This window comes from Emydura macquarii, unplaced genomic scaffold, assembly GCF_026122565.2.
Source record: "Emydura macquarii macquarii isolate MOO-44397 ecotype Brisbane River unplaced genomic scaffold, CSIRO-AGI_Emac_v2 contig_446, whole genome shotgun sequence".
NCBI classification, from domain to species: Eukaryota; Metazoa; Chordata; order Testudines; family Chelidae; genus Emydura; species Emydura macquarii.
Genome location: NW_027130583.1, coordinates 71,847 through 139,671, shown reverse-complemented (window position 1 = coordinate 139,671; position 67,825 = coordinate 71,847). Strand labels below are relative to the sequence as shown.

Genomic DNA, 67,825 nt, shown 5'->3' with positions numbered 1-67,825 from the left:
GGAGGTGGAGGGGCAGCGCACCCGCTCAGTCTGGCTGGGAGCTAGACGCTCAGCAGATGGATAAGTCACATCCCAGCTCTGGATGCAAATTTCTTTGGTTTAACTGGAGCAAGAGATAAAAGTCTGAGCTGGTTTAATGGTTTAATCCCGATTCCTCCAGATCAGGGACATTTGGCATCCTTCCCCTGCAATCCGGGATACAGCTGATTGTCTCTCCTTATGGTTTGTAGCTGGTTGTCAGTGGCAGCATTCTGAGGTCCTGACGGCTGCAGATGGGAGCTGCTCCCCCACTCAGGAGTTCACACTGGAAACAGCCCTGCTCAGAGCCAGGTAAAAGCAAATCCCAGGACATTTAAATAACCACAGTCTCCTCCACTAATCTGTCGAAAGGCGTTCTTACCTGGGTCAGAACCGCTGCCCTCTCGTCGCTGGTCTGGGCCAGTACTTCAAAGCTCCTGCGCCTTTACACAGGAGAATCACCCAACTGGTTAACAAGACCAAAGAGATACTGACAAATGTGGCTGCTGGTTACTTCCAGACATTGCTCTGGGCTCACAGCTGTGTGGCCTGTCTGATCTGTGAGCCAGGCCTGGGCATTTCTGAGCCGTCTCCTGGCTGTCCAACGTCTGAGAGCAGAACTGCTCTTGCACAGCACCTCCAAGAACAGCTGGGAGGTGCACGTGGAGTGAAGCGGAGGAGTACAGCAGAAGCCCAAAATGGAGTCCAGGGTCACATGGGCAAGTCACATGTCCTTGCATGCTTTGATAAGTCATAGAAGCAGCTCTTGCCCCTGTTCTGGTTCAAACACCAGGAAGGCTCACCAGGTGGGGAGAGGCTTCTTCTTTGGTCTATTGTGCGAGCTAATGTCCGTTCATGGGCCATTAACTTGTATGGTCTGAGACCCGTCCGTGCCCAGGGTAGCCACCTAAGAATGCCAAGGTCAGGGCAGGCTGCCAAAGGAGAGCAGATTCTCCCAGTGCTGGTGGGTGACACTGAAGCTCGGCTTCCCAACCAGCCACAAACTGCTTCTGATTTTCCCACACTGGTTATCAAGAAGCCAGTCCACAAATGCCCACAGCCCCCTTTACTGCATTCCAGTTCCTGGCTCCCAATTAGCCACTGGGTCCAGTAAAGAGACCAGTTACTAGAACTCTCTGCTCTTTACTAAAAAGGTTCCCTCTGACCCCAAGGGTCCAGCACCAGATCAATATAAGTTTGGATCTTACCTAAAATCCCACGCTGGCAGCCAATCCTTCTAATAACTAAAACTAAAGGTTTATTGTAAACAGAAAGAAATAAACCATGAGAGAAATGTTAATGGGTCAAAGCAATGTAAAGACGAAAGTCCATATACATCAGGTTTCTGGAAGAATGTACAACCTTCCTAACAGTACCTGACATGGCCTATGTGTGTCTCACATGAATTAATATGATTTTGACATACTGATGTCAAACAATATAACCAATGCTGCAGCCCCTATCTGGGGTGTTGTCCAGGCAGCACAATTTGCCCCCTCCATACATCTACCCATTTCACACATTACACATGCATGACATGGTCCATTCACAATGGGCTGTCTAGCTTCACTGACATGGTCCATTCAGGTTTCAGCTTCACTGCAGGTTTCGCCTGGTGGGTGTTCCTCAGGTATGCAGCGGATATGCAGGATGCCAGTACATAGTCAATATTTATAAGTTCAGATACAAAATTATATCTGCTTATAAAGAGGATAATCACACTTAGCACATCATAAAACTTTTCCATGACACCTTACATGCCATACTTTGCAGAAGTTTTGTTGCATTGTATAACAGTGGTAGCAACAATGTTATGCCTGGGTCTATTTCAATCATACAACATCACACCTGCCAAATTAGGTCAGCACAAGGCAACTGATGTCATAAGAACACCCATGCTGGGTCAGACCAGTGGTCCAGCTAGCCCACTGTCCTGTCTCCGACAGTGGTCAGTGTCCAAGCTTCGGGGGCATGTACAGAACAGGTCAATTTTGGAGCGATCCACCCATCTTCCCCTCCCAGCATCTTTCAGTTGGAGGTTCAGGGTCACCTGGAGCATGGCGTTACACCCATGCCACTCTTGGCTAATAGCCATTGATGGACCTCGACCTCTGTCTATGATCCTTCTTTTTTGCCAACCTAACTTTATAGTGTAGACCAGGCTATGGACTCTGACATATGTTTTACTTCTCCATGCGGACCTGAATTCTCTCCAGTGCTGTATCCACATGACTACCAAATGCTGCCTTGTTCTGAAACGGTTGCCCTCCCTCGCTGCCGATACTCCACGGGCTGCATCATGTCACTGCCTAATGAAGAACAGCTTTGCTCAGACGCCTGAGAGAGGCTGAGTCACTGTTGAGAGCCATGGTGAGAACCTGGGTGCTGGAGCCCAATGCCTGGTTGTGGAGCCATCGAGGCCATGTGGCCTGCCCTTGGGGAAAGCTAAGCTCAGCGACTGACAAAATCTAAGGGTGCCCTACAAAGAGACTATATCAAACCTGTGGGGCATAGCACAGACCCCATGTGTCCAAAGCGGAACTTGTCACAGTGCTTTGCAAGTTGAGGAGACGTTTTACGTAGCTGGCCACACTCGTGAGGCTCAACTCCGTGGCATTTCTCCATTCGTCTCTTGGGATGCAATGCAGTGTCACTTGTGAATGCCACAGCCACGTCATTCCAAAATGCCAGGAACCTTCATCGATAGATTCATAGTTTCCAAGGCCAGAAGGGACCATTTGATCAAAATGATTAGGCAAGATTAGCTGGAGCAGAAGGGACCAGTCTGCAAAAGAGAAGAGTGATCATCTTGTCTGTTCTCGGCAGATGACAGAACAAGGAGCAACGGTCTCAAGTTGCAGGGGGAGGTCTAGGTTGGACATTAGCTAGGAGGGTGGTGAAGCATTGGAATGGGTTACCTAGCTCCATCCTTACAGGATTTTAAGGTCCAGAGATCATCTTGTCTGGCCTCCTGCCTAGCACAGGCCAGAGACCTGCCCAATATAATTCCTAGAGCAGAGCTGTTAGAAAAACATCCAATCTGGGTTTCAGAATTGTCACTGGTGGAGAAACCACCAGACCCTTGGTAAATTGTTGCAATGGTTATTTACTCTCACCATTAAAAACGCATGCTTTATTTCCAGCCTGAATATCTTTAGCTTCAAATTCCAGCCATTGGATCATGTCAGATTTTTCTCTGCTAGATGGAAGAGACCACTATTAAATATCTGTTCCCCATGTAGGTACTTGTAGACTATAATTGTCACCCCTTAACCTTCTCTTTGTAAAGCTAAATAGATCGAGCTCCTTGAGTCTCTCACTAGAAAGTGTGTTTTCCAATCCTTTAATCATTCTCATGGCTCTTCTCTGAGCCCTCTTCAACTTATCACCATCTTTCTTGAACTGTGGGCACCAGAACTGGACACAGGATTCCAGCAGGAGTCCCACCAGTGCCAAATATAGAGGTAAAATAACTCCTAAGACAACCTCTGTACAGCTCAAAAGCTTGTCAGTTTCACCAACAGAAGCTGGTCCAATAAAAGATATTACCTCACTCACCCCTCTCACACCTTGGGACCAACATGGCTACAACAGCACTGCAAACAACTCTCTACTCCTGCTGAAGGGTCCCAGGATCGCATTAGCTCTTCTGTCCACAGCCTCACACTGGTGTAGTGCCCCGTGTGTAGGGGAAGCTGCCAATGGGAGCAGTGCAAGCAGGGTGCTCAGGAACTGCCACAGAGTGTACATACAGAGTGTGTCTTTTTTGAAGGGAGAGATCAAAACCAGTCAAGTGTAAACGTACAATCTGGCAGGCCAAGACAGACTTCCAAGAGCAACTAGCTAAAGGACAAAAACTAACAGACTTGTTTTTTCTAAGTACATCATACGCCGGAAGCCTGCCAAACTGTCAGTGGGGACCCTGGATGATCAAAATGCTAAAGAAACACTCAAGAAAGACAAAGCCATTGTGGAGCAGCTAAACAAATTCTCTGCATGGATCTCCACTGCAGAGGCTGTGGGGGGAGAGCCCGACACCCAAACCATTCTTTGTAAGTGACAAACGTGAAGAATTCTCTCAGACTGAGATGTCAGTAGAGGAGGTTTTGGAACAAAGTGATAAATTAAACAGCAACAAGTCACCAGGCCCAGATGGTATCCACCCAAGAGTTCTGCAGGACCTCAAATGTAAAATTACAGAACGACTATCTGGTATGTAACCTATTACTTGAATCAGCCTCTGTACCAGATGACTGGAGGGTAGCTAATGTCATGCATATTTTTAAAAAGGCTCCAGAGGTGATCCTGGCAATTACAGGCTGGTAAATCTACCTTCAGTACCAGGCAAATTGGCTGAAACTATAGTAAAGATCAGACTGATCAGACGCACAGCTGTGACGCAGGCAGGGCAGGTGCCAGCTCATGCCAAGGACCCCCATCTCTCAGCTGGACACTGACATACGGCACTGGGATCTGTCTGGCTCACTTGTGGGTTAATAGCGATAAAACAGGTCTTAGAATTAGAAGGAAGCATTTAGTGTTTGGATTCGTGAATGCTTGTGAGTTGCTGCCTACATTAATCTCCCCTGTAATATCCATGTTCCATATTGTGACGTAATATTTGAGCAGTTGTACTGGGAGCCTCTGGGAATCGCCCTACAGCAGAGCGACATTAATTAGCCTGAAGAGCTGCTCTTCGACAGAAATTGTTATGCCCCTCCCAAGAGAGCAGACCCATCCACACCAGAGGGGCTAGGGTTGGACCTTACATCTGGAAACTCCTACATCTGGATTGAGAAATGGTTAATAAACGGACTAAAGACTGACTGTTGTTCTGCTCTCCTCCCACAGGAGATGAGTCATGCAGGTGGACTCCTCCCAGCAGCTGAAAGCACATGGCAGGAGGGGGGAAAAGCCTAGTTCCTTTGGTTTGGGATTATCTCTGTGCTGCTTGGACTCTGGGGGTCAAAGTGTTTCTGAGCATAAGCAAGAGATTCCCAGCGCTTAGCCTGGGTTAGCCCTAAAGGACATAGCGCACTTGCTAGTTACAGCAGCCTTTGTCACCTTTTGAAACCTGAATGTAACTCATTTGTGTGTCTTTGTTCACTTGCTTTTACCTTTATAGAATCATAGAGTTGGAAGGGACCTCAGGAGGTCATCTAGTCCAACCCCCTGCTCAAAGCAGGACTAACCTCAGCTATATCATCCCAACCAGGGCTTTGTCAAGCCTCAGCTTAAAAACCTCTATAGATGGAGATTCCACCACCTCCCTAGGTAACCCATTCCAGTGCTTCACCACCCTCCTAGTGAAAAACTTTTTCCTAATATCTAACCTAGATCTCCCCCACTGCAACTTGAGATCGTTGTTCCTTGTTCTGTCATCTGCCACCACTGAGAACAGCCTAGCTCCATCCTCCCTGGAACCCCCTTTCAGGTAGTTAAAGGCTGCTATCAAATCCCCTCTCATTCTTCTCTTTTGCAGACTAAACAAGCCCAGTTCCCTCAGCCTCTCAAGTCCTGTGCTCCAGCCCCCTCATCATTTTTGTTGCCCTCCGCTGGACTCTCTCCACCTTCTCCACATCCTTTTTGTAGTGGGGGGCCCAAAACTGGACACAATACTCCAAATGCGGCCTCACCAGTGCCAAGTAGAGGGGATTAATCACTTCCCGTGACCTGCTGGCAATGCTCCTACTAATGCAGCCCAATATGCTATTAGCCTTCTTGGCAACCAGGGCACACTGCTGACTCATATCCAGCTTCTTGTCCACTGTTACCCCCAGGTCCTTTTCTGCAGAACTGCGATTGTTCTAGACCCACATTTAAATATTTTACAAGGATTTGGAGGTGATGGCTGCTGATAAAGTTTGCAGATGACAAAGACTGGTAGCATGGTAAATCACAATAAAGAAAACCAAGCTGATAGCACTCTAGAGGGATTGCGTGGTAAGCTGGGCCGAGTCACACAAAATGAGCAGTAGGACAGCCAAACACAAAGGCATCCATCTAGAAACAGACTTGGGGACATCTCCTGAAAATCAGAGACTTGGACTGGGATTTAGGAGTCAGAGCGGGCAAGCACCTGAACATGAAGGCCCCATACAATCCCGGGCTGTGTAAACATAGGTGTTGGGAGGTGATTTTACCTCTGTACACAGCATTGGGGAAACCTGGCCAGGACCCCAGGGGTGGAAAGTGCTGGTGTCCACGTGTAAAAATACATGGGAAAATTGGAGAGGTGCAGAAGAGAGCCACAAAACTGTTTGAGGGTTTGAAAAAAATGCCTTAGTTTTACCCAAAAAAGGCTCCAGAGACAACTTGATTAGGGTTCACACGCTCCTCCCAGGGCGAGAACACCGGGCATGGCCGGACATTTTAGCCTGGCAAAGAAACACATAAGAACCAAGGACTCCAAATGAAAGACAGCCATAACCTTGCACTTCATTGTTAACTGGAATGTCACAGTGATTCTCCTTCTCCCAGCCGGCCTGGTGCCTCTCTGGAGGCTGCGCTAGCCACACCTCAGTGACTGTGCTCAATCCAGGTAACTGGCCGGCTCTGGCCTGGGTCATACAGGAGGTCAGATGAGAGGATCCAGTAGCATTAAAATCTATGAACTGTTCTTCCCAAAACCCAGCCCCTGCTGCCTGCCACAGCCTCAAAGATTCTCCCCCCTTTGGAGACCTCTTCTCCTGCCACCCGCTGCCAGGATTCCCCCAGCTAGCATGGAGAACCCCGTCTCCTCTCACTCTGCTCCACGGGGGATCCCCCGCAGGTCTCTTTCCTCTTTAGCCTTGTCTCAGAGCATCAGGTGGGAACATGCTGCCAGCTGACACCAGACCACCCCAAAGGGGGAGAGCACAGGCTCCCTCTTACAGCGTGCCCCACCCCAGCCTGCCCTCATGGGATGCCTCAGCACCTGGCCAAGAGCACCTGGGATAGATGACAAGGCAAGTCCCTTAACGAGCCAGCCCAGCCTGTGTCGGGGAGGAGCGGCCTTTGGGCGGGGCCTAGGCCCTGGCTCACTTTGCCAGGCTCTCCCTGAGGCTGCAGCTTTACGCAGGACCTGGCAGCTGCCCAGGCTGGTCGGGGCACCTGGGCCAGACTCGAGGCCCTGCTCTAGGGCAGCTCCAAGGGGAGGAACCTTTCCAGAGCATGAAAAGTTCCAGAGGGGTCGCCGTGTTCGTCTGTGTACAACAAAACAACCGGAGTTCTGCAGCACCTTAAAGACCAACACCTTTAATTTCTGCCTGCATCAGCTTTCCTGGGCTGCAGAAATTAAATGTGTTAGTCGTTAACGTGCTCCAGGACTCTCCTTGTTTTTTGTAGAGCACGACGGGAATTGGGTTGTCTCTGGTGTCTCCTTTATTTGACTGTCGCCCCCTCCTCACACGACAGCCTGTCACATGCACACACACTGACACCCCTCGCACCGACAGTCTGTCACATGCAGACACCCCTCGCACCGACAGCCCCTCACAAGCAGACACAGACACCTTTCACACTGACAGCCTGTCACACACAGACATACTGACACCCCTTGCACCAACAGCCTGTCACACGCTGACACAGACACCCTTCACACTGACAGCCCACCACACGCTGACACATGGGTACCCCTCGCACCGACAGCCCTTCGCACACAGACACCCCTTGCACGTCTTGCAGACACTTGCACACGCACACGCACACGCAGGGTCACCTACCCAGCCCCGCCCAGCTGTAACTTTGATTCTGAAGTTTTGCCACTAACCGTGACTCAGTTTCCCCTGCCCCCAGCCCTGCTTCTCCTCGCACTGCCCCACCCAGCACTGCGGCCCCGCAGCATCTGCCTGCGCAATGCCCCCCCCAGCCCTGGGCGCGGGGCCTGTAAGTGTCCTCTGCCCCCCCCCCGCCCCCTCTCTGCCCCCCCCTGGGCGCGGGGCCCCCTGCCCCCCCCCCCCGGCCCTGCCCCCTCTCTGCCCCCCCCACCCCCGGCACTAGCCGCCCAGGCATGGGGGTTCTCTGCGCCCCCCACGGCACTGCCCCCCTCTGCCCCTGCCCTGGGCATTGTCCTCTGCCCCCCCCCGGCCCTGCCCCCTCGCGGCCCCCAGCCCTAGGCACAGGGCCCCGTGAGCATCCTCTGCCCCCCCCCCCCCCCGCACCCCCCCCCCCACAAGTGTCCTCTGCCCCGTGCCCCTCCCCCACCCGGCGAGGCCCCGCCCCCCGTGACGCAACGGGTGACGTCAGCGGAGCTGTCCGCTCAGCACCGGGGCCGGGGGCTCAGCCGGGCCGGGCCGGGCCGGGACCATGCGCCGGGGCCGGGCCGGGCCCTCAGGTAGGAGCCGAGCCGAGCCGAGCCGGGACCGGCCCCGCGGGCTGCCTGCGCGGGGGGCTGCGGGGGCCTGGGGGAGGGAGGGGCCTTGAGATGGGGGGGCGCGGGGGCCGCGGGGGGGGGAGGGCTGGGGGGGCACTGGGGGGGTCGCGGGGGGGCCATCCCTGGGGCGGGGGGTCCCGGGGCGGGGGGTCCCGGCGGGGGACAAGGCTGCAGCTCCGTGTCCAGCCGCTCCGGCCGGGCTGTGCGCTGGCTGTGGGGCGGACAGGTCGCTGCCGGCAGGGCCGGAACCCGCAGGGCACCCCCGGCTGGGCCCGCTGCCCGGGGTGGGGTGACAGCGAGGGGGGCACAGCTGCCCAGCTTGGGGGGGGTTGGGGGTGGCAGGAAACAGCTTCCTCTGAGTAGGGCTGTGGGTTGGGGGGCTGGGAGGAGGGATGTGGGTGCGCACAGGGACCCACCCGCGGTAGGAGTAGATGAGGGGCCGGCTGTGGGGAAGGCAGGGAGGGGGGGGACAGCTGTGCTGGTTATGGGGCTGGCAGAGATGTTGGGGAGTGCTGCCCGGCTATGGGGGTGGCAGAGATGACGGGGACAACCGCCTAGTTATGGGGCTGGCAGGGATGGATGGGAACAGCTGCCCGGCTACGGGGGTGGCAGAGATGTTGGGGAGCACTGCCCAGCTATGGGGCTGGCAGAGATGGATGGAGACAGCTGCCCCAGGCTGGGGGAAGGAGGGGTGGCAGGGCAGACGGAGCGGCCAGGGGTGATTGCTCTGCATCTCACCAGCCCAGGGCCTTGGCTTCCAAGGAGCATTTGGGGTTCAGAGAGCACATAAGCGGCTGTGGGGCTGCTGGCTCCTTCAGTCTTGGGGCTCCCGCCCAGGCCTGGAAAAGGCCGCGGGCTCTGGGAAAATTTCCCCGCCCTGTGCTAGGAAGCTGTAAGACCCGAAGGGGCAGCAGGGGCCCAGCCAGCAAGCTCAGGTGTGTCCTCTCCCAGGCAGGAGCTGGCTGGTGGTGTGGGAACACGGCCCGTGGGGTTCCCGGGCTCCCGTTCTGCGCCTCTTTGTGCACCCCTGGGCTGGACAGCCACTTTATTCGTGCCCAGCCCCCTCTGCCCACACACTGAATCCAGCCCGGCTGCCCAGTCTCTAGGGCCAGCCTGGCAGGAAGGAGCTTGCTCCCTGACTGGAAGCGTGGGGCCTTCCTCCCATAACAGGGTTTCCCTCCAGAGAGGCGGCTTATCCCAGACAAAGAGAGGAGGAGCTGCTGCTGCCTGGCTCCAGCAGGCTTTGCAGCGCCGTAGCCTAGCAACACCAGGCCTTGCCTCCTGCCTCCTCCCAGCATCCTGAGCCGGCACCGGCTGCCGGGCACAGATGGAGGGAGCCGGGACAGGATGGTGTGGAGGGAGCGGCACCGGGACTGGGTGGGGCACAGAGGCATGGCCCAGCATGGGTGAGGGCAGGAAAGCCGCGCCGGGGCCCGGCCAGCGTGTCTCTGCGCTGTGTGGAGTGAGCACAGCAGAGTGGGCGTGGAGGGGGCAGGACTGTCTGGGGTGGGAGAAGGTGGGGTGGAGTTTAGTGGGTTGGGACGGGTATGGCACAGTTTTGCCTGCGTCGGGTGGGAAGGGCAGGGCAGCGTGGAGGGGGCAGGACAGGTGGGGTGGAGGACTGTCTGGGGTGGTTGGGACAGGTATGGCACAGCTTTGCCTGCGTCGGGTGGGAAGGGCAGGGCAGCATGGAGGGGGCAGGACGGGTGGGGTGAAGCGGGGGGCAGGACTGTCTGGGGTGGTTGGGACAGGTATGGCACAGCTTTGCCTGCGTCGGGTGGGAAGGGCAGGGCAGCATGGAGGGGGCAGGACAGGGTGGGGTGAGGGGGGCAGGACTGTCTGAGGTGGTTCAGTGCCTGCGTCGGGTGGGAAGGGCAGGGCAGCGTGGAGGGGGCAGGACAGGTGGGGTGAAGCGGAGGGCAGGACTGTCTGGGGTGGTTGGGACAGGTATGGCACAGCTTTGCCTGCGCGGGTGGGAAGGGCAGGGCAGCATGGAGGGGGCAGGACAGGTGGGGTGAAGCGGAGGGCAGGACTGTCTGGGGTGGTTCAGTGGTTGGGACAGGTATGGCACAGCTTTGCCTGCGCCGGGTGGGAAGGGCAGGGCAGCTTGGAGGGGGCAGGACAGGTGGGGTGAAGCGGGGGGCAGGACTGTCTGGGGTGGTTCAGTGCCTGCGCCGGGTGGGAAGGGCAGGGCAGCGTGGAGGGGGCAGGACAGGGTGGGGTGAAGCGGGGGGCAGGACTGTCTGAGGTGGTTCAGTGCCTGCAGTGGGTGGGAAGGACAGGGCAGCGTGCGGGGGGGCTGCACTGCTTGCTGTGAGCAGGGTTGCGATGTCGTGCGCTGGGGCACTGGGGTGTCATGGTGATGCAAAGGCCCAGCCAGAGTCCCAGTGGTGTGGGCAAGATGGAGCGGAGGAGACCAGCGGGGGCTGGAGCCCTGTGGTGTGGGACAGGGCAGGCTGGGCTGGGCTGGGGCAGCAGAGGCTGGCACATCTGCCCCCTCTAAACCTGAGCCCAAGCCCTGTCATTAGAGCCTTTGTTGTAGTGATGCTGCACACAAAGGCAGAGCGAGGGACACGTGGGAAGCCTGGGCTCTGTCACCGCCTGACTCTCCCGTGCGGAAACATGCAGCCTCCACACCGCCCCTTGCTGGGGCAGAGTTTGAAGTCAGCCCCTGGCACTGCCTGGCAGGAGCGGGCATAGTTTCTGTCTGTCCTGTTCTCCTGCCGCCAGCAGTCCCAGCGCTCAGCTAGCCCAGGGGCTGCTGGAGAACAGCACACGCAGGAAAGGCGGCTGGCTGAAGATTAACTTGGCAGGACGGACAGGAAAGTGGTGGGAGGGGAATATGTTCAGCTCCAGCTTCCACAACAGCAACCCCGGAGTGAGGGTCCTGCCCTGTGACTAGCCAGGAGGTTGGCCCTGTGCTATCAGCTACAGGAAGGATTTTCAGTCATTCCCAGCCTGGGTCAGATTCAGAGCAGGGGCGGATGCCCCAGCAGCCCACCAGCCAGTCCTGTGCTGGACCTGAGCGGCTAGCCACCACAGCAAGGCCCTTGCTCCCAGTCTTTTCACAGAGGCCCAGGGGCCGCCCTGGATCCGGTAGCTGGTTGCCAAGGCTCCAGCGGAGCCAGTCAGCGGGCACGGAGCGGTGAGAACCGCTGTTCTCCAATGTGACATGGCAGGCGGCCAGCAGCAGAGGCGGGGGAGTCACCGCAGCTGTGCCAAGCCCTCCTGGCCCCCCCAGAGCAGTTCCTGCAGTGCAGGGGAAGCACTGAAAGCTGGCTGGGAAGATGGTGCCCCCTTCCCCCTCCCCAGAGCAGCAGATTCAATGCTGTGAGTGCATGACCCGCAGGGAGCACGTTTTCAGGTCGGAATCACCCACGAGGGTCCCTCAGAGCCTGAGGGGACAGAGGTTGGAGGCCTCCACTCTACAGCAGCAGCCTGTGGGCCTCCTCCTGCCCCAGAGAGCAGCCTTTGTCCCCTGGGCTGCAGCTGGGCCATGCAGAGCCTCTTCCCCAGACACTCTGGGTGATTAGACGCCCAAAGCTTTTATTAGCAGCTTTGCTGCAGGCTGCCAGCGTCATGTCCGGGGCAGAGAGAAGAGACGCATGGAGGGTTCCCTTCCACAGGCCCATCCTGCCATCAGTTACCTGCACCATTCTCCACGGCCCCTCTGCTGAGAGAAGCTGGGACCTCAGGAGAGCTCTTCCAAGCGAGCTGGGAGAGAAGGGGGCCTGGCCCACAGACGGCCTTTATTGCATGTCGTCAGGGAACGTTTTCTGTTCCTCCGGGACGGGCACCCCTTTCCCCACAGGGCCGTCCGTCCGTCCGTCCGTCCCGACTCCGGTGTCTAAGCTGTGATATCCCTGGTCCATTCTCCTGTGTGCCGTGCCAGAGGTGGCAGATGGGAAAGCTGGGGCGCATGCTGCATTAGCCTGGAGGATAATCCCGCTAGAGCACTCTTGGGTCAGTCAAATGCAGTCACGGGCCAGCTGTGGAGTTACGCTCGGAAACGGCTCCCTGCAGGCCGCTGTCAGGAGGCTGCAGACATTGTCTGTGAAGCCCCAAGACACAAATTGGGACCTGGCCCTGCCCCTGCCCCGGGGAGCTGAATGAGAGTCGTAGACCCCAGGACTTGCTTGGTGACAGCTCGCTCAGATCCTGGTCCAGGGCAGGACCTTCCCTTTCTTGGGGTGGCTAGCCCAGCCCAGCTGTAAGTGTTCCCAAGGATGGGTACGTTCCCCTTCCCAGGAACAGGGCTCCCACCCTTCCCGCAGGAGAGAGCTCCCCAGTTAGACACCGGCTTCCTCGTAGAAAGCTACTGTGACACAGGATCAGAGAAAGGCATTGCCCCTGCGGCCAGATGCAGGGTTAGGAGGCGGAGGCATGGCTGTGTGTTCACACGGCTTGGCACTTCCTGCCCCTGGGAGCTCTTGCTCTGACGTGAACCCCGTTTGTTACCAGGGTAGTGGGGCTAGGCCTGTGTGTGTAAGCCAGGTCTGAGTGTCTCAGTGACACTCTCCCTGCTCAGCAGCTGAGGGACTGTTCAGGGCGCTATACACCCAGCTAGCTCTTGGCGGTTTCCATCCTCCAGAAAAGGCCAACACTAAACTACGTCCCTCGACACAGACTATTTACAGGGCTGGAAACATAGCAAGAGACAGTGACTACAGCAGAATCTGAGCAAGGCTCACAGTGCTGGGGCCTTCGAAGGACCCGAGATAGCAAGGATCCTGTCAGGGAGGCCCTTACATAATCAGCCGTGCCAGGATTTCCTGGGCACCGGCTCAGCCAGCCAGAAAATCTCCTCTCCCCCTGTATGTGTGTGTGTGTGAGGGTTGCTCCGAGTCAGCACCTGTCTCCCAGCAGGTGCCGGAGCTAAGCCCTTTCACTGAGGGCTCGGGATTAGACAATGGGCATTTTCCGTTTCCTGCACTTTGCTATAGCAGGGCCCCTTCCTCCTGGAGGCAGCTTTGCAGTCAGACCTGGTGTCTGTGGCTGGCCCCTTCCCATGTGAAACATTTCCTGAGGATTTGGAGCCCCAAACTTGCGCAGGTGCAGAGGGGCTGCCCCCTGGCCCTGCCTGGCAGCACCCGGCTAGCCCTGCCCGCCTGCTCCGCCCCGCTGGAGATGCAGAGGGGCAGCTTCCCTGCCTCCCTAGCCTTTGGTCCGATCCCCAGTGGATAACGTTAGGAGATCTGGGTCAGGACTGAGGGCATCAGCAGAGCTGTGTATGGAGGGGGAGACTCAGGCTAGAATAGCAGGTGGGCTGCCTGGTGGGGCCGAGGATCATCGCCAGGGGGGCGGCAAAGACACCAACAGGCAGGGCTGAGGGGCTGTGGGGCAGGCAGGAGCACTGCCAGGCAGAGCAGGGGGCAGGGCTAGGAGGGGGTTGGGGGGCAGGGCTGTGGGGCTGGGGGCAGGCAGGAGCACTGCCAGGCAGGACTGGGGGTGGGGCTAGGAGGGGGTTGGGGGGCAGGGCTGTGGGGCCGGGGGCAGGCGGGCACTGCCAGGCAGGACTGGGGGCTGATAGGAGGATGTGATAGGAGAGAGAAGGGGGCAGTTGGGTAATTTCCCTGCAGCCAATCAGCAAGTGCCTTGCCTGCCTTAGCAACAGCGCCTGCACCAATGGCGTGGCAGCGAGCCGCAGGGGTCTGCCCCCCCCCCACACCCCCTCCCGCACGTGGGGCTGGGCAGGGATCCTGGTTCCAGGGCCTGGCCAGCCCCAAGGCGTGTGGGGCCTCCTGCTGCCAGGGCTCCCCTGCCCCCGCTGCCCTGGCCTGGTGCTCCTGGGGGCCCGCACTGGGGGGTCCGATTCCCTGCCCCCGGCACGGCTTGGCACTGCGCTGCCAGCTGGGGGGTGCTGGCGGGCAGGCTGAGCTGGGCACCCGCACAAGGAGCCGTACAAGCAGCGGCTGGAGACGGGTGCACCGCACGCACAGCCCAAGTGAAAGCATTTCAGACACAGCCCGCTAGGTAACCTGCACTTTAACCGGCACCCCCTCCCCTGTCGGAGGAGAACTTTTAAAGGAAAGCCCTTGCCAGCCTCCCAGCTGGCGCCCTGCTGGGCCGCAGTCAGCGTTCACTGGTTAAAGACACACGGCCGGGGCAGGCAGGAAGATGCAGCTCCTGTCTCTGTGGCCCGTGGTCAGTTTGTGAAAACAGATGCTCTGCAGCCTCGCGGGCCCCTCTGTAGCCTGGCCGGTTTCGCCAGCACCTGGCCCAGGCCCAGGCTTGGCTGAAGAAGACCACGTCTGGTTGAAGCAGAGCGCGGCTACGGAGCTTTGTCCGGCCTGGCCGGGCTGCAAGAGACAGAAATGATGGAGGCAGAAGGACACAAGGGGGTGGAGATTGACCCTGTAGGACAGGAGTAATAGCCGGATCCTCGGGCTCCCACCTCACAACAAGACAAAGCCCTGGAGGTGCGGCTGTCTGTTGCTGCTACACACAGGCTGGCTGCCGGTAGGGAATGGGGACTGTATTCTGGAAAGCAGCGACTGGAGAAGACTGCAGGGCGTCGTGGAGGAGCATCTGAACATGAACTCCCAGCGCCAGAGTGTGGCCGAAAGGGTCTGGTTTCCACCCAGGGCCGAAGATTTCTGCCTGCTGCTGCTGAGAACGTTCCCTGAAATCCCCCGGCTGCAGGGTTCAAGTCACCCCGCTCCATTTGGGCAGACAGACAAGCCGAGAACCACGCACCGGCCCTCACTGTGTTTGCCCTACAAAGGGCAGCAGGAGTGGGGAGGTGATTTCCCTCTGAGGTGACCATCAGAAGGTGGACGCTGAAACAGTGGAGAGGGCTCAGAAAAGAGCCCAAGTGGTCTGCGGGCTGGAGAAAATGCCCTGCAAGAACAGCTGTCGAGAGGTGCCAGCCCGGGTACTAAGCACTCTGCAGTCTCGTGAGTCAGGCTGAGCAAGAGCCAACGGCTGGAAGCTGCAGCTGGCCAAATCCCGATAGGAATAAGGCCCAGTGTGTAACAGCGCAGGCGACTAGCCCTGGGAACAAGCTGCTCCAGGAAGCGGTGGATTCTCCTTCGCGAGAGAGCCTGGTGCCTTGCTGGAGGAGGCTTTGGCCGAACACAAGTGACAGCTCAGTGCAGGGTACCTGGGTAAAACCCTCTGGCCTGGGCTACGCGGGAGGTCAGACCAGGTGCTCTGATGTTCCCATCTGGCCTTGAGCTCTGGATCGGTGCTGTCGGCGTGGGCCGTCGCCGCGCCTTGGGCTGCTCTCTCGGAGCTCAGTGCAGCCAGGCGCTCTGGTCTCTGGAGTGAGCCGGGTTGGGTTGTTTGCGGGCCAGGCCTCTCTGTGTAGGGCAGTGCTGTTGGTTCAGCCTGGGGACCTCTGTTTCAGAGCCGCTGGGTTGGACTCTGACTGGGGTTAGAGACAAGGGCTGGTTGGGTTCTTGCGGGCGTTAGTGCCTGAAACAGGTCTTACCTTTCCAGCATTGCTGCCTCAGTTTCCCTTCTGGTTTGCATCCCGCTCTTCTAGTGGGGCAATTCTGGCCTCAGTTTCCCTCCTCTCAGAGTCGTTTGGCTCTTGAGCCCTTCACTGCTGGGGGAGCCAAAAGGACCACAACAAGACAGCCCTTTATCGGCTTGCCCTAGCCCCAGTCACCCTCCATTGCCCTTCCCTGCCCCCAGACGCTGGGGGACCCGCTCCGTGGCCCTCCTTGGCTCCCCTACAGATGCAGGGTGAATCGCTCCATCAGGCTTACTAGCCTTTTACACACGCTGTGGTACGGCTAAGGCATCTCTAGCCTTTAACGCACGCTGTGGTACGGCTAAGGCATCTCTACTGTCTCCCTCCCAGGGCCCCGCTGTTCCTACCTGCTTTGATGCCGGCGGCGGCCTTGCACCTTTGCTGGAAGTCCCGGCCTGGACCCAGCTGGAAGTTCACGCTTGGCTCCCATCCCAAAGCTGCCAAGCCCCCCATGGCCTCCTCCGTGTCCTTCTAGAGCCCACTTGTCCCTGGGCCTTCCCCCTCACGCCTCTCCATGGCTGCCCTCCTGCTCCAGCCAGATCTCTGTCCGGGGCCTGGGGGTGGCTCTGGGCTGGGCAGCAGCCTGCAGTCCTTGCTGTGGGGCTGGGCTCTGCCTGGGGTAGTGGGCGCGGGGTGCTCGGGGCAGGCTGGCTCTCACCCCACCACTGCCTTTCCCCATTGCTGCCCTCTCTCGCCAGCTGGAGGAGGCTCCTGGATGCAGCGTGGCCTGCGGGGAGCAGGAAGGGCGCAGGGCTTCTGACGCGGCTGTCGGGATCACCAGAGCCATGACTTCAACGGTGCAGACGCTGCGCTTCCAGCTGCTGCCGCACGACACGGGCCCGGAGTGGGCCCACAGCTGCGAGCAGGAGATCGAGCGCCGATACCAGGTGGTTCCCTCCGTCGTGTGCACCATGTGCTGCCTCTTCGGGATCATCTACTGCTTCTTTGGTGAGTGCGGCAGGGCCGGGCCCAGCAGCCTCTGGCTGTGAGCAGCAGCAGGGAGCGCGGGGCGGGAGGAGGAAGGGATAAGAGACGGGTGGGCGGTGAGCGAGGGGAGGCGCAGCAGGAGAGCAGCAGCAATAACCAGCATGCTTTGCAGCACGTTGCTGCTGTCGCCTGGACATGTGGGGACACTGAGGCGCAGGGCAGGGGGCCTGGCCTCCCTCCAGCTCACAGCACGTCAGTGGCAGAAGGGAGAAGTCCTGGCTCCCAGCCACGCTGTTCAAGCCCTCTTCCCTGGGCCCGCCTGGAGTCAGAGATAGAGCCCAGGACCCCTGGCTCCCAGCCCAGGTTCTTCCCACAGCGAGGGAGAGCCAGACAGTCGTGAAGGGCCGGGTACTGGGTTGCTGGTGGCGCCAGGCCAACACATGGAAGGGGCCCATTTCAGCTCTAGCTCCAGCGGTCTCTGCCGCCTGCCTCACTGGGGCCAAGCTGGCTGGGATGGCCGGTGGGCGGGGAGCTGCACAGGGACTTTGCTGGGCCCTGCCAGGCAAGTCGATCCTGAGGAAGCCCGGCCCAGGCAGGCCCCACTCCTGATCCAGCCTGGCTGATCACGCTTCTCCCAAAGGGCAGGAAGAATCCCCGCCCCAAGAGCGGCTCAGCCTGGCAGGCACCGTCACCTTCCAGCAGGGTGGGGTGGGTAGGGTGCAGAGGAGTGGGACTCTGGGGGGGGAGGGGGCACTGGACAGTGGAGGAATGGGGGAGGGCCTGTGGGGGGCACTGGGCGGGGAATGGTGGTGTGCAGGGTGCTGTACAGTTGTGGAGGGCAATCTCTGGGCAGGGGGGTTCTGGGCACGGGTTCAGGAGGATGGTGGTGCATTGTGTGATATGGGCCCACCCCTGAGGGGAAGGGACGTGCCGCTGCCAGGTTGTAACCAGGGCCCTCGTGCTGGGATGAGCAGGCCCCATTGCCCCCAGCCAGCCCCTCGCTCTGGGGACTGACCCCCTGGCCACCCACACCATGCCCCATTGTCCCATGGGCACCCACAAATCCACTCAGCGCCGGGCCCACCAAAACGTGAATCTGGCCCTAGGAGGGGCTGAGGCTGGGTGGCCGAGGGACGCGGGCCCAAGCAGCAGCTCCCACCTGCGGGCTCAAGCCAGGCAAAGTTTTGCTACCATGAAAATGACTCTTGTGCATCTGTGCCTGCGCTGAGGGCGCTGTGACCCATCCATGCCTAGGCCAGGGCAGCCACCTGGAAATGCCACGGTCAGAGCAGGCTGGAAAAGGAGAGCAGATTCTCCCCGCCTGGGGGAAACACTGCAGTAAGTTCACCAGACAGTGCTTCTGATCCCCCACCCTGGGGTAACAAACTAGGAGCTACCCAGCCCCCTTACTGCATTTCCGTCTCAGGCTCCCAATCAGCCGCTAGTTCCAGTAAGACGTATTAGAACTCTGCTCCCTTTTCCCAAAAAGGTTCCCCTGCTCTCCAGAGTCAGCCACGTTGCCAGATTAATACACGTTTGGATCTTAGCCAAAATACCACGCTGCCAGCCAGGCCCTTAGTAACTAAAGCTAACAGTTCGTTATAAAAGGAAAGAACCAAACGATAAGAGAACTGTGAGATGGGCAAAGCACCCAGCTACATACAAATGACCGTACAGTCCGTATCTATCACATTCTCAGTAAAGTGTGGCGTTTGCAGGCACGTCCAGCACCTCTGGCGTACACCCAGTACCTGGATGGTCTCAGTCCTTTGTTTCACAGCTACAGTTGCAGATGAGTTGATCCAGGGGTAGGAACTGAAGCAGGAATAAAAAAAATTGCTTCAGGGCCTTATATTTCCCTTCTGCCCCGTGCTGCGCTGTGCTGTGCTGTGCTGTGGGCGGGACACTCTTTGGTCTAGCTAAGCTTGTGGACATTCACAGGAAGAAGATGGAGTCCAGAATCACATGAGCACATCACCTGCCCTTGCAGGCTTTGTTGAGTCACAGGAACAGCCATTACTTGTTACCTGGCTAAAGCCTCCACAGGAGGGCTCCCCCGGTGGGAAAGCAGTCCTCTTATGGCCCATTGTGAAAGCTAATGGGCCATCAACTGGCACTGTTCTTTCACAGACTAGCTAGACTGCATACAAACAATTACTCCAGGCGCAAACACGTTTGAAATCCGGATGGCCAGTCGTATCTGGAACTTCAGATACACAGCGGTTACACGCACATAAAGAATATTACCATAGTTACAGATTACAACCTTGCCAAGGGTCCCTGGCATGGCCTCGCTTGTGCAAATTAGTGTAATGTTGCCGTAGTGATAGCACTAATGTTATAAATGGTCACCCCTAAGCCAGACCGCGTCGCAGCCGCCTGCAGCGAAGCTGGTACCCTGCACTCCCAGGAGCCAGGAGCCCTGCCCGGAGCCCCCCCCTGCTCTCAGCTGGCCCCATGTGCTCCCCAGCCAGGAGCCCCCTGCTCTCAGAGGGCATAGAGGAGGGCGCTGCAGCGTGTCAGCGCCGGAGAGGGCTCGCGCCAGCCCCGCCTGCCGGCCAGGCGGCCAGAGCCCCTCGGCAGTGACCAGCCCCGCTCTCCTCCCCAGGCTACCGCTGCTTCAAAGCCGTCATGTTCCTGACGGGCCTGATGTTCGGCTCCATTGTCATCTTCATGCTGTGCTACAAGGAGCGGGTGCTGGACACGCAGCTGAGCGTGGAGGCCTCCGTGGGCATCGGGCTGGGCATCGGGGCGCTCTGCGGGCTGGTCACCATGCTGGTGCGCAGCGTCGGCCTCTTCATGGTGGGGCTGCTGCTGGGGCTGCTGCTGGCGCTGGCCACGCTGGTGGCCATGGAGCCGTTCTACCACCCACCCACCGTCTGGGTCCCGCTCGGCCTGCTGCTGGGCCTGGGCCTGCTCAGCGCCGTGCTCACCCTGCAGTGGCAGAAGCTCTTCACCACCCTCTCCACGGCCGTCTTCGGCAGCGCCATCATGACGGTCACCGTCGACTACTTCCTCGAGCTGCTGCGCCTGGTGCAGTACGTCTACGAGCGCGTCAAGGTGGCGCCCGCGCGGCCTGTGTGCTGGTACAGCTGGGTCGTCCTGGGCGTCTGGCCCGTCCTCGCCGCGCTGGGCGTCCTGGTGCAGTGGAAAGTCACGGCCGAAGGCTACTCCCACACCGAGGGTGAGGGCCGGGCGGAGGGGCGCAGGCGCAGGCTGAGGGGGCAGGTGCAGCGGGGGGTGTGTGGCCACGGGGTGTATTGGATCAGATCGCATGTTCCATGTGTTTGGGAGGGTGGGGGGGGGGGGGTTTGCAGGCGTTGTAGACGGGCATGGAGGGTTTTCAAGACTGGGGTACCCTCGGAGGGGGGGTTTCGGGGTGCTGTGGGGGGTACAGAAGAGAGCCCTCACGTCCCCGCTCTCCCTGCAGTGGTTATCAGCCGGCAGCAGCGCCGGGTGCAGCTGATGAGGATCAAGCAGCGGGAGGAGCGGAAGGAGAAGAAGAAGAAGCGGCGGCCGCACCATGCCCCTGCCCACCAGCACAAGGCCCACCTGCCCGAGCCCACCTACCGCCGCAAGCCCAACCCAGTGCGCCGCTTCGACGGGGACGTGCTCTCGCCTGTGAGTCCCGTGCCCCAGGCAGAGATCCCCCGGGCCTTGGTGCTGTGCGTGGGCCCTGGGAATGCGTGGGCATGCCAGCTGACACCCCCAGGTGGGCTCTGCCTGCTACACGCACAGCGTCGCCTCCTTCAGCCAGAAACCTTTATTGCAGCGCGCAGCACAATGATAAGCGAGGGGGGCTGGACAGAGCCAGCCCGCGGCCGCCTGGCCCTGCGACTCCCCTACATGCAGCTGACCGGGGGGCGGGGGGGGGCCTTTGCCTTCTCACAGGGCATCTCCCCTGGTTTCATACACTGGCCAGGGCTAACATATGACGGGAACAACCAGACCCGCACCAGCCGGAGCAGGCAGGAGCAGAACCAGAACTGGAGCCGTCCCCAGTCTGTGGGGGTGGGGGAAAGAGCTTTCCCATCCCCCTCTCCTTAGCTACAGCTGCTGGGGGGATGCCAGGTCCTGCATCCCAGCTGGGGGAGCCTGTGACCAGGACCTGGGGCACTTACTGCATGTTGTCGGGGCAGACAGGCCGTGGTCAAGGGCTATTGGGTGGCAGCGTTTGAGCAGGCCCAGGGCCATGGCACTGCCGGGTTCATGGTGGGAGGGGGCTGGGCTGGGCTGGGGCAGGCCAGGAAAGGGGGGAGCTGGCAAGGGGCGCGTGGCCAAATGGGAGGCGCCGGTCCCTAATACTGGCACGGGAGGCTGGGAGCTTACCATGGGGCAGGGCTGGGCCATGTCATGCACTGGGCAGAGCCCAGAGACCAGACGCCCACTGGCCACGCAGAGGCTGAGCCCCAGCAGAGTGTGGGGCCAGACCCCCCCCCCCACAGCACCACAGCAGGCCACTGGCCCCAGCATCCCCCCCTTCTCCAACCCCCGTGGCACCCAGACCCATCTCCCTCCCCTGCCATAGCCCTGGCCTCCAGCCGGCTGCCTCCCTTCAGCCGGGCTGGCTGGTACTTGGGGGGGGGGGGAGAAGCTGTCCCAGCCTGGGGCTGTACATGCAAGAAATGTGGCTGTAAAACTCAGCCCCGCCCCACCCCCTGCAGCCTCATCCCGGCACCCCCAGTCGCCCACAGCCCCGTCCCAGCACACACACCCAGCGATAACCCCCCCGTGCTCCTGGGTTCTGCTGCCTGGGCTCCCCCGAGGGCCCCGCCTGCCCTGGGGCGCGTGTGCCAACTGGCCTGTGCTCCACTCCCTGCAGCGAGAGGGCCCCGAGCAGTGGGGCTGGGGAGACCCCCCCCCGTCCAGCACGTGAACGTCCCCCGGGCGGGCGGCCAGGGTTGTGGCAGCGGCCCCACCTGCTGGACAAGGGCTGTACTGCAGCGTCCTGGCAAGTCCTTCCACCCCCAGGGCCCCAGCGCTGGGGACGGGGCGCGGGGGCCGGGAGAGGGGCCCAGGGTGGGGGAGGCGGGCTGGGGCCATGCCGCTCATGTCCTGCCTCTCTCACCCAGAGCTACATCCAGAGTTTCCGGGAGCGTCAGACGGGGGCGTCGCTGAGCAGCCTCGTCACCAGCACGCACGCCGTGGTCGACCTGGACTATGACTGCGGCTCGACCGTGCCCCTGACCATGGGGGCTGGCCCAGCTGTTCGGGTATAACCCCGACCCACAGACCTCTAGGGACACCAGCACCAGGGCCCTGGCGGCCCACATGGACCAGCTCTCCTGCCAGACCAGGGCCCAGGCGGGCCCCACGGACCAGCTCTGCTGCCAGACCAGGGCCCAGGCGGGCCCCACGGACCAGCGCTCCCGACGCACCAGAGCCCTGGCGGGCCCCATGGACCAGCTCTGCTGCCAGACCAGGGCCCAGGCGGGCCCACACGGACCAGCTCTGCTGCCAGACCAGGGCCCAGGCGGGCCCCACGGACCAGATCTCCCCACGCTCTGCTGCCAGACCAGGGCCCAGGCAGGCCCCACGGACCAGCTCTCCCGACGCACCAGGGCCCGGGCAGCTGCCAGGGGCGTGTTGGAGGGACCGTGGCGATGGCGTGGTTGGGGCAGGTGGAGCCCATCCATCCCTGGGACCCGCAAAGACAGGCAGTGCTGGGAGAGGGTGCTCATGCTCGCTGGCACGTACGTGGCTGCCTGGAGCGGAGGGTGATGTGCACCACTGCCAGGGCCCGAGGGGGGCACTGCCCAGGGCAGGGGCTGCTGTGCCACGGCCCATGTGCCAACGTGGGACCCCCAGCGCACCTGGTACTGCCTTGCTTTCTCCCAGAGACCCCCTGCGAGCAGCTCCCCGAGTGCCTGCCCATAGCTCCCCCCACCCGTCCCCCCTCGGTGAGAGCAACTTCCTGAGTGCCTGTGCCCCCACTACCCCCCCCCCCAATATTTCCCCCACGAGCAGTTTGCTGAGTGCCTGTCCTCCCCCCCCCCGGCTCCCTGGGAGCTGTCCCCCCAGGCCCTGGGGCAGCCGTTCCCAGGGAGAACTGCCCACGGTCGGTGCTGTCCCAGGCCCTGCCATCGCCGTGGGGTGCTGCAGGCCGCCCGAGGGGCCGCGTGAGCGAGATGCTGCTGCGCGCCCCATGCACGGAAGGGACGTTCTCTTCCCTGGCCCTGGGACTGGGCCACCACGCGCTCCCCAGGGCCAGCTGCTGCCAGTGCTGCCCGGGCTGGGGCAATGCTAGGTGTGAGTGTGAAACGTCCCTGGGGGGGGGGCAGGTCTGCCCCATGGCAGCCGGCAGTGGGGCCACACCGGGCACCCTCACCACCCCTGCCACCTGCATCTCACATAAAACAAGCGCGGCAGCTGGCTGGTGTGAGGTGGGGACTGGGCCGTGGGGCCTTTCCCCTGCGGGCGCCCCGCCTCTGCGTGCGGGCTGGCTCGGCGGGCTCAGGAATGGAAGACGAGGCCTTCCCCCTCCAGGGGTTCTGGTCCAGTCCCAAGGCGGGGGGACTGGCTTGCTCAGGGCTATGGGGCCTTTCACCTCCGGGCCTGACTATGGACCACTGCTGGTGCGGTGTTGCTGTGCCCGGGAGGCGTACCGGGTGGGGGGGATGGTGCCGGACCCGCTGGGCAGAGCTGGGCTGGGGGGTGCAGAGCTGGGCCTAGTTGCCTGGGGCTGCATTTAACTGCAGCCGGGGGGATGGGATGGGGGGGTTGGCACAACCCAGGCGTCTGGGGCGGCAGCTGGCCCCTGCCCAGCCCTGCGCGTTGCTGTGATTTGTGTTAATTTATTACTGAGGGAGCTGGGCCCTTACACCTGGGCGAGCCTGCCCCCACGGGATCCGGGCCCCCAGGAGGCTGCTGGGGGTGGACAGAGCCCGGGGGGGGGGGGGAGGCTGGGCTGGGCTGCCAGGGCTGTCTGCCTGCCATGGTCTGTGCTTCGCTCCGCTCCCCGCTGCCCCACACGTCACTAGGTGCCCTCTGACCCCCAGGGAGCACGGCTGGGGCTGGGGAACAGGACCTGCTGCTGCCCCCCAGACCAGAGGGGCCTTAGTCACCTCCTGCCCCAGCCAGTCTAACAGCAAACAGGGACCGTCTGCCCCCCCTTTCCTCGGGGAGGGGTGGTCCCTGCGCTCTCAGCTGCAGCATGGCAGGCCCCCGCCCCGGCTGTAGCCATGGGACGCTGCATGTTTCCACCGCTGCCCCTCCCCCCCCCCCGCAGAACCCCTGGGCTCCTTCCTCCTTTTCAGTCCTTTTGTAAATGTGCCAAAGGCTGCCCGGGCCGCGGCCACGCAGTAAAGAGCCTTTTGGAGCCACGCCTCTGTGTGTGCCTGGGGGCTGGGCATGGCGCGGGGCACACGTGGGCGAGACCTGGGCAGGGGGGCACTGCGCCCTAGACCTGAGCCTGTGCACGGGCGGGGGGGTCCCTGCGATGCACTGCTGGGAGCATGGAGCCCCCCGGCTGCGTCAGAGCCCAGCCCGCACAGAGCAGGACGGGCCCAGGGCACGGTCCGGCTCCGCCGCGCTGGGGGGTGAACCCCACGGGCTGGCAGCAAGGGCCTCCCTCCCCGCTCGCGCTGCGGGGCATGGATGTGTGATGGGGGGGATGTTGTCAGGTGATTTGGGGGCACTATGGGCTGGCACTGCTGCGTGGGGAGGGCTGCCAAGTGCTGTGTGGGGCAGAGGCACAGGCAGGTGATTGGGGGCACTGCGCCTCTCCTTCAAGACCCAGTCCCCCAGCTGCCCCACAGCAGCAGAGGAAGCTGCTGGGGGAGCCCCCGCCGGTCCTGTCTGGGCCCATCACCCCAGGGCTCTGGCCCGGCCAGGGTGAGCTCCCCGTGCCCCAGCACAGGCGCCCCCAAACCAGTTTGTTTCTGCTTCTCCCCCTATGGGGCTCTTGGGGGGCAGTGGGGTCTTTCCCTGGGCCCAGCAGCTGGTGTCTCTTGGCCGGGGGCCTGGGGCTGCTCGCTGCGCCCTGCCTCGCTCTGGGTCTGGGGGGGGCCACTGGGAAATGGATTCCTGCCCCTTGTGTTGCTAAGTAACGGACGTGTAGGGTCAATTCAGACACCTGGGGGTCACCCCACAGCACCCCTGCCCCAGGGAGGCCACAGCACATCAGAGCAAGACAGGTGGGGATTGGAGAGTTTAATTAGCAGGAACCGTCTGTCCAGCCGGCAGTCAGTGCATGTCCTACGCCAGCCCCTCATGCCCTGGGGAGGAGAAGGGGAGGTCAGGGAGCGGCGGGGACTGATCCTGCCCCCCCGCCCTGCAGCTGGCAGTCCAGGGGGCAGGTTCCAGCCTGACCCCCATCCAGAGACCCTGCACCATGACCCGGCTCGCTTGCAGGGTCACGGACCCTGATCGGGGGGGAGAGGCGCCCAGCAGCAGAGCGATGGACTGGAGGGGCGGGGGGGCCACGGCAGAGCGAGGGGCCCCACACTAGGGTGCAGACGCTGGCTGGGCTCCTAGACACCCCCGCAGCGGCGCCCGGCGCTGGCTGGGACACACGTACCGCGCACGGTGAGCCAGGCCTTGGCGCGGGCGGTGCCGACGCAGACCCGCAGCAGGCCGCTCGTGCCGGGCGCGGGCAGGCGCAGGGTCAGCCGGTGCACCGGGCCCTGGATCTCCATCTGCACGTGGCCTCCTGCCTGCAGCACCTGCCCGTTCAGGCTGCACTGGGGCGGGCGCGTCGGGGGGGCCGACACCTCGCATTCAAACCGGGCCTCAGCGGGGGCCAGCACCTCCACGTCCTGCACCCCCTCCGCAGCTGCACCCCCTCGGCTGCAAGGCTAGAGCGGCACCGTCAGGGCGGGCCCAGCCTGCCCGGCCCTGGGCCTGGCACCAGCCACTCCTCCAGGGGACCCGGCCCCGTCCCCCGCGTGGGGTTCCTTCCCCCCAGGGCCAGGCCCGTCCTCCCCCCGCCGCCCCGGCTGCTCACCCTCCACCAGCAGGCGCGCGGTGCAGCGGGCGTCGAGGGCGTCGCAGGTGTAGGGGCCCTCGTCCTGCGGCCCCAGCCGGTGGATGACCAGCGTGCGGTAACAGTCCAGGTTGCAGATCTCGTACTTGTCGCTGGCGAAGATCTCGGTGTCGCCGCGGAACCAGCGCACGCGGCCGCGCGCCTGCGAGACGGTGCACTCCAGCGTGGCCTTGTGCCCCGCCAGCCCCGTCTTGTCTCGCAGCGGCTTGACGATCCGGATGGGGAGAGCTGCCAGCAGGCGCGGCCTGTGAGTCCACGGGGGGGCGGGCGGGGGGTCGCGCCCACCTGCCCTCCCCCGAAACCCAGAGCTAGCGCTCCCAGCCCCCCCGATCTGAGCCCGGCCCCGGCCCCCTGCCCCGCGCTGCACCTGCCCAGCGACGGGTGCTTCACACCCCCAGCGACGCACCCGCACACCAGCCCCGGCCAACCCAGCCAGCTGCTCACTGTCCCCCCGGCCCTGCCCGACCCGTCCCACCCCCGGACTTGCTGGACCAGCCGGGCAGAGAAGCCACGTTACCCTCCACCTGCAGGCTGGCTTCAGAGGCAGCTGCCTTGGCAACAAAGCGGATGCGGCCTGCGTCCTCCGGACGCACGTTGCAGATGAGCAGGAAGTGCCTGGGTCCTGCGGAGGAGAAATGGGGGGTCACAGCGCCCCTGGCAGGGGGGCCAGAATGGAAGGCCCTGCTATGGGAGGGCAGAGGGGGACCCTGGCATGGGGCAACGGGCACACAGTGCCCCTGGCATGGAGGTGAGAAGGGGGACTCTGCCATGGGGTGGAGGGGACCTGGGGGTGCACAGAGCCCCAGAACGAGGGAGGGTGTGGGGTGTGCTGCAGGGAGTCCCTGGCAGTGGGGTGGGAGGGCAGGGCGCTGGCGAGGGCAATGGAGGAACGCAGTGAGCTCGGCCCGGCCGGCAGAAGCCGTGTGAGCCCCTAGCTGTTACATGCCCCAGGCTCCTGGATTCCCTCCTGGCCTCCGCACCCCGCCCCCATCGCGCCGGTGGGGCTGTGCCTTCACTGGGGCTGGCTGCCCCGGCCGGGCGGTCTCGCTGGCTCCAGTAACCCTGGGACCTGCTCCTGGTGCAGGGACCCAGCTGCCGGGTTCGGATCGCGCCAGTGGCCTCTGTGCATGGCCAGGGCGTGGCTGGGAGTCAGGCAGGCGGACGGATGGATGGACGGACAGCAGGACAGCGACAGCGAGGCCCTGGGAGCGGCCTGGCCAGGCGGGGGCGGGGCAGGGGGCACTCACCCTCTTGCCGTATTTTCACACTGCTGGTGACTTTGATTTTCTCGCCATTCCTGAACCACTCGCCCGGCACGTCCTCGCACGACAGCTGGCAGGTGAAGACGGCGTTCTCGCTCTCACGCACACGCACGTCCGCCAGCGCCTGCACCACCTGCACCTGGCGCTCTGCAAGGGGGCGGGGCAGCGTGAGCCAGGGGGGGGGACGAGGGGGCGGGACCAAAGTGTGGGCCCCAGGGGGATGTGGGGGCGGGGCCAGTGTGAGCCCCAGGGGGGCGAGGAGCAGCGGGACAGACACAAAACCCGTGGAGCCTCCATCCCTGTAGGGGCCCTTGTGTGACTGAGGGGAGCCCCCATCCCCCCAGCTCCAACCCCAGCTCTCAACTCTGACCCCAGGAGAACTCCCAACCCCCCCAGCGCTGACCCCCCAGGACCCCCCAGGATCCCCCTGACCAGCCCGCGTACCGTAGACCCGCAGCGTGGCCGAGGCCCGGCAGTCGCCCGCGTCGCACGTGTACTGCCCCGCGTCCTGCAGGCGGCAGTGGCTCAGCTGCAGCAGGCGCCGGCGACCCACCGAGTAAACGCGGCACGTGGGCCCGGGGCGGAGCGCGGTCCCGTCCTGCCAGCCGGGGAAGGCGGTCAGGGGCTGCGGCCAGGCGTGGGCAGAGGGGCCTGGCAGGCAGCTGGGCGGGATGTGGGGGCAGGACGAGGGGCTGGGGCTGAGCGCCTGGGCCCATGCGGTGACCCTGCATGCCGGGAGCCCACGGCTGGGCCATCCCGGCCGCGACCCCAGCTCCGCCCCGCAGGGCTCCCCTCCCGCTGCACGGCCTGGCCCGAGGCTCAGCGCCAGCCTGCAGCCCCCGTGGGCCCGGTCCCGGTGAGGCCAGGCCTGGCAGCCGCCCGCAGCGCTCACCTTGTACCACGTCACCTCCGCCAGCGGGCGGGACAGCTCGCACTCGAAGCTGGCGGCCCCCGTCTCAGGGACACCCACGTCTCGGGGGGCCCTCACCATGGTAACCGGCGGCTCTGCGGGCAGAGGAGACACAGGCCGAGAGTCACCCAGAGCATGGAGCTCAGGGCTGGAAGGGGGGACCCCGAGGGGCAGACTGGACACGCTGCGGAGACGCTCGCAGCGCTGGCGGCCCCAGCGTGGCACTGCCATGGAGAAGCTCGCAGCGTGGAGGTCACGGCCGGGCCCTGTGATCCTCTCCACCCTGGGGAAGGGGCTGCAGGCCCCACACTCTGGCTCCAGCAGCAGGGGCTGCGATTTCGGGCCGATGCCCGGCCCAGCAGCCTGCGCGGGGTGAGCAAGGGGGGCTGGTGAGCCATGGTGTGGCGGGCCCCACACGGGGTGACACGGGCCGGCCCCAGGGAGAAGCCCCCCACCTCTGACAGTCAGGCGGGCGCTGGAACGCAGGGTGTCGGCGGTGAACGTCACGGTGCCCGAATCCTCCAGCGTGAGCCCCAGCAGCGTCAGGCTGTGCACCCGGCCCGTGGCGCTGACCCGGCAGGTTCTGCTGGGCTTCACCCGGATGCCGTCCCGCGTCCACATGCCAGGCACGTCCTCATGGGACAGCTCCAGCTGGAACGTGGCCGTCTCCTTCTCCACCGTCGCCACGTCCAGCAGCGGCTTCCGGACCGACACCTTTCGGGCTGCAGGGGAGAGCGAGCCGTGCAGGGCAGGGTCTGCACCCGGCCGGCCCAGGGGCAGGGACGGGTCTGCACCAGGGGATGGGGCCCAGCCCTCCCCAGGACAACCCCCAGCCAGCTCCAGCGCCCAGGGAGTTTCCCTGAGATTCAGCCTCAGCCCCTTGGCTCCCGTTTAACCCTTCGCGCCACCCCCCCCCACAAATCCCCCCCCCTCGGTCCAGCAGCTGAGGGACCGAGGCCCAGCAGAGCCGCCCCGTGGCAGGGCCGGGGATACCTACGGGCCACGCTCAGCTTGGCCTGCGTCCGGTCGTGCAGGCTCTCGCAGCGGTACGTGCCGCGGTCCGAGGGGCTGAGGCTGCGGATGGTCAGGCTGCGCCGGCGCCCGGCCTCCCGCAGCTGGTACTTGCTGCCCGGCTGGACGAGCAGCCCTTGCTTCAGCCACCGCACCTCAGCCGCCTCGCAGCTCAGCTCCACCTCCAGCGCCACGTCCTGCCGCTCCTCCGCCACCATGTCCTGCAGCGTCTGCACAAACAGCACCTGGGCCTCTGCAGGCACCGCACAGCAGGGCAGGGCAGGGCTTCCACCGGCTCTGGTGTGGAGAGCCCCGGGGAGAACCTGCCCCCCCCGGAACTAGCCCCAGAACCTGTGACCCCCCGCCCCAGAACCTGTGAGAGATCCCCCCGAGCCCCAGAACCTGTGAGAGATCCCCCCCCGGGAACTAGCCCCAGAACCTGTGAGAGATCCCCCCCCGGGAACTAGCCCCAGAACCTGTGAGAGATCCCCCCTAGGAACCTGTGAGCCCCAGCCACCCCAGATACACCCCCAGGAACTACCCCCAGCCACCCCAGAACCACCAGAGCCTCCCCCCAGCTACACCACCAAGAACCCCCAGATACCCCCCCGGGAACTACCTCCACACACCCCAGACAGCCATCAAGGGACTCCCTCACAGCCACCTCCAGGGAGACCCTTTGGCCCGCCCCAAGCCATCCTAGCCTTCCCCCAGGAGATACCCCCAACAGGAAGGACCCTCCGTGAGACTCCAACACCAAGGAGACACTCCGGAGAGCCACGGCCCTAAGCGGAGCCTTAGAGAGAAACTCTCTCTCCCCTCCCCCGGACACCCCCAGGGAGACCCCCACATTCCTCCATCCCTTCACCCTCAGACAGACCCACTCAGCTGGGCTGGGCTGTAGGTCAGCCCCAGACTCCTCCCCTTGCACGCTCACCTGGGCCAGCCCCTCACCTTGCACACACAGCCAGGCTGGCCCTGCCCCCTGCCCCTCCCCTTGCACACTCAGCCGGGCTGGCCCTGCCCCCTGCCCCTTCCCTTGCACACTCAGCCGGGCTGGCCCTGCCCCTGCCCCTCACCTTGCACACTCAGCCGGGCTGTGCTCACCAGGCCCTCGGCACAGGCGCTCACGGTGGCCGCGTCTCCCGGCTGGCACTGCCGGACGGTCAGGGCGTGGCACAGCCCATTGCGAGTCACCAGCAGCCGCTCGCTGGGCACCACGGCCCGGCCGTTCAGCTGCCAGCTCAGCGCCACGTCCTCCGGCGACACCAGGCACTTGAAGGTGGCGTCGTCCCCCTCCAGCACCGTCAGGTTGTGCAGCTCCGCGAGGATCTCCACCACCCTGGGCACTGGGCACAGAGCGGGTCAGACTGGGGGGGGGCTCCCACTGGGCCCCACGACCACCTCCCCCACACCCTGCTCACTGCCCCTCCCCCGGCACCCCGCTCACCACCCCTCCCCCGGCACCCCGGTTCCACTCTCCTGACCCCCCCTTTCAGCGCCTGCTCCCCCAGGCTCTCCCCCACGTGCTCCATGTCACTCGGCGTCTGCCTGGCCTTGGGTGCCAGCGCGGGCAGCAGGACGCGCCGGGCTCTGCACCCGTCTCCAGGCACAACCCACCCCCAGCACCCGGCCCAGGGCAGCGCCTGGGCTCAGAGCCGCTGGTGCAGGCACCCGGGCACGCTGCGGGTGACTCTGCTGGGAGGCGCTCCTGCCCCCCCAATGCAGGGCAACCACCTGACGTGACACGTCCCTCCCTGGGCCCAGACAGACAAACCCCCCTGCCCCCAGCCCGGCCCGTGACTGGGTTGTCAGTGCGGCCCGTCCCCTCCCATGGGACCCGCCCCAGCCCTGGGACCGAGCCCGGCAATGCCAGGCTCAGGGACGCTGCTGGGGTCCGGCCACTGCAGCTGGGCTGTCTTGAGGGCAGAGGGTCCGGCCACTGGGTCCCTGGAGCTAGGCTGCTCTGGGGGGTCGGGGCCGGGGGCTGGCACCGGGACTCACCCTGCACGGTCAGCGTGGCCAGCGTCCGGTCGTCCTTGGACTCGCAGGAGTACTCGCCGGCGTCCCCGAGCCCCACGCTGCGCAGCGCCAGGGAGCACTCCCGCCCCTCCGCCCTGACGTCCCACCTGCGGCTGGGCTGCAGCTCCCGCCCGTCCTTCAGCCACACCACCTGCCCCTTGGCCTTGCACAGCTCGCACCACAGCAGCACCGTCTCGCCCACGTGCGCCTGCACGTCCGACAAGCCTCGCACGAACTTCACCAGCAGCTCTGGGAACACGGGCAGCGAGTCAGTGTCTGCCCGCTGGAGCCCCCTGCCCAGGGCCGGCCCCGATGCCCTGCTGCAGCCAGCGTCCGCCCTGGGCTGCGGGGACCAGCCGGGATCCCCTGCGCGGAGCAGCCGCCCTCACCTTTCACGCTCACTTCGAACTGCATCCGGTCGTCGCGGGACAGGCAGGCGTAGAGGCCGGCGTCACCCTTGCCCACGTTGCTCAGCACGAGGCTGTGCACCCGGCCCTCCCGCCGCAGCTCGCAGCGCGGCCCTGCTGCCACGGGCTGCCGGGGCCCCGTCCAGCTCACATCGGCCTCCTCCTTCGAGACGATGGCTGAGAGCACGGCGCTGCCTCCCTCCAGCACCAGCACCTTCTCCGGCTTCTCCTGCTTGTTCACAAAGAGCACCGGCGCCTCTGGCGGGGAGAGAGACGCACGAGCTGGGTGCGGGCAGGAGCCAGGCAGGGTGCTGGGCGCCGGCAGGAGGAAGGCAGGGAGCTGGATGTGGGAGCCGGGCGCCGGCGGGAGGAAGGCAGGGAGCTGGATGTGGGAGCCGGGCGCCGGCGGGAGGAAGGCAGGGAGCCAGGATGTGGGGGAGGGAGGCCGGGCGCCGGCGGGAGGAAGGCGGGGAGCTGGATGCCGGGGGGGCGCCGGCGGGAGGAAGGCACCGGGGGAGGGATGTGGGACACCGGGCGCCGGCGGGAGGGAGGCGCTGGCGGGAGGGAGGATGTGGGACACCGGGCGCCGGCGGGAGGAAGGCAGGGACACCGGGCGCTGGCGGGAGGGAGGCAGGGACACCGGGCGCCGGCGGGAGGGAGGCGGGACACCGGGCGCCGGCGGGAGGGAGGCGGGGGGCAGGCGTTGTCAGGAGCCGGGCGGGCGCTGACGCTCCCCAGGGCCGGCTCACCCCTGACGCGCAGCGTGAAGTGCACCTCGTCGTCCCCCGCGTCGCAGCTGAAGGTGCCGCTGTCGCCCGGCTCCGCCTGTTTGATGGTGAGGCTGCGCGAGGGCCCCGCGCTGCCCAGGAGGAGCCGCGCCCCGGAGCGCAGCGGCTGCTTGTTCTTCAGCCACTGGACGGGAGCCGTCTCCTGGGAGAGCCGGGCCAGCAGAGCGACGCTCTCCCCTTCCACCACCTCCACCGGCCTCTCGGCCTCCTCCTTGTTCACAATGCGGACGGGGGGCGCTGGGCCCAGAGAGGAAAGAAACCATCATGCAGACTGTGACTCCAGCGTGGGGGGGGAGCCCCCCAACCCCAGCCCAGCCTCTCCCAGCGGGGCACTGTGGGGTGGGGGGGAGCCCTGGCTGGGGGGCAGCTCCCGGCTGCCCAGTGACGGCTGCAGCGTCCGCACGGGCCCTGCTGGGAGCCAGGGCTGGAGGCTGGGCCCGGGGCAGGCGCACACAGGGGCAGGCCGTGGCCTCCTGCGCGCTGGGCAGCGACTGCCGGGGAGGAAGCCAGAGGCCCAGGCTGGGCATGGCACGGCGGGGGGCACCTCCAGCCCTGCTCACCCCTCTCCTCTCTCCCGTGCGCCCCTGGCAGCCCCGGGGCCCCTCCAGCCCAGCCCAGGGCTCAGCCGTCTCCCCCACCCCGGCCCTGCGGGAGCAGGGACACCCCCCACACCCCCACGCCACCCTTTAGCCCGGGCTGATAGCAGCCCAGGGACGAGCTCAGCCCTTGGCAGCGGCAGGCGAGGCACCAGGAGCCGGCCAAGGTCACATTTCACCAGCCCTGCCGGGGGCGGCTCCTGGCTCCTCTGCCTGCCCCTCCTCTGGTGACTGGGCGCAAGCGCCTGGGACCTGGGCACGGCTCCCGCCAACCCTGCACAGGGGCACCCTCCCCACCCCCTGCCCCAGGGCTGGAGAGCAGGCGGGGAGCCTCTGAGCCGGCACCCAGGGGAGGCGCGAGGGGCGGGGTGACATTCACCAGGGGGCCAGGGGCGCTCAGCCAAGGCCCGGGCCCAGTGAGACGAGCGGCGCGCGGCCAGGAGGGGAGTCCAGAGAACAGGGAAAGGGCCTGTCATTCAGGAGGCAGAGAGCAGCGTCCCGCACCCAGCACTGACGTGCAGCCACCTCTGGGGTGGGACACAGCAGCTGCTTAGCAACAACACAGGAGTTTAGGACCAGAAGTGATGAAGAACCAAGCCGGGGGAGGCAGGGTGGGTTCCTGGCAGTGGGAGAACCGTGCGATTCGCCAGGATCACAGGTAGCCAGAGCTCCCCGCCCCCGGCCCTGCAGCACTGTATTGGGGGTTACCACTGACAGCCAAGGGAGAGCACCCTCCCCTCGCCGAGCCGCGCTGCACCCCGCTATCAGCGGCCCGGGGCAGGCCCAGCTAGTGCTTTGCTGCCTGCTTTGCTCATCCGCCCAGCCCATCGACCCGGTGGGTGCCGTGCCCCCGCCAGCTCACCTGCCACCTCCACGGCCGTCACCAGCCGGTCACTGCCCGCGTCACAGACGTAGGAGCCGGAGTCGCTGGGCCGGACCCCGAGGATGCTCAGCTGCCTGAGCGGTCCCCGGGCCTCGATCCGGACCCGCTCACTGGGCACTAGCTCCTGGCCATCCCTGAGCCAGCGGACTGCAGCACCGGGCCACGACACCTCGCAGGCCACCACCAGGTCACCGCCAGCTGCCAGGCACTGCCGCTCCTGGTGCCCCGGGCCCCCCACGATGGACACAGGGGGCTCTGGGGAGTCAGAGAGAGGCAGGGTCAGTGCACGGGGCCGGGGCCCCACGTGGAGCATGGCCCGCAGCAGCCAGACTGACCCGCCGCGTGCATGCCGGACGGGCCGGCAGATGGACGAACAGCGAGCCAGATGGCCTGACAGACAGCGATGGATGGACCAACAGACTGAGCAGCTGTGGTCCGGAGCGGCAGACTGACACAGACAGAGACAGGCGAACTGACTACGCTAGACGGGCTGACAGACGGCTGGAACAGCCCCAAATTCCAGGCAGGCCGGGAAGAGACCCTGGCCACGTACCAGCCGGTGGGGAGGCAGGCCCCCTCCCCCAGGCCGAGCTCCCCACTCAGCTGCAAAAGGCACCCAGGGACCCCAGCTAACGGGGGAGTTGGCAGGAGGGTCTTGGAGCCCTGCTCCGGGGGGGCCTCCTGCAGGGTCTGGTCACAGCCGAGAGAGAAACCGTCACCCAGCACGTCTGGAAAAGGCGTTTCCTATACTGTCCCCCAACACCAGGGCAGACCCCCATCCCCCACCGGGCGACCTGTAACCCCTGATTCCCCCCCGCACACACACCGGGCTGCCTGTAACCCCTGATTCCCCCCCGCACACACACCGGGCTGCCTATAACGCCTGTGACCTCGCAGGATGTCAGCTGACGACACTTGCCACCTTGGCTCAGGCTGGTCTAGCCCAGGAGGCCTCTCCTGGCCCATCCTGGAATAACCGGCCACGGCGTTCGAATCTCTGCCCACCTCCAGCCAGCAGGGTTTGGGTGCCCCGGTGGATGACCCCCCTTCCACGCTTAGCCTAGCTCAGATCAGCTCCTCTTTCAATCCCACTCTCTTGGCCTCAAGGATACCTTGCGGCAGGGAGTTCCAAGGGTTATTTGTGCATTGTCTACAATACGAATGCAGTCCCTGCGCCAGCGTTAGATATGCTGCCTTCCCACGTCACTGAGCATCCCCAGTCCCCGTGCTCTGGGCGCGGAGCCCAGCCACGCCCAACCCCAGACGAACCTCCTCAGTCTCCGTTATGGGGCTCCTCTCAACTGCCCCAGCCTCTGCCGCCTCTTTGTACGAAGCTCAGCTCGGCCCTGACCCCAGCTGGGACCCGGCCAGGCCCTGTCCACGGCTGGGAGGCCAGAACCTGACACTGCACCCCAGGGTCGGGCAGCCAGTGCGAGCGTGCCCCACGCTGTCCATGCCACGCTCCAGCCCGTGTGCCGAGCGGGGGTGCCCGGGGGCTGCCCAGGACTCTGCCCCAAGGGGTCGCGGGGAGATCAGAGCCCAGGGAGCAGCGTGAGGGGCCAGATTACCCCTTCCCGTGGGTGCACCCTGCGTTTGTCCACACCCCATATCCCCTGCACCCGCTGCTGCCCCCTCCCCCGCCTGCCTGAGCCCCTCTGCCCCCTCCCCCGCCATGCTGGGGTCTTCTGCCCCTGCTCAGGCGCCTCTGACGTCCTGTGGTGCCGTCTCCCCGTGTCTCCGGCTCACCCCTGCCCAGACTCAGCCCATCGATCAGGCCAGCTCCTAACACCCGGACTCCTGCGGCCTGGCAGCAAAGCGGCCGTGGCTGCCAGCGGGGGCGGTTCCCAGCTCCTGCATTGCTCCCCCAGCGCCAGGCAGGTCCTCTCTCACCCGCCAGCCGTGCGGGAGCACCCAGCCCTACCTTGCACGGTGACGGAGAAGATGAGGCTGTCGTCACAGCTGTCGCACAGATACTCCCCCGCGTCCTCGCACTCCAGGCCCAGAATGAGCAGCGAGCGCCGCACCCCATCCTCCTCCAGACGCAGGCGCCCCGTCTCCTGCAGCTTCTCCCCGTCCTTGTACCATTTCACCTCTCCGTGGGCGTGGGAGAGCGTCACCTCCAGCACCAGGTCATCCGCAGCCAGGCAGCGGCGGTGGGTCTGCAGCTCGCCCCGCCCCAGGATCCGCACCGGCGGCTCTGGCAGAACCAGCAGAAACAGCAGGTCTGACTGACCATGGGAACTCCCCGCCGCAAGGTTTCACCGCGGCCACGAGCACAGAAGGATTCAGTATTCGCAGGGCTAACGCGACACGGCGAGGGCTGAGCGACGGTGGGCTGGGGCTTCGGGCCGTGGTTACACAGAACGAACTCGGCCGTAACCTCAATTCCTCCGGGCTAACCAAGGCCTGCCTGTGCCGGGCCCAGCGACTAATTCCCCGCCCCGCTGCGTGTCTCTGCAGACGCTGGCGCAGGGCGCACTGCTCCCTGGGACGGGACACGTCTCCCTCAGGGTCTGTGTCCGTGGGACGCGCTGAGCAGAGCTCACGGGGTGCAGCGGGGGGGCGGCAGGCCCAGGGGTCTGGTCTAGGAGGCGGTGAAGCCATGTGGCTTCCCCAGGAGGGAGAGCGAGACCCCTCGGGGCCTGGCCCACGGACGGGGCCTCCCAGAGACTGTCCCTGAGCTGGGCCCTGGCCCCGATTCTGTGGGTCAGCAACACCTTCCCCAGCCCCATTGCTGACCGCCCCAGAGACTCCCACAGCGGGCCCGTGCAGGGGCAGCCAGCCCCGGGCCGGAGCGTGCAGACACAGCGACTCTTCCAGGGACAAGCTGGGAACGAGAGCAGACGGGCAGCGTGCAGCAGACGCACCCGTGCCCAGTGCCGGCGGACTGCCGCGCGGGCAGGGACGTGGGGCTGGCTCTTGGTGGGCAGTCTGAGTGAGGCAGGGGCATGACAGACGTGGCCTAGGGCGCTGGGGGAAGGGAGGCTTGTGGGACGCCAGTTATAGTCCAGATCCGGCGCCAGCGCCGCGGGGGTCCGGTCTCACACTGGTGGGGATTCTCTGAACCCAGCCCCCCCCCTCAGCTGCCAGTCACCAACCCCCGCCATGCACCCGCCCAGGTCCCTGGGGCCCTCCTCAGCCTCTCGCTTACCAGACACCTGGACGGTGAACGTCCGGCTGTCATCAGCCGCATCACAGACGTACTTCCCAGAATGCTCCACGCCAGCCGCGGGGATGACCAGCCGCCGCTGGCCTCCCTCCTCCTCCAGGATCAGGCTGCCGTCCGCCTGCAGCCGGGCGCCGTCCTTCGCCCACCGCACCGGCGCGTTGCAGCGCGAGAGCTCGCAGGCCAGGGTCACCGTCTCCCCCACCAGGGCCTTCAGCATGGGGGGGGCTCGCCGCGGCTGCAGGATCTTCACCGGGGGCTCTGAAAGGAGAGGGGACGCTGGCACCAGGCGGCCAAGGCTGCCCCACCCTGCCCTCTGGCAGCAGCTAGGCGGGGGCAGGGCTGGGTCCGAGTCAATGTTGGTCACAGCCAATTTCTCCTTTCACTCAACAAAAGAGCCACGGGGGTAATAGCTGGAGGAGCAGGAGAGGGGCCATCTCCTGGGGCCCGAGCGGAGCAAGACGCTGCATGCACAGGGCGTGTGCATGGCCCGGAGCGACCACGCCACGGGCCGTCAGCAGAGCAGGAAAGCCGGAGACACCAAGGCCAGACCAAGGGACCGTGCAGCCAGCTGGGCAGCGGAGGCAGGGTCTGACACCACGTTGGCGTCAGCTCCCAGAGGAGGGGAAAGAGCTTCCCTGGATCTACCCAGGATGAGCACAGAGTAGATGGCACCAAGACAGGGAGCTGCCCCCGTCCAGCCCCCCACTCACCGGACACCCTGATGTCAAAGGAGACGGACTCGTCCCTCGTCTCACAGATGTACTCGCCGGCGTCCTCGGCCCTGGCCTGCGGGACAGCGAGGCAGCGCTGGGCCCCCTCTGCCCACAGCAGCAGGTTCTCGGTCTCATCCACCTCCAGCCCGTCCTTGAACCAGCGCACCCGGGCCTCTGCTACCGACAGCTCACACCTCAGCTCCAGGCGCTCCAGCGCCAGAACCCGCAGCTCCAGGGAGCGCTGCTGGGGGCGCAGGATCCTCACCGGGGGCTCTGTGGGCGCACCAAACGGACGGGACGTGACGGGGCTCAGGGAGCCCCAATCTCGACCCACTGTGGGGCAGGGGCCCTGCCTTAACCGACTCCCGGCCACATAGGGACACCCCTCCCTGCCCGCTCCCGCGGGCCCCACCTCTGCGCTGGCGAGACCCCTGCCCACTGCCTGTGCCCGTCAGGAAGCCTGGGCTCCCCTTGGCCCCAGGGGTCTGGCGGGTGCTGGCGTTTACGGGTTCCTGCCTCCTGACGTCTCTGCCAGCCTTGTGCTACCTGGGGAGAAGCAGCTGCCCCCGGAGCTCAGTGTCGTGCCCTGTCGGACCCAGCCCCCCGTTCTTCCAGGGGCACTGGCGGGAGGACAGGGCCCTCACCGCCCCCCTGGCTCCGAGTGCTCCTCCGGCAGCACCAAGCGGCTCCCAGGGATCGTGACCACTCCTGCTCCCAGTGAAAGAGGCTCCCACATACCCAGTCAGGAGACAGCATCGCTGAGCTCCCGCCGGCTGCTGGGTTTCCCCGAGCAGTGTCAGACCCTCTGATTAGAAACTCTCTGCCCACCTGCCTGCACGGTCCCCCTCCCCTCCCCACATCCTCCCCCCACTCCTGTCCCTGGGGGGCTGCTCCAGGAAGGGAGAGAGACATTGTCCGGGAGGTGCTGGAGTTGCAGGGACTCGGTGCTGGCTGGCGCTGGGACCGGGGACGCCAGCCTGTTCGCACGTGGTCAGACACGCTCCCAGCAGCAGGACAAGGGGCACCGGCTCAGCACAGGTCAGGCCGTCGGGAGAAGGTCCAGTCCTGCTAGGGCCACCCGGAGGCACAATCCCAGCGGGGCCCAGGGGAGCCGGGTGTCTCCGGGCAGCACGGGCGGAGCCGCCAGGAGCAGTGGGCTGCGGTGCAGGCTGGGCATGGGCGAGGGCACCTGCGGCCCCAGCCAAGGTCTCATGGCTCGCAGGCACGTGGCTATGCCTCGTTCTAGCTGGGTCTCCAGACAGAACCATGTGGCCAGCTCACCCGGCAGGGCAGTCTGGGAGAACCGGCCCCTGAGCTGGGAGGGGACAGCCAGGGAACGTCGCCAGCAGGACAGGAACCACCAGCAGGTCACGGAGCATCAGTGACCTGCCAGCAGGGGTAACGGGGGAGCCCTGCTGACCTGCCTGTCGGGGGACCAGGGGGTGTCACCAACCTGCCCGCTGGGGTAACGGGGGAGCCCTGCTGACCTGCCTGTCGGGGGACCAGGGGGTGTCACCGACCTGCCCGCTGGGGTAACGGGGGAGCCCTGCTGACTCACCCACTGGGGACCAGCGGCTGTCACTGACCTGTCACCGTGACGTTGTAGAAGACGGAGTCGCCGCCCGCGTCGCACACAAACTCCCCCGGGTCCTGCGGCCGGGCCGAGGGGATGATGAGCCTGCGATGGGGCCCCTCACGCTCCAGGATCAGGCCCTCGCCCTCCTCCACCTCCACCCCGTCCTTGTACCACTGCACCGGGGCGTCGGCACGGGACAGCTCGCACGCCAGCACCACGCGCTCCGAGGCCAGGTACGTGTGCGCAGCGTCCTCGTTAGAGCTGACGATCCTCACGGGTGGCTCTGGGCAGGGAGACACCATATAGAATCTGAGAATCCTAGATTAGGGGAGGAAGGGACCCCAGGAGGTGTCTAGTCCCACCCCCTGCTCACAGCAGGACTAACCCCAACTAAACCGTCCCAGCCAGGGCTGTGTCAAGCCAGGCCTTCAAAACCTCTAAGGATGGAGATTCCACCACCTCCCCAGGTAACCCATTCCAGTGCTTCACCATCCTGCTGGTGAAAAGGTTTTTTCCTACTATCCAACCTAGACCTCCCCCACTGCAACTTGAGACCGTTGCTCCTTGTTCTGTCACCTGCCACCACTGAGAACAGCCTAGCCCCATCCTCCCTGGAACCCCCTTTCAGGTAGTTAAAGGCTGCTATCAAATCCCCCCTCATTCTTCTCTCCTGCAGACTAAACAAGCCTAGTTCCCTCAGCCTCTCCTCATAAGTCTTGTGCTCCAGCCCCCTCAGCAATTTTGTTGCCCTCCGCTGGATTCTCTCCAATTTGTCCACATCCTTTTTGTAGTGGGGGGCCCAAAACTGGACACAATACTCTAAATGCGGCCTCACCAATGCCGAATAGAGGGGAATAATCACTTCCCGTGACCTGCTGGCAATGCCGCTCCTAACGCAGCCCAATATGCTATTATCCTTCTTGATAACCAGCACACTGCTGACTCCTATCCAGCTTTTTATCCACTGTAACCCCCAGGTCCTTTTCTGCAGAGCTGCTGCCTAGCCCGTCGGTCCCCAGTCTGTAGCTGTGCATGGGATTTTTCCTTCCTAAGTGCAGGACTCTGCACTGGTCCTTGTTGATTCTCATCTCACCTGCAGGCCTCGCTGGATAACGCACCTCCAGGCCGCCCAGCCCATTCTCCAGCTCAGGGAGGTGGATGTCCAGGAAGAGGGCAAGGAACCAGACTGGGGTGGCTGCTGGGTGAGATGCAGAGCCTGCACTGCCCGTCCCGAATCGCTCGGGGCCCTGGCTCATTCTGGTTTAGATGGAGCTGCAGAGTTGCTTGCATTCGCCATGGGGGGTGGGAGCTCTTGTTTCTCCCCCTTGGCCCCGCACCCTGCAGTCCCTCCCGTGGTCTCAGGCTGACTCTCAAGCAGGGAGAGCTGGGTCTCAGGGACAAGGCCGAGCTGTGTCCCCAGGGGCTGGCTGGGCCCCTGGGAGCGATGCATGGCTTCTCCAAGAGCAGCAGGCTGGGCCCACATGGGCCTCACAGGGGGCCAGGAGTCAGCAGCCAGGCCCTGCTGGGTCTGAAAGTGCCGTCAAGCCTGGACGCTTCATTGTCAAGCCCCCGGTGCCAGGCCTGCCACCTCCCTGGGGATTGCGGCCAGCGAGGCGGGGAGCTGGCGCCGTGCTGGCAAAGGCAGCTCTGGAGACAGGATCAGCTCCACAGTGAGCAGCTGGCCACCAGGCCAGGCAGTGCCTCAGGGCAGAGACTCCAGCCTCTTATCTGTGTGCAGAGCTCGCATTCGCTGCACTCAACCCCCCCACCCGGCACTGCCGTGGGAGTTCACACTGCTCCCGGGGAGCGCACCGTCACCCAGCCCAGCCCCCCACTCACCCGGCACTGCCTTGGGAGTTCACGCTGCTCCCGGGGAGCGCACCGTCACCCAGCCCAGCCCCCCACTCACCCGGCACTGCCGTGGGAGTTCACTCTGCTCCCGGGGAGCGCACCGTCACCCGACCAGCCTGTGGGAGTTCACACTGCTCTCGGGGAGCGCACCGTCACCCGGCCCAGCCCCCCACTCACCCGGCACTGCCTTGGGAGTTCACGCTGCTCCCGGGGAGCGCGCCGTCACCCAACCAGCCCCCCGCTCACCCAGAACTGCCGGTGGGAGTTCACGCTGCTCTCAGGGAGCACATCGTCACCCAACCAGCCCCCCGCTCACCGGTCACGGTCACCGTGAAGCTCACAGCATCCTCGCCTGCGTCACACGTGTACGTCCCAGAGTCCGAGGGGCCAGCGAAGCGGATAAACAGCCTCCGGGCGCAGCCCTCTGACTGCACGGCGATGCCATCGTCCGTGGGCACAGCCTCCCTGTCCTTCAGCCAGTGGACGGGGGCGTCGGGCGTGGAGACCTCGCACTCCAGGAGCAGGGGCAGCCCTGCCAGGAGCTCCCGGAGACGCTGGGCCTCGGGCAGCGGGGCGATGCGTACCTGTGGGGCTGGGAGGGCAGGTTCTTTGTCACTGAGTGCAGCAGTGCCCACAGGGCCAGGGCTGTTTCGAAGCCCAGAGGAGGCTGCGGTGCCAGCCCCACGGAGCGCACAGCCTTGGGACGAAGCTGGGGGAAGGAGGCAGTAGGAGCACAGCGCCGTATGTTGGCACCAGACGGGCGTTGCACCGTTATGAGTCTGTGCCCAGACGGGCGTGTTTCCCTGGCTAAGAATTGCTGGCTGCCATGGCCCTTGCAGGACGGATGGATGGACACTAGTCTCAGAGCTATGTAACCTAGACTAGTGCGTCACAGAGCTGCTGGAGGCGAGACGGGTCCCCGGGGCGGGCTGTTTCTCTGAGCTAACTCACTCAGCCGGAGAACAATTGACACCTTTCCACCCAGTCCAGCCAAGAGTTCACAGGCCAGCCAAGGTTTGTTCTTGAGCTTTACAAATCACAAGAGAATCCAAGAAAAAGACCTGGAACAGGGGGAGCATCAGGAGAAAGAAGGGCACAAAACTGCATCGGTTACACAGGCAATGCTCGGCCAGCAAGAGAGTCTCATGAAAACGGTGGCTCCCAGCGGTCTGGACTTGCCCAGCGCTGGACAGACTGGCCATTGGGGGGAAACACCTTCTTAGACAGGAAAGGGGCTTGTTAATGAGCGTAGGCTCTAGACTGTGTTCATGGAACCACGTGTTTCCAAGCCGTATCCTTGCCTCTCCCCTAAGCTTTGTTAAATAAAGCTCTGGTTTTACTACAGCCACGACTAAGTGCTGGGTGCTGAGGACAGGGTTGAACTGAGGGGAGCCAGTGAAGGGGGCCCTGCTTCCGAGGAGGCAGCGAATCTGTGCGTGTTGCGGGCAGGCCTGCCAAGGGAGGGAAGGGAGGCAGTCGCCCAGGGGCCCAGTGATTTAAAAGGGCCTGGATGGATGGGAGGATAGATACGTATCCTCCTCTCCTCTGCAGCCCCCTTCCCCCAAGGCCCCCGCTGCTCGCGCTCTCCACCCCCCACCTCCCTGAGCCGGGCTTATTTATTATGCCCCATGCAGGTTCCCGGGGGGCTGGAGGTGATATCTGCTACTCAGATTCCTGGGTTGATCAGTATCTCCCTGGGGACCCAGGAAGCTGCGTAGCAGATACCACCTCCTCAGCCGCCTGGGAACTTGCATGGTACATGATAAATAAGTACAAACTTCCAGTGGAAGCCCACTCGGACCTGAGCCATCCCTTTCTAGGGGGGCCAGTGACTGCTCTGCTATGGGGCCTAGAATTGCTGTCAGGGGGCCTGGCTGCGGGTGGCCAGAAGTGGAGGACTGGGCCCTGGAGTGTAGCAAGGGGTGCACACACAGGTGGGGGGGGGGCTGTGCACTGGGCCGGTGCAGAGCTCTGGGGCTCAGTATCTCCATAGATTCAGAGACAGGTTCTCGCTGCTCTGCCCAAGGCCTGGCTCCGTGAGCCTGAGGGCTGCGGGTGCGAATTGCCGGCCTGCAGAGGGACAGAGCGGGGCTCGCGGAGGCCGGAGTATCATTTTAAAAGTCTAGATCTGTTGAACATTAATATCCAGTTGGACTGTCGGCACTATCACTGCTGTGCGTGTCACTGAAATGTGTTGTGAGGCTGGGGACGCCCCCGGCCAGCCCTTCAGGAAGGACAAAGGAGCACCCCTCTCTGGCCAGCCGGGCTCTGATGGCCCATCAAAAAAGAATCCACAATCCTGGAGGCTCCTCAGAAAAGACACCCATGCAGTGGAAAGTGCTTGACCCGCACGTCCTAGACAGGACCTTTCTAGCAGCTGGAAGAAGGTATAAAAAGAGAGCCAGGAACATCATCCCGTGGTCTCTCTGCCCCCATCTCCACACTTGGAAGAACAGATGGAGGACAAAGACTTTGAACTGGAGAAGTTTGGTCCCAGGCTGGGAGGGAGGCCAGTCTGTGTATTGAGGAAGTGTAACTGGCTTGTACTATCTGTTAGCGAGAGACACTGCTTGATTCAAATCTTGCTTAGTCTTTTAAGTTAGAATTAGACTGGGAATTTATTTTTGTTTCTTAGGTAACCAGCTTTGATCTTTATGCCTGCTACTTATAATCACTGAAAATCTGTGGGGCCCAAAGCCGGGTGCGTAACTGCAAACATCTAGCTCGTCGCATAGGAGGAAGTCAAGGAGCTGGCAGAGGCCGGGTCTAGCCATCCTATTTATCAACTCTAAGCACAGGTCCGTAACCATAACATGTTGGTTTCCTCTTTACCTTAACGGCAGTGGAAAAACACTGACGAGGTGACAAAAGGTTCAGGGAACAAGGTCTATAAAAGGGCAAAACACCCAAACTAAGCCGAGCCATCACGAACAAAAACAAATCATCCGTGGAAAGGATTCTCGCCACCCAGGATGCTGGGGGGGCTCCCAAAAAGGCAGGTAATACCTAAAGGGGGTGTCCACTATCTGTTGTGGGTCCCGTACCTGAAGGGGATGTCCACTATCCGTTGTGGGTTCTGCCGCACTTGCTTTCTAGTAATTAAAGTTCTGTAAAGAAACGTGTGGCTGCTTGTACTCTTTGGCTCCCTGGTGCTTTTTTGTCTTTAACTCACCCAGGACCTTACAAAATCTCTTTCTGCAGTTAGTAAATTTGTTTTCTATTTTACCTAAAATAGCGTGTTTTAGTTGACGTGCTTGGGAACTCAGCTCAGTTTACAAAGGCCAGTGTGTGTCCCTGCCACACAAGGGAGCGGCGAACTACTTAATGAACTTGCCCTGCCCAGGGGAGCCTTGACCGCTGCAAGATGGTCCAGTTCTGGGTGCAGGGCTGGAGAGCTGGTGGAATTGATGGTTCATGAGTGGCTGGGAGATCATTCATGTAACAGCTGGGTGTGTCCCTGCCCGCGTGGCTGTGTGAGTGCAGTGCCTGGCAGAAGCTTATAGCTTGACATTCGCATCACAGTGAGGGACAGCCCAGGCTGGTGGGTTTGGAGGCTCAGTGCTCCCACAGTCCAGGTTGCACCCCAGGGGCCCCGTCACACTCACTTTGGGTAATCCCAGGTGTCACACCCCCTCCAACTTCCTGTGGGAGTTCCACAGGGCTCTGCCCTCGCTGCCCGTCTATTCTGCCTCCATGCCTTATCGCTGGGTAATCTCATCTGCAAACACAAATTCAACCACCCCCTCTGTGCTGTCAACTCACAGCCTCCCGCCCACTCCAGAGCCGAGCCCTTTCATCCAAACTGCAACCTGGGCCTGAGGTCAGCCACTCCTCAGCGATGTCTCGCCGTCAGCTGGAACCCAACATGGCTACAACGGAGTTCATCTCCCCCAGACCCCGGCTGCCCGATTTCTCAATCACTGGGGAAAGCCTCTCTGTTCTCCTGTCATTCAGGCCCATAGCCTGGGCCCCATCTTCGACTTAGCCTGGACGTGAGGCCATGCAAAGACCCACGTCTAAATCTTGCTGATGCTTCCTGGCTAACGCCTTTCCTACCCTAAAACTCTTGGCCAGGCTCTCATCATCTCCTGTCTCAGTTACTGCAACATCCTTCTCTCGGGCCTTGACAAAAGCAGTCCTGCCCTGCTCACACGCCTGCAAAGATCATCTCCCTTTGTCCATCTCACCCCTCTCTTGGATGCTCTCCACTGGCTCCTCCTGCTCCAGCACAGCAAAATAAGCTGCTTGTCTTCACTTTCCAGGCCCTTCTTGGCCAGTCCTCGCCTACCTCGCATCTCTCATTTGCGGCCTCCGACTGGCACACGATCCCAGCCTCCACTGCCCACCAGTTACATTTGCAGACAAGCCCCTTCGCGCTTTCTCCCACGCTGACTCTCATGCCTGGGAGATGCTCCCGTAAAATCCACAAAGCAACCTCAGGATCCACCTGCCTCAAACCTCTCCTTTGCCAGGCGGCCTACAGCAACATGACAACGGTCAGGCTGCGGGTGAGCTGCAGCCACTGCCCATCCTGCTGCCCTGCGTCCGTGCGCTCCCCATCTGTCCATAGCCATCTCCTGGCTCCTACTTTGGAGGAAGTGTCTGTCCTGTGTTTGCACCACACCCAGCACAGCGGGGGCCGGGCCGTGGCTGGGGCTAGGCACTTCGGGAACACACCTCATCAAAACAGTCACACTAGAGATGCTGGGGCAGGAGCAGCAATGAAATCAGGGCACAGCTCAGCGCGGCAGCAAGGGGCATGGAGGAGCCAAAGTCACCCACCTGTCACCGTGATGTTGTAGAAGACAGAGTTGCCGCCCACGTCGCACACAAACTCCCCCGTGTCCTGCGGCCGGGCCGAGGGGATGACGAGCCTGCGATGGGGTCCCTCACGCTCCAGGATCAGGCTCTCGCCCTCCTCCACCTCCACCCCGTCCTTGTACCACTGCACCGGGGCATCGGCACGGGACAGCTCGCACGCCAGCACCACGCGCCCCGAGGCCAGGTACGAGTGCGCAGCGTCCTCGTTAGAACTGACGATCCTCACGGGCGGCTCTGGGCAGGGAGACACGACAGGCTCAGCAGTGATGCCCGCAGGCTGGGCCCGGCTGGGTCGTCACAGCCAGGCACACATCCACCTCCCCAGCACGGGGAGGAGAGATGGGAGCCCAGCACGTCAGAAGACCAGAGAGCATGTCCCTCCCCAGGGCTCTGTGACACCGGAGCCTCTCCCCGCAATGCAGCAACGCCACACCTGGGACCAGCACACACCCCTGCGCTCTGACCGGGCACTCCTGCCGTCTGACCTCACTCAGCCCACGTGCGAGAGCCGGGCTAGAGCAGCTGGTGGCTGGGAGATGCAGGGGATCACCCATGTGCTGCAGAGCGGGGGGGCGGGGGCTCTGTACAGGCAGCACTTTCCCCAGCAGTCAGTGCTGACCCCAGTGCCCCAGTGTGGGGCACAGCTAGAGGGTCTGTGCTGCAGGGGCTGGGGCAGGGCCCAGTGTGCTGCACCAACCGCCAGCTGTCTTACAAGGCCCAAGGCTCTGGCCACTAAGTACCAGCAGAGAGGCAACATGCGCAGAGTGCCGCTGACCTGCCTGTCGGGGGACCAGGGGGTGTCACCAACCTGCCTGCTGGGGTAACGGGGGAGCCCTGCTGACCTGCCTGTCAGGGGACCAGGGGTGTCACCGACCTGTCACCGTGATGTTGTAGAAGACGGAGTCGCCTCCCGCGTAGCACACAAACTCCCCCGTGTCCTGCGGCCGGGCCAAGGGGATGACGAGCCTGCGATGGGGCCCCTCACGCTCCAGGATCAGGCTCTCGCCCTCCTCCACTTCCACCCCGTCCTTGTACCACTGCACCGGGGCGTGGGCTCGGGACAGCTCACACGCCAGCACCACGCGCTCCGAGGCCAGGTACGTGTGTGCGGCGTCCTCGTTAGAGCTGACGATCCTCACGGGCGGCTCTGGGCAGGGAGACACGACAGGCTCAGCAGAGATGTAAGTAACTATTTGGTAGAGTCTTTCCAGCAGCCAGCCACAGGACCCTAGATCTGGGACTGGCAGTGACGGCGAATCCTTTATGCACTTCCTAGGTTCTAAGGTGCTTATCTGCCCTGAGCTGCTGTGTAACGCAGGCCCAAGACCCCCCCGGAATTCATTTCTGAGTCAGCCAGAGCAGATCTTTTAGGAAAACATCCAGTCTGGTGTAAAACTTGCCCGTGATGGAGATTCCACCACGACTGGTGGTAAACGGTTAATTACCCGCACGGTTAAAAATGTGCTCCTTTTTTCTAATCTCAGTTTGTCTAGCGTCCCCTTCCAGCCATTGGACATGCTGTACCTTTGTCTGCGAGACTGAAGAGCCCATGGTAGCTTCTGTTCCCCATGTAGGTACTTACAGACTGGGCGTATCATCCTTTACCCTTCTCCTTGTTAAGCTAAGTAGACAGAGCTCCTTTAGTCTGTCACTCCAATGCAGGTTTTCCAGGCCTTTAATCATTCTCCAGGCTTTTCTCTGAATCCTCTTCAATTTAGCTGCATCCTTCTTGAACGGTGAACACCAGACCTGGGCACAGGATTCCAGGTGCGGTTGCACCAGTGCCAAATGTAGAGACAAAATAACCCCTCTGCTCCTACTCAAGATTCCCATTTATACACCTAAAGATCATTGTGGCGGATAGATCCATTAATGGCTACTAGCCAGGATGGGCAGGGATGCAAAACCGTGCTCTGAAGTGTCCCTAGCCTCTGTTTGCCAGACGTCGGGAATGTGAGACAAGGGATGGATCACGTGATGGTTCCCTGTTCTGTTCGTTCCCGCTGAAGTACCTGGCATTGGCCACTGTTGGAAGAAGACAGGACACTGGGCTGGATGGACCATTGGTCTGACCCAGGCTGGCCGTCGTATGTTCTTCTCACATTAGTCCTTTTGGCCACAGTGTTGCATTGTGAGCTCATGTTCAGGTGATTATCCAACAAGACCCCCCAGTTCTTCTCAGAGTCACTGCTTCCCAGGGTGGAGTGCCCCACATTGTACGTATGGCCTCAATTCTTTCTTCCTAGATGTACACATTTAATATAGTCTTTACCTGAGCCCAGTGTGCAAAACAATCCAGATTGCTCTGTATCAATCATCTGTCCTCTGCATTATTTACCTCCCCCCCCAGTTTTTGTGTCATCTGTAAACTTTATGATAATTTTGTTTTCTTCTGATAAAAATGTTAACCAGTCCCCGCAGGGCCCCACAAGAGACACACATGTTCAGTGATGATTCCTTCTTTACGGTTACATTCTGAGACTTATCAGTTAGCCAGTCTTTAATCCATTTAATACAGGCCATGTTGAATTTATATTGTTCTAGTTTCTCACTCAGAATGTTGCGCGGTACCAAATTAAGTGCCTTACAGAAGTCTGAGTGTATTTTGTATTACATCAACATATTACCTGTATCAACCAAACTTCAACATAACTAATGATTGGAACAATTTACCAAGAGCGCTGGTGGATTCTCCATCGCTGCGAATTTTTAACCCAAGATTGGATGTTTTCTAAAATACCTGCTCTACTTCAAATAGGAATTACTTCAGGGCAGTTTTACGGCCTGTGTTATTATGTAGGAGATCAGACCACATGATCACAATGGTCCCTTCTGGCCTTAGCATCTAGGACTCTCATAACAAGAAATGAAGGTGTTTGACAAGATCTGTTTTGCATAAACCCATGTTGATTGGCATTAATAATGTGACCAGCCTTTGATTGTTTATTGTGCCCCATATCAGCCATTCCATTATGTTGCCCAGGATCAAAGTCAGGCTGACAGGCCTATAATCACCTGGGCCATCCCAAAGACCCTTTTCAAATAGTGGCACAACATTTAGCTTTCTGCCAGTCCTCTGGAACGTCCCAATAGTCCAGCAGTTATTGAAAATCAACATGAATGGTCCAGAGAGCTCCTCCACCAGCTACTTTAAAACTCTTGAATGCAAGTCATCTGGACCTGCTCATTTTAAAATGTCTAGCGTTAGTAGCTGCTGTTTCGCACCCTGCTGAGATACTGGTGGAATGGAAAGTGTGTCATCATCAACATATGACATGACTACGTCATCTGTTATTTTCCCAAATACAGAACAGGAATATTTATTGAACACTTCTGCCTCATCTGCATATTATTGACTAGTCTATCATTTCTGTCTAACAATGGACCAGTAACATTGTTAGGCTTCCTTTTGTTCCTAAGATACTTAAAAAACTCCTCCTTATTGTCCTAACTCTGCTGGCCAGAGAGTTCTCCTTTTGTCCTGCTGCTTCCCTTATCAATGTTCTACAAATCCGAGCTTTTATATATACATACATCATTTTTATAGCTACTTTCACTTCCCCTCTAAGCCAGGTTGGTTTTTTTAACCACTGAAGCCGTCTTTCTGGATTGTGGCTTTTTGGGCATCTAGTAAAATCATAGAAACATAGGGCTGGAAGGGACCTTGAGAGATCACATTCTTAAATTATTCCCAATGATTATTTACACTTTTCTGTTTAAATTCTCCCAGGTGACCTGGCTCATAATTGTTCTTAGCTTTCTGTAACTGAACCTTTTAAAGCATCGCATAGATGTATTACTAGTTTGGACTTGATTCTGTTTGCACATAACAAGTGTAATCAAGTCATAACCACTTCTACCTAAAGTATCCCCAGTTTTTAGTCTGTGATTGGTTTCTCTGTCACAACAAGGTCTAAGATGGAATTCCCCCATATTGGATGCACCACTTTTTGCGTTAGGAAATTGTCATCTGGAATGTTTAGTGATTCAGAGGCTGTTTTAGTACTGGCATGAGATCTGCAGCCCGTGTCACTCAGTCTGACATCCCCCAGGATCACCGAGTTTTGTCTCCTACACTTTACAACTCTCTGAGTAAGGAGCTGGTCAACCGGTCCCTATGGAATTTGGTTGGGACACCAACTAGTGCTTCACCGCGTGCTTTGTCTGCGAGAACAGACACTGCAGAGGAGCAGTAGGGAGCAAAGATGGTATCACTGGCCCTGACATTTGGCCAGGTCTTGTCTCTGCCTGTACACACTGAGTCGGGGATCTGTAGCAGTGAGACGGACACTTCCTTCTACAGCACAGTGGGGCAGGGGTCCTCACGGACCGACTCTGGGGATGTATGTGTTGGCGTTGCCCCCCAGACTGCAGCGCCGTAACCAGAGCGGGACAGGCCCGGTGACAATCCACCCCTCCCCGTTAAGGCCCTGCTCCCTGGCCGGGTCACAGGCTGGAGGCCGGCCAGAGCCAGGCAGAGCGGGGCAGCTGCTGCTCTGCTGGTGCCATGCAGTGGGCGGCCGTGGCGCTCCCCTGTCTGCTGCTGGTGCTCAGGACTGCAGCTGCTCCTCAGCTCCCAGCCCCCCTTGGCAGCTCACGCAGCTGGTAAGAGCTGCCCAGGCGGGGGCCGGGACCCAGCTCCGGGGCCAGCAGAGCCTTCAGGGAGCAGCGAGCACGGCCCTCCCGGCACACAGCTCCTAGCACACAGCCCCTACGGACCCCTCACCCTGAGCTACCCCCTGCCTGCACCCTGAGCTGCACCCCCCAGGGCACACAGCCCTCGCTGCCCCTCGCCCTGCACCCTGAGCGGTTTTCAAACGTTTTGAGCAGCGGGGCAGCTGCTGCTCTGCTGGTGACATGGAATGGGCAGCCATGGCGCTCCCCTTTGGGTTATAATTTTTGGTTGTGCACCCTTCCCCCCAACCCGGACAGGCTGGGTGGCCCACTAAAGTGAGCTGGGGGGTGGAGGTGGCCTGAGCCCTGCCGGGCCTGGCCCCCCAAATACAGACGTCAAGCTACACCCATGATGATCCTGGGCAGGTGGGTCCCTGCCCCAGAGCTGGCAATCTCGGTTAGCTGAAGTGCCGGCAGAGCTGGGAACAGGGTGACTGTCACTGCCAGCCCGGGGCAGGTCAGGACTGGAGGGTGCTATTTCGATTGGTCTCTGCTGGCAAGCCGGGGGAGGAGCTGGAGCAGATACGGGGGATCTCAGGAGGGAGCTGAAGACGAGAGGGCTGGAGAATGGTGCAGAAGGCGCGACATCGCAGCATGCCCCCAGCACCACCCGGGCACTGCTCTGTCCGGACTCAGGGAGCAGCTCACCCAGCGCGCCAGCTGGCTGCTGCTCCGAGGTCCCCCATCCACCCTGGGGCCAGCCCACATGCTGCTTCTCTTACAAACAGCAGCAGCAGCCTATCCCGCCCCTGTATGCCGCAGGATCACAGCCCCGTCCCCTCGCCACGGAGCTGCTACCTGGTGGCTGCGGAGGCGGGATTGCCAAGTCCCAGGGTGCAACTAGCAGCAATGGAACAAAACAGAGCAAAAGGCAATAGACCGTTCTCCCCTCTTCCCCCAGTGATCTCGCTCAGCCCCTGAGGTCTCCCAGGGCAGCGGGGTGAGCAGAGCTGGGAGGACCAGACCCCAAATCCCAGCCTCACCCCCTCATTCAGGGCCCCTCCAGCTAATCTCAGCGCTTGGGTAGTGAAGCTACCACAGAAGACAGCCGATGGGGGGCGTGCTGGGTCGCCAGGGGCAGCTCGGTGCTGGGACAGATGTGGGGTGAAGGGGGATGAGCGGGAACAACAAAGCAGGCAGAGGCGAACGAGCCAGAGAACAGCCTGACGCTGTACAGAATGAGACCGAGGGACGGAGGACAAGGTGCTACAGAAACCCCAGCAAGAGGGACAAAGAGGAAAAGACCCGCAGCGCCTGTACCGTGAACCACCCACCTGTCACCGTGATGTTGTAGAAGACGGAGTCGCCGCCCGCGTCGCACACAAACTCCCCCGTGTCCTGCGGCCGGGCCGAGGGGATGACGAGCCTGCGATGGGGTCCCTCACGCTCCAGGATCAGGCTCTCGCCCTCCTCCACCTCCACCCCGTCCTTGTACCACTGCACCGGGGCGTCGGCACGGGACAGCTCACACGCCAGCACCACGCGCCCCGAGGCCAGGTATGTGTGTGCAGCGTCCTCGTTAGAGCTGACGATCCTCACGGGCGGCTCTGGGCAGGGAGACACGACAGGCTCAGCAGTGATGTCTGCAGGCTGGGCCAGGCCGGGTCACTCACAGCTAGTTGTGTCGCCCACGCCGCAACTCGGGGAGGTTGTTTCTCATTATTACAAGGGGCCGCCAGGGCCCATCAGCTGAAGGGAACCGGAAAGCGCTTGGGGAGCCCTGCCCTCTCTGGCCAGGGTGGGCGGCTTCAGCAGCTGGTTTGGAGCACCCAGGCAGGCATGTCACACCGACGCGGGATTGCCCCACATGGGAGCAGCGTGTGGTCGCTGCCGCACGCTAAGAACTAGCTGGTGCCATGGTGACTGCCAGGGGAATCTTTTAAGAGAGATGTACAATGTAGACTAGGTATTTCAGAGCCGTTGGAGCTGCAGCACGTCACCTGAGGCGGGCTGGGTCACAGCTAACTCAGTCATGAGTGAGAACACACGACATCTTTCACCCAGCCGCCCTGCGTTAGTCTGGGCCAGACACAGCCGGGGCATTGACAAAGACAAAAGACTGAACGAGGGACCCACCAGCTGAGCTGGAGCTAATGAAACACCCGGATTCTGGAAGGAGACAAAAAGTCTGCGACTGTGCAAGAGAAGAAGCCAGGGCATAAAATCTTCCCAGTCCAGAGGCGGTTCCCGCCCGCGGGAGTGTCTCAGGAAAGGTGGATCCCAGCTCTCTGGACCGGCCCACCGCTGGGCCTGCTGACCATTGGACAGGAAAGGAACAACTTGCTAATAAATACAGACCGGAGATGGCGTGTTACCGTTTTCTTTGACCTGTAACATGAGGTTTCCAAAGCCTTCGACATGCTTGGATTTGAATGTTTATCTCCAGCTCTGATAAATAATCTCTTTGGTTTTATGACAGACGGGACTAAGGGCACATCTACACTGCACAACCCTCCCAGCAGCCGTTTCAGAGCTGGGGCCAACTGCCCCAGGCCCATGGGACTCACGCTAGGCAGGTACAAAGAGCAGCGCACAAATTCCCACTTGGGCTGAAGCCAGACTCTAAACCCAGCGAGGCAGGCGGGTTTCGGAGCCCGGGCTCCAGCCTGCTACGTTTAGCCAGATAGCACGAGCCCAGAGCAGCTGACCTGGGTTTGGAGACCTGCTGCTGCGGGGTTTGGTTCTGGAGTTTTTGCAATGTAAACACAGACTGCCTACAAGCGCTGTGCCAAGGACGGTGCTGAGCTGAGCTGAAGCCAGCCACCTGGGGTGCACCGTGGGAGTCCAGAAGACAAGAGACGGGCACCCGTGGAACAAGGGGGGTGAAGTGTATACACTGCTGTCTGCAGCCCAGAGGGGAGCAGCTGGTAGCCTGGAGAGATGGTCCCTGTGGGCACAGACACGACTCCCTGATGCTGTCAGCAGGTGGCCGTGATTTACCCCCAAGTGTCACAGAGAGCAGGGGGCAGCCACCGTCACTTGGCTCTCTGTTTGCCAGCCAGCAGGGGGGCAGAGCCCCGGGCTCACACAGGCAGCGTCCCACCCGGGACGGAGGGATGTTTCTGGGCCCCGGGCAGAGCCCGGCAGTTGCAGCTCTAGAGGATTTGATTTCAGTGGCCAGAGGAGACCATGGAGGCCAGCGAAGGGGGGATGGGAGGAGTGGGGAAAGGGGTCTCAGGGCTACACGCCTGCCCTGGGCCTGCTGGGACGTGCTGGGGTTTCTCCAGCTCTAACGCTCCTGAGCCCACGTCTGTGAGGAGCCTGCATGGGGGCGGGGATGCACAGCTCCGGGGACCAGCCCCCCGCTCACCGGTCACGGTCACCGTGAAGCTCACAGCGTCCTCGCCTGCGTCACACGTGTACGTCCCGGAGTCCGAGGGGCCGGCGAAGCGGATGAACAGCCTCCGGGCGCAGCCCTCTGACTGCACGGCGATGCCATCGTCTGTGGGCACAGCCTCCCCGTCCTTCAGCCAGCGGACGGGGGCGTCGGGCGTGGAGACCTCGCACTCCAGGAGCAGGGGCAGCCCTGCCAGGAGCTCCCGGCGACGCTGGGCCTCGGGCACCGGGGCGATGCGCACCTGCGGGGCTGGGAGAGTCACCGTGAATGCAGGGCAGCCAGGACAATCCCTCCAGTCCCAGCAAGCCCCCGGGCAGGCCCCATGCAGATCGTGTCCCTGGGATCAGGCTCTGCAGGACAGCTCATGCCGCTGGGCACCCCCAGGCAGGCCAGCTCCCGCCTCCCGCAGGCCCCGCTACCAGGTGGCCAGGAGCTTCTCTGCCCAGGTCGCTCAGCGGTGCGGCCCATGGAGATCACAGGTCCCACCGCGCAATGCTCCACCCTACCCCAGAGCACAGCCTGCAGACACCAGGGCCCTCTCTCTGGCACCCGTCACCATGCTCTCTAAGCAGCCTAGCGGCTCAATCCCGTGGAGACTGCAGACTCTCCAGGCTGCCCCTTCACCCTGGAGCCAAGGGCAGACTGCGCCCAGCCCCTGCAGAGTGGGTGAGAACCCAGCGCAGCCTCTCCCTGGCCGAACCAGCCTTCCTCCTGTGGGCTCAGTGCAGGGATACGCCCTGGGCCTGCGCACGCAGCACACACTGCACAGGTCGGGTCTCTGTGAACCATGCAGGGCTCCCCCAGATCAGGACAGCACCCGGAGCCTCTGGCTCCTGAAGAGACTGGAGTGAAGGAGGGTTTAGCACCCTGGGAGTGCGGGGCCGTGCAGGAACAAGCTGCAGGATGCGAACAGCCTGAGAGGAAAGTCCCAGAGCGGCCGCCGGCGTTAAGGTGCTGGCTCTGGTGGTCAGAGAAAACGAAAGCCCTGCCCCTTGGGGTATTAACGATCCCAGGGGCTCCCTTTCCCGGTTCCCTGTGGGTCAGCACACTAGCACTGTGTCCCAGCCAAATGGTCCCAAAACAGCGGCCACCACCCGGGACAGAGGGGGCTGAATTACACTGCTGGGTGTAGTGATCCCTGCCTGTCCCTCCCCCAGCTCCCGTGGGCTGCGCGGGTTATCTGGTCTTTGCCAAGGACTCTGAGCTGCTGGGCGGGCAGGCGCTGGCTGTAATTCTTGCACTGACGCCGCCTCGTCTGTCCCCTCAGCTCGCTGATCTCAGGTTCTGATCGGGAGCCTCACCCACCACCCAACACCCACCCTGTCTGGAGGCTGATCTGCAGCAGAAGAGCCTTACCTTGCACCCGCAGCGTGGCAGAGTCCTGCACGCCACTGGCCAGAAACCTGACCTGAGCCCCGCTCTCCGCCAGCAGCACCCCTCGAATCCGCAGGGAATGCTCGGTCCCACTGTGCTGTATGCAGTAGCGCTGGCCTGCCTCTTCCCCCGCCAGCGTCGCCCCGTTCAGGAGCCATTGCCCTCCCACAGAGGCAGAGAGCTCCAGGGAGAAGTGGGCGTCCTCACCAGCCTGCACCTGCACATCCTTCAGGGCTCTCCGCACGCAGGCTACAGGGACTGGAGCACAGGGCAGAGTCTCAGCCAGAGACAGGCCACAGCACGTGCACAGGGGCAGGCAGAGCTCTGCCCCCCTCCTTGGATGTGGCTGCCCTCCAGCCACTGGCCATGGGGCTCATTCCCCCCAGCCCCGACCCCTCACGCCCCTGAGGTGACTGCTGTCGCCCTGGGTGCATGATCGGGGGGGGGGCCAAGCTCCCCGATGGCAAGTGCTCGTCAGCTGCTGGGCCTGGGTCACAGCCCCATTCCTTCGGAGCTGGGAATAAGAGCTGGTCTGTCCTGCAGGGATCAGTTTATCCGTGCCCTGCACAAGCCAATGCAGGCTCCTGGAGCCCAGCCCATCCTGCCAGGGCTCAGGCGGGAGAGCGCGGGCCCCAGGGGCTGCAGTACTTACCGAGGTGCACGGAGCCAGGGAACTCCACGGGCCGGCTCCTGCCGTACTTGTTGACGGCACAGATGCGGAAGCAGTAGTCTGCCTCGACGGGCACGCTGTCCCCGGGCACCTCCACCATGCTGGCCAAGTCCGTGGTGAGGCACTGCACCCACTCTGCCGTGCTGGCCTCCTGCCGCTCCAGGATGTAACTGCTGGGGGGGCTCCTGTGCGCTTCCGGCCCGGGACACCAGGTCAAGAGGGCGGCATTGCTGCAGCCAGCACTCATCTCAGCCGCCACCGGGGCGCTCGGGGGAACACGCTTTGCACCTGAAACAAACCCCACAGCCAGGTTGCTCCCTGCTCTGAGATGTCGGCCAGGCAGGTGAGTAACCAGCGGACGATTGGAGAAGGCGACACGGAGCCTTCCCCTCTAGGAACTGCCAGCCCCAGGCCTCGGTTCAGGGGCTGGCTGGCACAGGGGGGCAGGGAATGGGATACGAAGCTTTCCTCTCTGGGGGCACCGGATTCAGCCAGCTCCAAGTGGCAGATGCGATGCTCTGGACACACGGACTATTCAAATACCACTGGATCATAGCGTCCTAGCAGACGAGGGTTGGGAGGGACCCCAGGAGGTCAATAGTCCCACCCCTGCTCACAGCAGGACCAACCCCGACTAAACCGAGACAGACCGGCGCACCCCGTGACTCCGTGCTAAGGCTGATAAAGTGCTGGAGGAGTTTGCACGTGGTGCAGGTGGTTGGTGAAATCTAAGTTTAGAACACACCCGACAGGGGTTGTGCCCTGCTTTGTTGCACTCTGCCCGGGGGTTGGTACTCACGCTCGTGCACCACCACTGGGCGTGTCACATTCATTGAGTCTAAGGCCAGAAGGGACCGTTACATCACCTCCTCAGCCCTCCTGTTCATCACAGGCTCGTCATTGGTACCCAGCTACTCCCCTGTTAAACCCGAAGACGCCGGCTGGACTCAAGCATTTCAGACTGAGCTGTGGCCACAGGCAGAGACCAGGAGAGTGGCACAAGCCCTGCTGCGGCAGGGAGTTAATTAGGGAGCCGGGCAGGAGATCCACAACCCACGCTGCAGAGGAAGGCGAAAACCCCCAAGGTCCCTGCCACCCAGGGGCTGACTGGCTCCGTGGTGGGAAATGGGGTACAGGCCTTCCCCTCTAAGGGACGCTGGCTCCAGTCCAACCCCAGATCAGAGGGACTGGGACTTCCCCGACCCAGAGACCAATGGGCTGCCTGGCCCGGCGCAGCGCCACGCCCCACATGGGGCTCTTACATTTGACGCGGAGCTGGGCTGACGTCTGAGACTCCCCCACGGTGAAGGAGATGACCCCGGCGTCCTCCCGCGTCACGTGCACCAGGACCAGCAGGTGGGTTTTGCCAAAACTCTTCAGCACAGTGCAGGGCGTCTCCCGCAGCTCCAGCCCGTTCCGGCTCCAGCAGATTCCCTCCACAGCTTCCTGGGTCTCCACACAGAAGGCAGCGTTCTCCCCCTCCATGACGTCCAGCTTCCGCGGGAGCCGCTTCACGATGGTACCTGGGAGAGTCCAGGAAAGGAGTGGGCAGCTCCGGGCCCCCCAGGATGAGGTGCTGGGAGCGCATGGGGAGCAGCTCGGGTCCCAGGGGCCCGAGGGTGGCAGAAGCAGGTAGTTCAGCCTCAAGAAAAAGGGGGTGCCAGGGATGGGCTGGCGTGAGGAGAAGCGTGGGGGGCAGGAATGGACAGGCTGGGACAGTGGGAAGCAGGGGCAGGGCACAGCTGGCCAGTTGGGGGCAGGGGCAGGACCAGGCAGGCCAGCAGGTGACAGGGACAGGGTAGCAGGGTCCGGGCAGGCCAGTGGGATTCAGCAGCCAGCCGTGCAGGGAAGATGGGCTCCGTGCTCCCCGGGCCCAGCCTCTCACCTCTGACCGAGAGCTCAGCGACGCTGCGCCCTCTGTCCTTCATCTCACACAGGTAGATGCCGTCGTCGTCGGTGCGGGCGTCGCGGACGGTCAGGCGTCGCACCAGGCCCTGCTCCTCAATCACGTACTTCTGGCTGGGCTGCAGGGGCTTGTCCTCCAGGTACCAGGCCGTGGGGATGGTCTCCAGGGGCACCTTGCACTCCAGCACGGCGTCCTGGCGCTCCTGCACCTCCACGTCCTCGAGCTGCACCTGGAAGCGCACCCGGTGCTCTGGGGCCGAGTGAGAGGAGACGGGAGCTGCAGAGAGCCAGGGACGCGCCCAGCCTGGCTACGGCACCACCACAGCTCGCCCAGGCCCACGGCAGCCGCTTCAGAGGAGAGCACAACCCCCGTCATGCACCCGGCCCACTGGGCAGCTGGCAGGGGGCCACTTTGACAAAGCATGGAAAGAGCGACCACGACGCCCAGCTTCCGCAGCCAGGCGCGGGCCGGTCCACATAGCACCGTCATTGAGTGCAGACCCCTCATCGGGCTAGCAAGCAGGGCTCCCAGCCTCCTCCTCTCTGGGCCCCCACCCCCGGAATATGGGTGCAGGCAGAGTCTGCCCAGAGCCGTCCGGTCCAGGGAGGGGGCAGCCAAACGCTCCCTTCCCAGCGGGTTATTTTGAGAGGTGGCAGGCGACGCAGTGGGTGGCATCTGGTATGTGCAGCGCTCAGCCAGCTGCTCTCACCTGCCCCACCGCCGCCTGCCCTTGGTGGGAGACACGTCGCCCCCTCCTGGGGGCAGCTGTGCCCGACGCTGCTCCGACCTCCCTGAGCCCCTCTCAGCCTCAAAAGCGGCTGGGCGCCCACCACGCAGCCCCGTGCGCCCCACCGGCCAGGCCAGGGTGCTCCTGGGGCTGGATGAGCATTCAGCTTCCCCTGTGACAAGTGACCGCTGCTGTGCCTAGGAAACGAAGCCCCCTGAGCAGAGCAGCAGGGAGGCTCCTGCTCTGAGGGTGTCAAAGCAGGCTGGCTGGCCGTCTGCCTCGGCTGGCTTAGACACCACGAATCCGGCATCGTGGCAGGGGGTTGGACTGGGTGACCCTTGCGGTCCCGATGGGTCTGTGAACTACCAACCATCGCAGACAAAGCTCAAGCGAGGCGCACACCAGCCTGGCCTGCCAGTGGGGGGGATGGTGACTGCCCTGTCCCCATGTCTGTGCTGCACCTAGCGCAATGGGGCCCTGAGCCCAGACGGGGCCCCGGCTGCTCCACCACGCATGTGTGACGGGAGCGTTAGGGGAGAATAAGGCCGAGTCTACACTAGGACATGAGGTCAGTAGAACTACATCGCTCAGGGGTGTGAAAAATCCACGCCGCTGAGAGATGCAATTACACCAACATAACCCTGGTGTAGACAGCGCTACGTCGCCGTCGACCTAGCGACCGCCTCTCGGAGCAGTTACTCTGACGGGAGAACCTCTCGCGCTGGCGTAGGAGGCTCTTCACTGGAGCGCTGGAGCGGGGCAGCAGCAGCGTTGGACGTGGCGTGTCGACAAGCCCGTAGACAAAACGGCTGGGGGAGGGAGGTGGCATCTGTGTGTGCGGCTCCCTGCTGCAGGGTGGGCTGGGAGCAGATGCAGCCTGGGCCAGGAGGGAGCCGGGGCTGGCCGGAGCTGCCCGCGGGGCTCAGTGGGAGGCCTGACTGGTAACTGAGGGTCCAGCAGTTCAACCAAAGACAGCTGGATTCAGGAGTCGCAGTGACGGGGAAGTGACGACTGGGGGTTCTGCGGGGGGAGCCAATGCCCCCCGAAGGCAGCCCTGGTCCGTGAGCTCCCCTCATCTGCAGGGCTGGCGAGCACCCACACCTCCCAGGACAGCAGGGCCAGTGGCTCAGTGCCGCCCCCACCGCCAGGGCTGCGTGGGACAGGGAACATGGTGTTTAATCCCGACCTCCCCTCCCGCATCCTGCCAGAAGACAATCCTGGACCGGGGCAGGAGCCCTCAGCCCCACAGACAGCCCCCGCCGATCACACGCTGTCCAGCCACCACAGCACTGGGCCCCCCCAGCGTTGTCTCCATGGCCTTGACCAGCACAACCCCCCCCACACACACACACACACCCCGGACTTCACCGAGGGCCGACTTTCAGGGGAGCTCAGCGCGTTCCCCGTGGATGCACCCACCTCACAGTCTCCTCATCTCTGCCTCAGGCGTCCTCCCTCGGGCCTACTGAGGCGTACATGTGGCCCCCTCCTGGCTGCCCCGTGGGGAGGGCTCAGCACATGTTGGGCAGGGAGGGAGGGAAACGTTTCCAGCGCAGACGCTTGGCTCCCAGCCCCACAAGTCAAACCCACTCAGCACTTCCCCGGGAGCTTGTCACCAACAGCTCACAGTCCCCCAACACATCGACCCCCCTTCAGCGATGCCACCCAATCTGCTGCCTGGCTCAGTCCCGCAAGAAACACGTGGCCAGGACCCTCCCCTCCTGTCCCCCCGTGCCTCATGCCAGGGACGCGTCTCGCTGGAGCCTACAACGATCTGCTGGCACAGCACGGCTACCAAGCCAGGGTGAAGGTGGGACACCCAGGGAGACAGGCCCTGATCCTCGGATCTGCCAGCACGGCCGGTCTGGCCGGAAGTGTTCTGGGTCTTCGTGGTGTCCCAACCAACATCCTGGGGCTGCCTCCCCTTCCCCTGCCAGGCCCACTTTCGCTGGAGCCAGAGACCCCCACCACCGACCGTGCAATGTGCTAATCAGCAACGCCACGTGATAAAGGGGGAATTAGCTGTAATACTTTTATGAAGCCTATGTGTGCCTCAGTTTCCCCTATGTGCTGCAGCCTTACCCCGGGGGCAGAAAGCTCTGTCTGCTCTCCGCAGAGGCTCAGAGACACAGGTGTGAATGGCTCCCAGTTGTCTGGGGCCATATCAACTGAGCTCTTGAGAAGAAAATGGCAAATCCAGTTGCCCAGACATGGACACCTAGCAACCAAGAGCCCAGAGAGCTCTGGACGCCCCGCCTCTCTGCAGCGGGGCTGAGCTGCCTCGCCCCAGCTCGGGAACAAAGGACTGGGAGGGGGAGTTCAGTGTGCGGGCAGCTGACCTGGGCCAAAGGAAGGTCAGAACAGAAGAGGGCTGGAGGGTGTGTTACTCCCTAAGTCTCTCTCGGGTCTGTCCCACAGGACGCGCTGACCGGAGCTCGTGGGGGGGCAGCAGGCCCATGGGTCCAGCTTGGCTTCCCTGGGAGGAAGAATGAGATCCCAGGGGGAAGGGGGGTCTGGCCCACTGAAGGGGCCTCCCAGAGACTGTCCCCAAGCCAGGGCTGTGGCCCCAATTCTGGAGATCTGCAACAACTCCCCCCCCCCACCTGCTCCAGACCACCACGGCCACCCTACAGTCCCCAGAGCCCTGGCTTCTTTGCAAACTTGTCCCAGGAATTTTTATAAAGATTGGCAAACAAGGATCCAGTTTTCACTTCCTCCTGACCCAGCCCCCAGGATAACCCAGCCCACGGGGAGCCCGTGCATGGCTGCACCTTGACACACCGGGGTTAAGGCAGCTGAACAGCAGTCTCGTGCCCAGCAGCGGCCTGCTCTGACCCGCCCCTCGCCCGCTGTGGGCCAGGCCCCGCGCCGGGGGCTCCTACCTTTCACGTGGAGCTGCACGGCACTGAGCGTCTGGCCAGCCGCGTTGGAGGCGGTGCAGATGTACAGCCCTTGGTCCCGGGCCCTGCAGTACAGCACTTTCAGGGTGAAGTAGCCCTCCCTATCCTCATAGACCAGATGCCGCCTGTCTGGAGCAACGACCTTCCCAGCCTTCTTCCACACGATCTCCGGCTTCGGCTTGCCGGTCACGTAGCAGCGGAACTTGGCATGCTTCCCCTCGCGCACAGCGAAGGCCTTGGCTCTGGGTGCGCTGGGAACCAGCTCGCCGTTGTGCCAGGCTGGCCAGGGCTCCGAGCTCTGCCCGGGGGGCTGCCGGCAGCAGTGCCGCCTGTCCCCGTGCGGCTCCTTCCTCTTACTGACGTGGCTCAGGGGCAGGCAGGTCCCGGGGGAGCCCAGGATGGGGCCAGCCGGTGGCCCATGCGTCACGGGGTCCACCAGGAGCACAGCTGCTGCCAGGGCCTCCCCCGAGCGGTTTCGTGCCCTGCACACATAGACCCCCCCGTCTGGGGGCCGGGCGCTAAAGATCTTCAGGAAATGCCAGTCTTCTGGCTCCTGCCCCACACAGAAATGGCCGCTCTCAAAGAGGTCCGACAGCTTGTGCCCGTCCTTCTCCCACGCCAGCACCGGGCAAGGCTGCCCCGAGACCCTGCAGGTGAACACCACATCCTCCCCCCTGCAAACCTGCAAGGACAGAGGCTTGATCAGAAAGCTGGGGAGCACGGCCCCAGGGGCTCCCTCCTGCTGGGGCTGTTCCACCTCCACCTGGAGGCTGGCTGCCGCGTAGGTCTCCCCGACGGTGTTCTTGGCCTTGCAGACATACTGCCCGCTGTCGGCGGGGGTCACCCGGGAAATCGACAGGCTGTGCACGTCCCCCTCGGCCTGGACGTGACAGCGGCCCAGGATCTCGATCGGGGATTTGTCCTTTTCCCAGATGACGGTGGGGCACGGGTCACCCGTGATCCGGCATTTCAGGACAGCGTCGGCGCCACTCTGCACTGTGAAGGTGCGGGGGTAGGCCAGGAACCTGGGGGCCCCCCCAAACACGTCCATCGCTGGACTCAGTGGGGGCACCGGGGGCCCCTCTCCAGAGGTTCGGCAAGGACAGGAGCTGGGAGCCCAGACCTGGAGAGGCAGACAGACAGACAGACACACACTGGGGTTAGGAGTCCCACGCAGCTGCAGGAGAAGGCTGCGCAAGCGGAGGAATTCCACGCCGTGGCAGGAGCACCTCTCCGCTCTCCCCAGCCTCCCTCAAGGCCAGGAGCCTCAGCCAGGCCGTGTGCGCCCGAGCTGCACGCATGGGCCACAGCAGAGCCAGCCCGAATGACGCACGGGCTCTGTGAGCTGCCTCTCCCCAGGCAGAGGCTCCTGGACAGGGCAGCCCAGGGCAGGCCTGGCCAGGCACAGCAGCTGCCCAGATCTTTGTGCAAGATCCTCTGGCCAAGACACAGTGTCGCCTGCAGACAGGGGGGCCTGGACATGTTCAGTGCCCCGGTGCTCAGGTTTCCCTGCAGGCCGCCAGCCTGGCCTATTGTTAGAAGGTTATTTCCGTCTCCCTGCGCCCTGACCCTGGATCCTGGAGCCCCCGCTGGTGCGAAAACAACCGGTTCGCAGTGCCTAGGCTCCGTTCACCCAGTGCCAGCCTCAGGCACACAGGCTGCGGGGAATGACCCAGCCAACCAGCCCTGCCAGGGTATGGCCAGGCCTGGCTCAGGCTGTGGCAGGGACGCCAGCAAGGGTACACAGAGTCTCTCCCCCACTCCCGCAGCCCCCCTAGGTTAACCGGGCCCTGCAGATTCTACCCCTGATGCCCAGAGCCTCCTCCTGTCTCTCTGGGCCCTCACAGGGTTCTGCTGCCCCATGGACGCTGTGTGTCACGGGCCCTCCTCTCTGTCGCTTGCCGAGCGCCAGCGTCGCAGACAATGGGCATTCTGGCCAATCTACCAATGCCAGGCTGGCTGGCTGGCTGGCTGTGTGTGTGTGTGTGTGTGTGTGTGTGTGTGTGTGTGGGGGGGGGGGGGGGGGGGGGGGATTGGACCCCTCCCCTCTGTGGGATACCAGCTCTGATCTGGCCCCAGGGCAGGGGACTGGCTGGCTCAGGGGGGTTGAGCGCACAAGTCCCAGTCCAGCCCCGTTAGCAGTGACCAGTGGTTCTCCTCTGGTTCTGGCTGGTGGTCTCCTTCCACGTGTGACTCCTGTGTCCTCTCAGAGCAGGCGTACACGGGCAGCCTGCCCTGACTCCAGCCTTCTCTGGGCACGGAGAATTCAGGCCCCTGAGCCCCCCTCACCAGCCCAGTGCTGAAATGAAACAAAGACTAGTGCAGCTGCCTCTCCCCACAGACCATAGCAGGGCTGGCTGGCTGCCCGGCCGGCCCCACCCCACAGGTGACAAAGGGACAGAGATGGGCCTGTGGGGCAGAGGCAGGAGGGGCAGAGACATCCCATCCGCGGCAGGGCAGAAGGGGCGACAGAACAAAGACCCCCTTTCCTGGGCCTGTGGGGCCGAGGGGAGCAGAGAGGCTCCCTCCTTAGGTGGGGCTGAGGGGGGCAGTGATGCAGCCAGAGAGGGACCCAGTGGCTCCTTTGCTCCTGGCCGGGACATTCCTGCAGGATCATGTGGCGGTGGAGCTGCATTCCTAGAGCATCTGGGCTGGCTCACCCGGGGCTGATAAGGGGCTGTCGCTGTGGGCAGCAGAATCCAGCCTGGCGGGATGTGGCCACGGGCAGCCTGAGCGCCTGCCAGACGGGCCCGCTCCACTTAGCAGCACCCCGGCAGGTGCCGGGAGACTCACCCTGGCGCAGGACTGGCGAAGCAGGGCCCCAGAGACGGAGCAGCACCGCCCTTCCACCGCTGAGGGACCTGCAGGGGCGGGAAGGAGCAAAGCGTGAGTGGGCAGTGGAACGAAACCCTCCGGCAGGGAGAGAAGCAGGGAGGGCTCCAGTGGGGGGCCAGGGCAGACACAGCCCCTCCAGTCCTGGGGGGGGGCAGGGAGGGCTCCCGCTGGAAGGAGGGAATGCAGAGAGGTCCCCCTCCCATGCAAGGCAGAGCGCCAGTGCTGGGGGACGGGCCGCAGCCCCCACCGCTGCCAGGCAGTAAATTGGTACCTGCAGCGCCAGGATCACTCCGGGTCAGCCCAGGCCCCTCTCCTGCTCTCGGGCGCCATAGGGCAGCCATGGGCCCTGCACGGGGCCCCTCCTGCTGAGCTAAGACCCATGGGCCCACATGCCCTGCTCTACAGCACACCCCACATCCATCCCCGGTACCTGGGGGGGGGCATCCCCCCTGCGCCAGGCCTCCCAGGCCCTGGCAGCTGGCAGAGCAGCAGAGATACTCAAGGTGGGCGGGAGGGACACAGCTGGGGGGGAGGTATGGGACAGTCAGTGCTCCAGGGCGAGAGAGGCCGGGTCTCTCCCTCCGAGCAGAGCCGGCACGTGTGTCCCCCCCCCCGAGAGCCACGTCCGTCCGCCTCTGCGTCTCCATCTGCCACACACGCTCCATCCTGCTCCCCACTGCCCTCCACCAGCTTGCCGTCTGTCCGTGCTGCGCCCCACCCCTGCACGCCAGCCCCGCCGGGCCCTGGCACCTGCCCCCCGCACACACGCACCTCGCCCTCCGCCGGCTCTGTCCCCAGGCTCCGGCAGCAGCTCCTGCTCCCTGCGCAGCTCCCAGGGCGTCAACATGCAGGGACCGAATGTTACAAATGCCTGCAGCTGCTATCCCCAAAAATACCCTCTGATGACACGCGGGGCTGATAAGAGCGAGCCTGCTCCACGGCTGGGCTGGGCAGGGCCGGTTATCTATAGCGTCACGGCCTCGCACGGCCATTCCCTGCCCTGCCGGGCACCTCGCCGCAGCAGCTCTGCACCCCCCGGCACAGCCCTGCAGCCAGGGCCCAGCAGAATTGTTCCCGGCCCCGCACAAACTTGTCACATGGGCCCCACACACACCCCCACAGCCCCTCAGCCCAGCCCTACACGCTCTGAGCCACGGAACATTTCTTCCTCCTGTTAATGGGGGGTGAAGCCTGGGCCAGCCCGGTATGGTGGACCCTTTCCCCCATGTGGGGGCCCGGCACAGAGCCCTCGGGTGTCAGCACAACTCCAATGACTCCCACATAGCACCCAGCAGTAACCAGACAGGGTCACTGCTGCGTAAAGAGCCAGCAGCTTAGCTCCCTGCATGGGGGGCAGGCACGCTAGGCCACAGCTGCAGGCAGAACCCTGCGTGAAGACAGGGACAATGGACTGCACCAGGGGGTGGGATGGGCGCCGGGATGTAGGGGCGAGGGAGGTCCGGCTGCAGCAGGGGGTGAGATGGGGGCAGGGCGTGGGGCACAGGGGATGCCCGGCTGCAGCAGGGTGTACCATGGGGGCAGGGCGTGGGGTGTGGGAGATACCCAGCTGCAGCAGGGGGTGGGAATGGGGCAGGACGTGGGACTTGGGGGACACCAGGCTGTAGCAGCCTAGGGCAGACGCTGCAGGACGGAAGCAGAGGCTGTTCATAGATATGAAGTGAAGAGGCAGTAAGGGGGAGTGAGCAGCTGCGCTGCTGGAAGCAGGGGGCGCGGGGGGGACGGGCCCAGCGGGGGAGGCTCTGGTTTGCCCTGGAAGCTGGAGACAGGGAGACTGAGCAATTACCAGTAAATCCTGGCAGCGGGCAGGGAGGGCGACGCCCTGGCAGGGAAGCCGGGGAAGAGCAGCGGGGGCTCCTTTGGGGTCTGTTCTGCAGCCCTGACCCGACACTTACAGCCTGGAGATCCCCGGCCCCTCGGAAACTGCACAGGAGCCAGGCTGTGAGGAAACAAACCAAAACTCCAAGGTGGCGTCCCCCCACCTGGGGGGCGGCCCGGCCCGGCCCAGTCTCAGCCCAGCTTCTCGGGCTTCCTCCCACCTCAGCTTGGACCAGCACCGCACCTCCCGCCCCAGTCTCAGTCAAGCATCTCCAGTCTCCCTCTGCCCCCGCCCCCCAGTCGCACGCTGGCCTGGCTTTCCCGGGTCTCAGCCCAATGGCCCCAGCCAGCCTGGCCTCCTTCCTCCCGCCCAGTCCTAGCCCAACCCTGGCCTGGCCTTGCCGGGTGTCTTCCCACCCCAGGGGATTGCAGGGGATTCCAGGGCAGCCCAAGCCCCACATCCTGGCTTTGCCTCCCTGGGTCTCCTCCCCAGTTCAAGGTCTCCTGGCCCAGCAGCTCCGCCACGTCCCCGCTGCGCACAAAGCCTCTCCTCGGCCAGGGTCTGGCTTTGCTTCTGCAGCTGCTTCCGCACCTGAACGGTCCATTGCACAGCGTTGGGCCCTGGCTCTGCAGAGTCGCTGACAATGGCCCTGGGCTCACACAGGCCAGAGACCGTCCCTGAATTCCTGCCCGTTCACGCGACAGCTGAGCTTCCAGGGCAACCGCCAGACGGCCTGACACTGGCCCATGATGGAGAAGCCAGCACAGCCCTTGGGAAACTCTCCCTGTTGTTAACCCTGTCACCAGCAAAACCCACGCCAAGCACCTTACTTCCAGTTTGACGCTGTCTGGCTTCAACTTCCAGCCGTGGGCTGGAGGTAGAATTTGTCAGCTGGACTGAAGCGATGGCAGCTCGACCGCTCCTCAGCCTGGCTCAGACTGGGATCATGAAAACAACCCACTGGGCCGGCGAGCCTGCTGATTGCTGTCCGAAGCCAGGCAGGGCCTGCCTGGGCCCCGGGAGCTGACAGGGAAGGCGTCCGCCACTACACAAGGGGAGGTGGGAAAAGGTGGGGCAGGGTCGGCCCGTGGCTGTGTTCAGGCTCCGGCACCACTTACTGTCACTGTTCCAGGATGTGTCCGATCGCCCCACCGGAGCCAGCTCCGACCCAGCTAGAAAACGGTTCCGTTCCCCAGCAGACTGGGGGCGCCCCCAGAAAAGCTGCAAGGCAGGGGCAGAGTTACAAAACGAAATGAGATGCTAAGAAAGGCTGGCCCAGTCCTCAGCAGCAGGTGCCCAGGACAACCACCCTGATCGGCCACCCCCGGCCAACCCCTGCACACTAACCTCACTGCTCAGCAACCCCAGCACCGCCCGCTGCTGAGCCCCCGGGGCAGTCGTGTCCCCCCCACCCCGGCCCCCACCCATTGACACTAGACACAACAGAACACCAGCTGTCCTGGCCCCACTCTGCCCCGCCGCGTCCCCCCAGCAGCAATGGCATTGCCACAGGGAACCTCTCTCTGTACCTCGGGGCGACCACGCGCTGGCGTGTCTGGCGGGCAGCAGACACAGGCACCGTTACACACGGGCCCACGCAGCAGGACTTGATACAAGCAGACGCACAAGAGACTGAGACCCAGAGTTCAGCCGCGCTTGGCACAGGACCGGGCTGGGGAGCGTTATGTGCTCTTCGCAGCTCCTGGTCCTGGTGTTGTCTTTGCCCACCCATCTGGGGCACCCTGACCTCCTCTGGACTGGGCTTCAGACCCGAGGCTGCACCATGCTTGCCTCCCGC

The 67,825-nt window shown here is 62.9% G+C and overlaps 2 protein-coding genes across 4 annotated transcripts; one reads left to right on the top strand and one right to left on the bottom strand.

Moving 5' to 3' along the window:
- Positions 1 to 8,274: 8,274 nt before the first annotated feature.
- TMEM198 (transmembrane protein 198) lies at positions 8,275 to 22,724 on the top strand. 3 transcript variants are annotated; one of them, XM_067537647.1, is made up of 6 exons: positions 8,275 to 8,332; positions 16,547 to 16,796; positions 19,384 to 19,959; positions 20,206 to 20,396; positions 21,848 to 22,121; positions 22,302 to 22,724. In XM_067537647.1, exons 2-5 carry the CDS (start codon positions 16,634 to 16,636, stop codon positions 21,992 to 21,994), a joined length of 1,077 nt encoding a protein of 358 aa, XP_067393748.1. In that variant the 5' UTR covers positions 8,275 to 8,332; positions 16,547 to 16,633; the 3' UTR covers positions 21,995 to 22,121; positions 22,302 to 22,724. The 3 variants fall into 3 exon arrangements, with proteins under 3 accessions (XP_067393748.1, XP_067393746.1, XP_067393747.1); XM_067537645.1 differs by lacking the exon at positions 22,302 to 22,724 and having other exon boundaries at positions 20,206 to 20,487; positions 21,848 to 22,055; XM_067537646.1 differs by lacking the exons at positions 8,275 to 8,332; positions 22,302 to 22,724 and adding an exon at positions 15,363 to 15,469 and having other exon boundaries at positions 20,206 to 20,487; positions 21,848 to 22,055.
- A 2,187-nt stretch (positions 22,725 to 24,911) lies between these two features.
- Positions 24,912 to 64,978, bottom strand: OBSL1 (obscurin like cytoskeletal adaptor 1). Its single transcript, XM_067537654.1, has 29 exons — positions 64,962 to 64,978; positions 64,149 to 64,216; positions 61,338 to 62,478; positions 57,708 to 57,977; positions 57,085 to 57,345; positions 55,805 to 56,110; positions 55,135 to 55,410; positions 53,752 to 54,027; positions 51,716 to 51,988; positions 46,642 to 46,914; positions 45,729 to 46,001; positions 41,263 to 41,538; positions 39,106 to 39,378; positions 37,190 to 37,792; positions 36,789 to 37,064; positions 35,559 to 35,834; positions 33,617 to 33,892; positions 32,120 to 32,395; positions 31,353 to 31,628; positions 30,946 to 31,212; positions 30,021 to 30,290; positions 28,928 to 29,194; positions 28,386 to 28,652; positions 27,913 to 28,025; positions 27,465 to 27,618; positions 27,006 to 27,167; positions 26,276 to 26,380; positions 25,720 to 25,986; positions 24,912 to 24,991 (listed from the first exon to the last, which is right to left on the bottom strand). The coding sequence occupies exons 3-29, from the start codon at positions 62,404 to 62,406 to the stop codon at positions 24,972 to 24,974; spliced, it is 7,701 nt and encodes a 2,566-aa protein (XP_067393755.1). The 5' UTR covers positions 62,407 to 62,478; positions 64,149 to 64,216; positions 64,962 to 64,978; the 3' UTR covers positions 24,912 to 24,971.
- Positions 64,979 to 67,825: the final 2,847 nt, after the last annotated feature.

What these genes read in the sequence shown, in the direction of transcription:
- TMEM198 (XM_067537645.1), top strand. Translation starts at nt 16,634, where the DNA reads ATGACTTCAACGGTGCAGACGCTGCGCTTCCAGCTGCTGCCGCACGAC. An exon ending in AGGCTACTCCCACACCGAGG is followed by an intron (nt 19,960 to 20,205) that starts GTGAGGGCCGGG and finishes CTCTCCCTGCAG; the next exon opens with TGGTTATCAGCCGGCAGCAG. An exon ending in ATGCCAGCTGACACCCCCAG is followed by an intron (nt 20,488 to 21,847) that starts GTGGGCTCTGCC and finishes TCTCTCACCCAG; the next exon opens with AGCTACATCCAGAGTTTCCG.
- OBSL1 (XM_067537654.1), bottom strand. Translation starts at nt 62,406, where the DNA reads ATGGACGTGTTTGGGGGGGCCCCCAGGTTCCTGGCCTACCCCCGCACC. An exon ending in TGCCACGCTGCGGGTGCAAG is followed by an intron (nt 54,028 to 55,134) that starts GTAAGGCTCTTC and finishes TGACTCTCCCAG; the next exon opens with CCCCGCAGGTGCGCATCGCC. An exon ending in CTTCACGCTGCGCGTCAGGG is followed by an intron (nt 31,629 to 32,119) that starts GTGAGCCGGCCC and finishes TCTCCCCGCCAG; the next exon opens with AGGCGCCGGTGCTCTTTGTG.